This window comes from Papaver somniferum, chromosome 11, assembly GCF_003573695.1.
Source record: "Papaver somniferum cultivar HN1 chromosome 11, ASM357369v1, whole genome shotgun sequence".
NCBI lineage: Eukaryota > Viridiplantae > Streptophyta > Magnoliopsida > Ranunculales > Papaveraceae > Papaver > Papaver somniferum.
This window is the reverse complement of record NC_039368.1, coordinates 46,231,000-46,303,088: the sequence shown is the minus strand read 5'-3', so window position 1 is coordinate 46,303,088 and position 72,089 is coordinate 46,231,000. Positions and strand designations below refer to the sequence as shown.

The following is a 72,089-nucleotide window of genomic DNA, read 5'->3' as shown; positions in this document are numbered from 1 at the left end:
ATCAACCAGAGGATGGGTTTCTAACGACTGAACTTCTTCCTGGACATCATTAGGTTCGGGAAAACGAGTATGAAGGTAATCTTGTAAAATGGTTGAGGCAGAGATATCAAGTCCAAAATGAGGGATCTGTAAGAGCTAAAGGTATGGCACAGGAGAATGATAATCACCCCCAAACTTAGATTTTTGGGTATCTCTAGATAACTAGCTACAATTTCCTTAATTTCTAGATCATTGGAATCCTGAAAATAGTCAATTGCTTCTTCTTCGAGGTTATACTCAAGTGACGCATCCTCATCATATTTAATAGCTCTACGAGTTCATTTTCTCTAAGACTATTGTTTCTAAGTCGCTAGACTCTAAAACAGCATTTTCGGAATAAACCCGTTCCTCTAAAGCATTATCGGCTTCGTAATCAAAAGGAAAAACTACATCGTCTAAAACGGTGGTATCCCTAATCAAATCCTCGTCCTTTTGAATAGGTGAATAATCATAAAAATTATTTGGATTTGAACTAGAAATATCATTATAAAGCTCAATTGGATTAATAGATTCCTGATTACTATGCCTACATATTTCAGATTCTTCATTACTACTATCCTCATCATCATAATAGTACAAAGATGATTGAACCTTATCTAAATAAGTAGTGTCTTTTATTCTAGCCTCGTCCTCTAAATTAGGCAAATATTCACTATTGATATCAAGGGTAGAATTAGAAACCCTATTTTGGAAATTTAGATTATTTCGAGCAGCATTAGCCAACTGTTCATTTTCTGCCTCTAGACGTGCCTGAATTTCACTGAGCATAACACTTATACGTTTACCACTCTCGTTTATCATCTCAGAATACGTGTACACTCTTCTTTTGAACTATTCATTGCAACTAAACGTTTATACGTCCTTTCAATCCGTTGTTGGGTCTCTTCTAGAGATGGAACAGGTTCAGAAATATCATAATCAGGACTAGTTTCCAAAAACGAGTAACCAGTACTATAGTTTCCTGATTTTCTTGCTCGTAAGACCAATTCGCGTGTGGATAGTAATTGGGCTCACCATGGTATGAACCATAACCTTGAAAAGGTGGCGTTCCCAACTACTATTCCCACATGGTCATAAAAATGATGATGTCCATATTCAAATTCAGATCGATACTCATTGTATTGGCTTCTGTCATACCAGTTCGACATTCTTAATTGCAAGGGAATTCTACACAATCACAAACAAGGCTGACTCGACCAAATCAAACCTACTGATTTATAGCAAACAAAAAGCATGATGGCTCCACTTAGATTGTTTCTAGACCAGCTTCTAATCCTTCGAAAGGGAATTCGTTACAATTTAAGCAAACCCCTCTGGAATCAATCCGAGTCAAAGTAAGTTGAATTGAGGCGAGGGAATCAGTGGAGCTTTGATACCCAAGGCCTCACCGCTATCACAAGGCGGCGCAGTCACGCATTCAACTCACAGAAACCATCATGAACTTCGAAGTATGCTAAAAGAGTAACCAATATTTTTCGAACGACTTTCCTACTAAGCTCGTTACCCTATCGGTCTCGTTCTAATCAAATTTTAAGCTTGGGTTCGCGTTAGGTTTCGTTTACCTAAGGCGGGCAAGAAGGGAACGGTGATGAAATCCGAACCCTTATCTTATATGGCCAGTTCTTTCCCTTTACTCGGAAATTAAAGTAGCCGGTTCAGTCCTCAACATATAATCAACTTAAGGCAGACAGTAAACCCGCTGACAGGAGATTCGTGGGTGTTTAGAAGTTTACCTCTCGTACCAGACGGGCGAAGAACCGCTGAAGTCGACTCGGGCCACGACTCCTATGTCGTGTACGAACCCGAGGGGCCGAGACGATATTGTAATCGTCGTCCTTCCCTGCAAACAGTTTATATAAATTTTTTTTTATATAACCCTTCCGTAGGGTTTAAAATTAAAATAAATTGTCCAAAGTCCAGTCCAATGAAAAGAAAATACAAAAAATAATAATAATAATTACAAAAAAAAAAAATTGTTACAAACCAGAGAACTAAGACCCTCAGTGACAAAATAAGACTGCTGCAGCTGTGTCGCAAACGCTGTAGCAAATAAGTCTGCCTGATGTACGACCCACAGGTGTGAGTCGTTATTACTGTAGAAAAACGACTGTTGGTGCGGGTCCGTTCTTCGTGTTCTTCATGTTCTTCAGTAGCAGCAGCAGCAGAAACCGAGTTTGGGAAAACTCGAATTTCTTCTTCTCTGGCTCTCCTCAGCCCCCCAGACTCTCGACACCCCTTCTACTCAACCCCATCAACCTATTTATAGTCAACAGACCCATCGAATCTTTCTCATTCATTCCACATAATTCTCTTTAACTCGGCAGTAAACAAAATATTTCTGGGAATATTTTCTTTCCTGTTTCATCTTCTCACGCGTTTTCAAGCCTCCAAATTACCATATTTAACTCCTTCACGCTCCAACAGGCTGTGAGGGTCTTCCATGCACGCATAAAACACGTTGAATCTTCTCCAAATCACGTGAAACCCGTGATATACACGAACTGCCCTGTTTTCAACCCGTGAATTGTTTAGCTGATTCTAGCCAATTATGGTCGAACCAAACGCCCACAGTGTGTTTAATAGGCCATATCACAACTATCTACCAAAAATCAGCCATTGAATCTCCCTTGAACACGTTCAACAATTCGATCAAAAATCTGCAGAAGTGTTTTCCATTTTCCCGCCAAAAACAAAATTCAAATGGAGAAGATGACCTCCCCCTAATCCTGTACTGGGGTGCGAATAACAGATGCCTTTTGGGGTGACCTGGGGTGCCCCTTAGTAATTGAGGTGCCCCTTATCCAACAGTGAGAGTCCGAATAACACGTGTCCTCCGGGGCTTTTACCAACTTTTCGAGCCGAATTTTCCAAAAAATGTTTATTTTCCAAAGGTGCCTACAAACACATAAAACACCAAAATTAGTACAAACTCGAGTGCCAACAATATATAGTATTGAGATCAAATTAAACACAAAAATGTGTCTATCAGAGGTCTTGAAGGAGGACTAAGAACTTCCATAGCTTTCTTCTTTTCCCTTTTCAACCTAAACAAGAACAATTAAGAAAAGAAAAAAAATACAGGTCGGCAGGGTCCACAAATATAACCAATCCGGCGGAATCATGTCCGGAAAGGTCGACTAAAACATATATGCCGGCTAAACTATAGTCAGCAGGGTATCATCAAATAACCTGCCGGCTTATAACAAATATGAACACATGAGATACAAGGATTTTCCACATTACAGGTCTGCAAGGTCCATTACCCATACGTTGTCGGCTGACAAACACCCGACATCGTTTTATCCAAATACCATTCTGGTTTTAAAAATTCAAGGCATCAGGAGACACAAAAAACTTGAAATACAGCCGGCAAGGTAAAAAATTATAACCAACCCGGCTAAAAAAAAACTGTAGCCGGCAGGGTCTGAGGTTGAATAACTTGCCGGCCCTGCAAGTACCAGTTACAGGTATTCAACAACCGGCACGATCTTCAACCAAAGAGCCTGCCGGCCAAACCCTAACTATGAAAAGCCGACAAGGTCGATAACATAATACCTTGCCGGCGATAATAACTGAAAATCAAATAATCGATTTTTCTGACCTAATTTGACATGAAAACATCGAATAAAAGTACTAGAGTGAGTTTAAGTAAGCCCTTACTTTCTTAAGCGCACCATTTCTCGTGTTTCAGCGGATGCGAATTATCCTTCTTCGACGGTTTTTTTCTTCACTTTCTTTTGAACCAAACTTGCAATTCCAGGGTTATACTCATTGGGTTTTCGATTAGCGCCTTTCGTACGAGTTCCATTCTGTCGTGGTGGATCCATTGATGAAGATTAATCTAAGTTTTTGAATCGACGATTTCATTGAATTAATCGACGAGTTTTGATTGTGGTGGGGGTGATGGAGCCGGTATGGTTGTGGAGGATAAGAAGAAGAGAATAAGAGAAGAATAAGATGAAATGAAAAGATTAAAACTGATTTAGGGTAATAGGTTTTTAAAGGGTAAGGGTAGTTCTGTAACTTACCCATTAGGACTCACCCTGAAACCTTTAAAAGAGTCCATTTAAAATTGGGTGTACCCCAATTAATCTGGATATACCCCAATCAATCCAGGATTTCATAGGGGCTATCGGATCCATAAATAATAATAATAATAAAACTATCCTCATCATTGTTAGTGGATTCAAGTTTAGTGGAATTTCGTAGCCTCGTGGAATTTGTGATTCTTTTTAGTTATTCAGATTTTATTTTCTCCAGATGTTTGTGCTCTGTATGCCAACTCATTAGTTTCTCCTGGTTAGCAGAATAGGGTCCCCATACCGTATATCATCCATCTGATGTAATAACCAAATAACGTGATGTTTTGGTTTTTTCATAGTGATAACGAGAGCGACAAAGTCACGCGATAAAGTCAACACTAGTCAATCTTTGATTCTTCCACCTTTTTTTACAGAATTTCTGTTTTCCCCCTTACGTATCTCATTCACTGCATCTTTCTCATCTTATTTTGATTTTTAATTTTGCTTTTATTTCACTTTTTTCTGCCCTAATCTCATCCTTATCTTTTTCCTTTTATTTTTTCATCTGGGTTTTTAATTTGTCCCTTATTTTCATGTATTAGAATCTTTCTCCTCATTTGGGTACTGTTTTAATGTCTTTTCTTCTTGATTGTGAGTTTGATTATATCAATATGGTTTCTGATCTCTTTTTGATTTGTCTTCAGTGATTTGCAACTTAAAAGATTGTTTTCTAATCTCTGATGTGCCATTCCCTTGATTACTAATTGATTTATTTTATCTGAATGAAGATTAGTTCTCCTCCATGTTGCCACGCACTGTTGTAGCAGCAATGTCCCATTACATCAATTGGTTTCTCCTCAGTTGGCACAATTTCAATTGGTATGTTCACAGTTGGCCTTTTCTTACTGTAGTGGTGCAATTACTTTTCATCATTATCCTCATCGACATGTATCTGCTCTGGGTAATTCATATTGGTCGTTCACGTTCTCTTAGCTGGTATTCTGAATTCATCTTTATCCTCTTTTTAGTTTCTATGAATGCTTGGATTCCCCAAAATTACTCTCTGTATAACACCTTCCACTACTATTTTTCTTATCACCATACCTGTCATTTAAAATCTTATCATCACCATGTCTATATAAACCTCATTCCCATGTATTTGTTTCTTCATACCCTTCACTGTTTTCTTTTTCTTCTTCTCTTTTCTTTATCCTACATGGCTAGGCATCATCTTAATAATATAACTCAACAAATGGAGGATACTTCTATTAGTGAATAACCTATAAGAAGAAGGGTTATTACTCACTCTAATACTGCCATTATCACTGGGATTAGGGAATATAGATACAGTGTAGCTGAAAAACTTTATGCTCCAGGTATCATGATCTGGCAGGATGCTGAGAGAGCAGCGAAATTCACTTGGCCTCATCTACGCAGAAATAATCGGTGGTTAGTTCAGCTGGTGTTACAAGATGGGTGGGTTTATTTTATGAACAACAACCATATCATCTCTGCACTGCTTGTAAAGTGCCAAACCATGAAGCTATTAATTGCGGTGATATGACAATCCGAAGACAAGAAATAGAAGAGATTGTTAGAGGTTTTGGTTTTGCGGAACCCATTTTACCTCCACAAAAAAATCCTCAAGAAGAAGCTCATCTATTTTTACACCATGGTACTCAATGACGCTCTAGATTGAGACAACCTACTGTGCAGAATCAACCGAGACTTTATGATGGTATGCGTATCTCAATTTTCACTGCAACTGATACCGAAGCGGCTTCTTCTTCAAGTACTAATAAGATTTGTCATTCCTCTTCAAGTACTCATCAGAATCATCACTTCTCTACTATATCTAGTGATAATGCTAGTACAAGCAGAACCAAGAAAAGACTTCGTCCAATTAACACTTTGATTGTAGTTGATGAATCTCAGATTGTTGTGTCTAATGCTGATAATGCCATCGATCAGAATCCAGATGATAATATTGGCTCTCCTCCTGGTGATGTTAATTGGGACATTGCTGTGGCACAGGCTTTCAATGCTTAGAATCATTCTGATGCTTGGCAACAGGTCTTTTCTTTGGACTTTTTTAAATTATTATTTTCTCGTTTTGTTTTTGTCAGTTTTCCTGTTTACTTTTTTCTTATTTTCATTTCTCTTTTTATTACTTATTTCAACATGAAAATTATTTATTGGAATTGTCAGTGTATAGGGAACCCTCACTCTAGAGATTACCTAAGACTTTGATTGACTCATTACAACCCTGATATCTTTTTTCTTTCAGAAACTAAAGCTCAACCTAATAATATGAGCTCTATATTACTCACACAAAATATCCTAATTATTCGTTTTATCCTTCCATTGGTCTCTCTAGTGGTATTGTTGTAGCTTGGAAAAACGGTGTAGATTTAGAAATTATGTATACAACTTCAGATACAATTCAGACTATAATTCATACCCATGACAATAAACCTGACTTCTTGATTTATTTTATGTATGGGGCTCACAATTATGTTGATTTTGATAACCAATGGCATTATCTTCTTAACATGAATAATTATGTGGATCTTCCTTGGGTTCTTATTGGTGATTTTAACTTCACTATGAGTGATTCTGAAGCACATAGCATTGCTAATCATCCTTATCATGCTAGTCATGTTAGAAACTATGTTCAGCAATTAGGTCTCATTGATTTAGGGTATTCTGGTCATGATATCACTTGGTCAAATCATAGAACTGGAGATGCTCATGTCTCTGTCCGACTTGATAGGGTATTGGTTAATACTCGGTGGTTAAATAATCATACCAATTCTTACCTTCGACACCTGATACATATTGCATCTGATCATAGTCCCATTTTGTTACATACTACCCCTAGTTCTAGTAAACATTCTCCCTTTAAATTGTACAAATGTTGGTTTTGACTTCCTTCTTGTACTGAAACTATTAACAAGAGCTGGCAGCTTAATTTTTTGGGTTCTCCTTCATATCAATTTTCTAGTAAACTGAAATTTACTAGAACCGAACTTCAGAAATGGAAAAGAGTGTCTTTTGGTAATATTGAAACATCTATTCATAGTGTTCAGACTCAAATTCAGCAGTGTTATGATAATAATTTGCCTCCTTCTCATCCCGCGGTTCAGCAGTTAAGTAATTCTTTGCAAAATTGGCTTACAATTCAGAAAGAATACTTCATGCAGCAAGCTGGCGATAAATTTCTTGAAGTAGACAAAAATACATCTTATTTTCATTCTTTGGCCAATTTCAATAAGAGAAGATCTAATATTCATGCTATTCAGGGTCCTCTAGGAATTTGGTATGACGCGAGAACTGAAATTGAAGACATTATGCTATCTCATTTTCGACAGATAACTGCTACTTCTAACCCACCTATTTTTCAGGATATTCTCAACTTGTTTCACCCTTGCATTTCTGAAGCAGATAATATCAGTCTTATTCATCTGCCTAATGCTCAGGAGATCAAAGATGTGATTTTTAGTATCAGACCTTTGGCTTCACCGGGAAATGATGGTTTCCATGCAGCATTTTATCAACAATGCTGGGATACTATAAGCTCTGAGGTAATCTCCATGGTTCAAAACTTTTTCATTCATAAGCATATGCTCAAAGCTATTAACCACACTTATCAAGTTATGATTCCTAAGACTAATCATCCCCAAACCTCTGCTGATTACCGAACAATTAGTCTTTGTAATGTTAGCTATAAAATAATCTCAAAAAATTTAGCTAACTGTTTGAAACCTTTTTACCAAACATCATCTCTCCTACTCAAACAACCTTTGTTCAAGGAAGACACATTCATGATAATGTTGTAATAGCATATGAGTTACTGCATACTATAAAGACTAAAAAGATTAACCAAGCTCTTATTGGTTTGAAATTGGATATGTCGAAAGATTTCGACAGGGTGAAATGGTCTTTTCTAATTTATATTCTTCGACAGTTGGCTTTTCCATTATGATTGGCTTACTATGATTGAACAGTGTGTTTCTACAACTAATATCTCATTACTGATTAATGGTTCTCCTACTGCTTCTTTTACTCCAACTCGAGGTATTCGTCAAGGGGACCCGTTATCACCGTACTTATTTTTGTTCATCATGGAAGCTTTTTCTAGACTTCTTCAACATAGTGTCGATTCTGATCATTTACAAGGTCTTAGAATTAATAAGCATTGTTCTATTATCAATCACCCGTTTTTTGTAGATGATTGTCTGCTTTTCTTTCAAGCTAATGCTACTCAGATGAGACATCTTCAGCAACTTCTTCATAATTTTGGGAAAGCCTCTGGTCAAGTTATCAACATGCAAAAATCAACAATTTTCTTTGGTAAGCATACTTCTCAGACTCAGAAATCTAGTATTACTAGTATTCTTAATATGAAACTGATGGGTCTTGGAGAAAAGTACCTGAGAATTCCTCTTTTGTTACACAGGTCTCGGCAGCAAAATTATCAAGGTATTCTTGACAATATGAATCACAGACTTCAAGGTTGGTCAAGTAAATTTGTTAACCAAGCTGGGAGAACCACTCAGGTAAATGCTGTTCTGAGTTCTATGGGAATGTACCAAATGCAAGTATTCAAATTGCCCGATTCCACTATTCAGAATATGGACAAGATTCAGAGACACCATTTGTGGAACAATTTTGGTAATAATCATACTTCTCATCTTATTTCCTGTGATATTATGAGATTACCTAAAAGTTTAGGTGGCCTAGGTATTAAGAATCTGAGTAACTATAATTTAGCTTTCTTAGCTAAATTAGCTTGGAATCTGCTTCATCATCAAGATGTTGTCTGGGCCAAAATTTTAAAGGGTAAATATTTCCCTCACAATGAGATTCAATTTTTCCCTCCTCCGGAGAACACAAATTCCAGCTGGATTTGGCAGAGCATATGTATTGGTATTCATATTATTTTGAAGTATGTTAAATGACAGGTAGGAAATGGAGAAACTATCAATATCCGGACAGCAAACTGGATCCCTTCAACAACAATAGATTTGCAAGATTAGAATGATCTTTATTTAAGCAACTATCAATGGGTTTCACAGTTGATAGACAAGCATACAGGCCAATGGGATATTGCCCTTCTGTGACAGCTCTTTACTGATGCTCAGGTGAACTCAATCCTTACTATTCCACTTCTACCGGATCAAAAATATTCTCCTATTTGGCCTTTCACTTCTACTGGTATGTTTTCAACCTCCTCAACTTATAAAATGCTATGTGAGTTAGACAACACCAACAATGCTTCTCTGAATTTGTCTCCTCAATTTTGGTCGAAGTTCTGGAAATTAAAATTTCCATATAAGTTTCAAATTTTTATGTGGAAAGGTCTTCATAATGGAATTCCGGTCAAAGCAAGACTTTTTCATCATATGGACTCTTCTCATCAAATTTGTGTTATGTGCAACAATGCTACGAATGAAGATTTGGATCATTTGCCCTTTTGCTCAAGATATTTGGAGATATTTTTTTCCTCACAATTTTACTTCTATGATTGGGCATTCAAGTCTTCTTTCTTGGGTTTAGAACTGGCTATCTAAAGATTCTCTTGTTAGCATTTACAATACCCCTATCACCATTCATGTCATAGCTTGCATTATGCAAAACATCTGGAAACATAGGTGTAGAGTAATCTTTAGTAATCTTACCCCTAGCACAAACACTGTTATACATCAGATTAATCACTATATTGCTCAACATCATTTAGATATAAATTCTGATCGTATTACTCAGTACATAACTATTAGATCTTCTGTGCATAGAAATTGGAATCCACCTCCTTTGAATGTGCTGAAAGTTAATATTGATGCTTCTTTTAGTCCTCATTCTCTTTTAGCTGGTATTGGTATTATAACTCGAAATCATGCAGGACAATATGTGGTGGGAAAAGGGACAGTAAAAAGAGCAATTAATATACATCAAGCAGAATCTTGGGCTTTAACTGAAGCAATGTAAATGGCTAAATACTATGGGTGGAATCAAGTGATCTTTGAGACTGATAATCTGAATATCAGTTCTTATCTGCATCAACAATCTACTTTGTCTCCTTGGCAGAGTGTCCCTCTTCTTAAGAGGTGTGTAAAATTATGTAACAATAACTCGGTGTGGTCTTGTGTTTTGTTTATAGAGAGTGTAATAAGGTAGATGATGCCAAGGTTTGAAAAACACCCGTTTTTACCGAAAAACGAGCGTTAAAACGGTCACACTCATATACCGTGGCCGTGAGGGTCCCCGAACCCCGTGCCTTTATAATGCCGATAAATAGGAAATAACTGCAGTTTTTTAGGACCGTTTTTCAGTTTTCATACACGTTATAACCGTTTTTCTAAAATTAGTTTGAATGTTTTTTTCTTCTAAATAACATTTTAACGTGCGTTTTTTAAAACTGTTTTCCCGTTATCACGCACGTTATAATCGTGTAAATAACTTTCTTACCATTTTTTTTGAGTTTTTTTTCTTTCTCTGGATTGAAAGCTTAAAACTTCGATTTTTTTTTAAATGATACAAGGAAAGTAACTACAGGATTAAAAACTTCAAATTTAAAGAACATAGGATTGTTAAACTAGTGTTCATCATTTAAAAAGCTACGCGAACCAACTACGACCACCACCTTTTTTTTGATTTATTCATGTATTCTTGATTTTATCGGCGGTTCCTTTCCACATCATAGTCGTTTTCGTGGGGGTACTGGCTATATTCGTCTGCATAAGTATCATCATCATTATAACCTCCATTATCGTCATCATAACCTCCTCCATTTTCATCATCATTGTTACCTACTTCATTATTGTTATCAATATTAGAATTATATCCTTCATTCATATGTTGAACACCATGGTCAGACCTATCGGAAGTGTAACGAGAATTATATGTTGGATTCACATTCTTCTAACCTTGTGTATTATCTCCCAATGAGATTACCGAAGTCATAAACAAAGTCACTAACTGGTAACCTTTCGTATGGGATTTGAACTTCAAGATCATGCCAGTTGTATGGTGGAGGGACATGCTCTGGATTATTAACGGCTTCCTCTTCCAGCATATTTAACCATTGTTCTTCTTGAGGCAAAACCGGTATTTCGTCTTCCCCCGCTATCTAGTCAAGCATATTGTCATCCCTCAGTAGACTATGAACGTCGTGAACATCAATGTTATATCTCCTTGCTTTACCTTTTTCTTTGTTGCTCCAACTTCAAATTGTACTGGACATACACCAGATCATTTATTCTCGATGAAAGTAAACGATTGCATAGTTTGGTGTGGATTCTTTCAAACACACTCCAATTCCTCTCTGATCCAGACGATGTATTTGTTTGACTTAATATATTTACTGCAATCTTCTGGAGGGATGGATACTCAACACCATAAGATAACCACCAACAAGATCACCATGTTGAGCTGCAATATGTGCTGATGGTGATGCAAATTGACCTTGCATCATTCGCATTCTTCCCGCCTGCAAAGAAAAGTACAATTGTTACTATAAATTCAAATTACTTAATTATACATATTTGGAGATGGTATTAGTAATTTTGTACCTCTAGCATGCATTATGCTTGTTCTTGCAGACCACTAACCATTTTTGATATAACTTCAGTAAGGCAAATTTGTGGCTCAGAAATTTCATTATTGATGAGATTAGTTGATGGGTTAAAGATGTAATAGGGATTGAGAAAATTCGATGCAGCATGAAGAGGAGAACTCAACGACTTTTCCGTTTCTTTATTACACCCACGATAGAAGCATTTCGATTTGATCCCAAACCCATTTGTATAGTTTCCACACATGTAGCAAGTGCATGGAACAAATAGCCCATGGTGGGTTTGTTTGAGTCCAAGAAACGAATCATTTTCAATAAAGGAACAACCATTATGCATGCATTTTGACACGTCGTCCAGAACATCTCATTTGAAAGAGCTTTTTTTTTTGTATATAATTAAGCAGGACGCAAATATTAAACCAAAAATAAAAAAATATAAATCAAAGTTGAATGTCAATTCATTTTTTTTTCTTTTTTGCATAGATTTTGTTGACTTGATTTAATCGTATCTTGATTTTTTTCTTCCTCTAATCTTGATTTGAACTTTTGTTATTTCCTTGAAACTCTATTATAAAGTTATGGAAACATCCTAAATTACAATATATATATATATATGTATAACATGGAGAAAATGACGAAAACATTACAAAAAGAAAAAAAAGGAAATTACTAACTTAAATGTTGATATAAGAGAGTACCTGTATAGTTAAAATTTATATTTCAAAGACAACATTCGACGTCCGCATCATCATCCGGTATCATGAAGAAAAAAAAATCAAATTTGCTGTAAATAAACTACATAGAAACAAACAATAAATTTAGCGGTAGATACTTATTTTAATAAAATACTAAAATTACCTCTTAAACTTGTAGTTGGAAGTTGAAACTTGGAAACTTCAAAACACAGAAGAAGGAAGAATTTTTCCGCGGAAGAAGCCGAGTTATAGAATATTTATCTACTAAGACAATACGCCTTCTTATGTTTTTAAAGGGTGAACATAAAGAAAGGAAAAAAAATAGTGTGATCATGATTTTGTTTTCTGAAAGAGGGGAAATGAAAGAAAAAAGTGACGCGACATATTATTCATTGCCTCCCCAAATTGGACCAACTTGAATCTTCAATTCATGGACCAAGTTCTCTGCTTTAGTTCTTTGTTAAAACTTAAAATGAGATAAAAAAAACTATAGATACATCATCATGCCGTGGTGGTGGGGTACATGATTTGGAGTTTGGACGTAATAATTATATCAACTTATAAGTAGTGCAATTTTAGACCGAATCTAATAATGGATTGATTGTCTCTACCCTAACTCACCATGCAATTCCTACTTTACCGAGTTTTTTAAGCATTCAATGATTAACTTTTAGAAACTAGTAGCATATAGACTTGTTAAAACCATGCCTACTTCTTGGCATTTGATGGAAATTCTGCAATCTAATAAAGGGACAAGTATACCTAGCTAATTGCTGCCGACGAAATTTTAGTGGCTATAATTTACCGTCACGAATTTTATCAAACTTTCGTAAATTGTATAGTGAAAAGCATTTTAAAACACCTACGTAAAAAATATAAACATGACTATCGAATTATACATATTTCTTATACTAACAATAATCAATTAAAATGGTAGTATTAGAAATATTCCATTTCTTAATGATATAGGTCATCTTAGGGTTGTCAACGGGTCCGGTTCCTCCCGGGTATCATACTACCCGGAACCGGACCCTATTATTTTTTCCGATTCCGGGTCCCCACGGTTTCGTGTACCCATGGTTCCGGGTCCGGTTCCTAAATTAGTTGGCCCAGAACCGGACCCTATTAAACAGCCGGGTACCCACCGGTTCCGGGTATTAAACGGGTATTTCATTTTCAGTTTTACTGCACAATAAAAATATGCATCAATGCAATAGTATGGGTTTCCAGTGCTTTAACAAATAAATCACATAATAATTTCATCAAAACACACATGAGAAAACAGTGGTTACAAGTTTCCAAATCCCTCTCCACTTACAGAGAAAAAAGGCCTGAGCTTTAAGCTTGCGACTTTATACTATGACAATGGTGCTAGGACTTTGAGCAAATAAAATAACCGATATCAATTATTAGCAATGGATAACGTAAGTCAAACAGTATATATACAATAAGCTGGTACAACACCACATAGTTTATGATTCCATTTTTTTGTCAAAGTCCAAGAACCATATTGGTGATACTGTCAAATAACTTGATGCTAATATCAACTTCATATTCATTTGCCTGTCCAAGACAACAAAAATTAGAGAATTATAATCTAAAAGTAACTGCAGTAATGGTCCAAAGACATTAACATTTAAAACTAAAACCCAAAAGTGATCATCATCAGTAATTTTACGGGATGGCCTCTCTTATGTCTCCATCCCTGTTTGTTATGGCTATAAGGAGTTACCTTTCAATTGTACTGAGCTCATTCTATCCTTCGTGCGTCCATTCTTTTTGAAATTCCCAATTCCTAGTGACTACTGTCCCAAGTTCTATAAACCAATATAATTTAAATTAAGCTTCCAGAATAAGATACAGACAAAGACATCATTCCAAAATGAATTAAAACGGCATATTACAATATGTTAGACGTTGGTTTAGTATGCTTAGGAGAGATTTCGATCACAAAGCCTCAGTAATCCAATAAGCAACATATCCCATATTCTAAATGATCAAATTAACAAAATCCACCAACAAATCACCCCTACAATTACTAAATAAGTAAAGAATGAAATAAAAAAATTTACCCTTTTTTTCTTAATTCAGGTTTTTCATCAAACACTCCATGTGCAATTTTATTGGTTTCAACTTTCAAGAGGTGTGTCTCTCCTTGTTGTATTGAGCTCCTCATATATCTTCTTCACCTGCAAAATCATGCTTGAATGCAAGTATACAAGCCAACATTTTTAAGCTTTCACAAACACCGGAACATTCTCTGTTTCTTTTAGCCATTCACTTCCCACAAAAAGGTGAAAACAACTAGTGTTCTTCAGCATTTTTCTCATTTAAAATCACTATACAAAACTCATTCAAAATTGGAATTTAGCCACAACCAATCCTTCACCAGAACTTAAATTACTTTGATTCCTCTCTATTGACTACCAACATTAACGGAAGCAAAATCAAATAATTTAGAAATGATAGATTAAGCTAGAAAAGGAATAAAATTAAACTACAAAACGTATGAGATAGTGAAGAAATTATGGGAGTTCATGGAAATCGCTTCTTTCTTCATAATTTAGGTTCTCAGTTCAGAGATTGGGAAGTGAAATTATCATGGCTGATAACTTATTTTGAGGTTTTAAGCAGATTTGGTCGGGTACCCAGGAACCACGGGTACCCGTCGGGTAGGACCCGTTTATGAATGAGTCTATTCGGGTAAATACCCGCCGGGTCCTAAATGGTTAATGGGTCCAACTTTTGGACTCGGAACCGGACCCAAATTCAGCGGGTTCGGTTCCGGTTCCAGGTAATGGGTACCCATTGACAGCCCTAGGTCATCTATTAGTGTGCCAAAATTTAAAAATTAATAGCTCATCTATTTAGGGACGGAGAGAGTATTAAAAAATAAAAAAACTTAGTAACAACGTTTTTTAGACTCGTTAAACCGTTTTCACGCACGTTATAACTGTTACATAGGAATTTCAGATCATAATTTTTTTTATTTTCTATTTAACCGTTACAATCGTTATTTTCAAAAAAACGTCTAAAAACGTGTTTTTTACCCAAAACATGCTCACACCTGTCAAAACGCATTATAACGGTCGCGCCTAGTATCCGTGACCTGAGCCGTGACCCGTTTTTCAAATCTTGGCTGATGCTTCAGCTAAAGCTGTTCGAAAACTGTGTGGGGAATGGTGGGCTGAACCACCTGATGTTTTAATTTCTCATATCGATTATGATATAAACAAGCTTTCTGTTTAATATCAAGTCTCTTTGTTTTAAAAAAAAAAAAACAAATAACGTGGTGTAATAATCTTTAGGCCAATTGGGGTAACGTAACCGGTACGATCGGTGATAATTCTTCCACCGACAACTTTATCCCCGGACCGTACAAACAGCTGCGGTCATCTAAGAAAAGTGTCCCTACTTAAATTGGATCCCAAGATTTCCGTCTGAAAAAGAAAATTAATATTATCTGAATTCAGACTCTTCAGTATCACACAGGACAGAAACCAACCAACTCTTTACTCAGAAACAAAACAGACAAGAATGAATTCATGACGACGGAGACAAATAAGAATAGTTATTGGACTTTATAAAAATCTTCCATTAAATCCCCTTTAATAATACTCTCTTTTAATTACAGATTCTCCTCTCATTCTCACTCGTTTCCAGAGAAAGAAGAAGAAGAAGAAGAATGGCGGTGGATCATCAAGCATTTTAAATTTTTCCGAAGAAGATCAAAACAACAGACTCAGAAAGGATTTTCAGTAAGTTTGTAACATTTTGTCTTCTTCATTATTTTTGTTTTACTTTCTCACTTGAAAGAAGAAGAAGAAAACAGAAGAAAAATGTTTGTTGGATTGAATTCTTGTGATCTGTCACTTTCTAACAAATCGATTATGTCGTTTCTGTTGAATTTTGCTTTTTCTCTGTTTTCATTTTGTAGTTTACAGTATTCTGTTTCTAATCTCTCTTTTGTATCTTCTGATTGGATCCGGATTAAGAAAGTTTTATATATATTTTGGTTCGATGCTGCTGCATTAATCCATTTAGGAGATTTTTTTTTGTGTTCGCTTGCTAAAATTCTAGTATGAAGTGGTAGTGTTCATTGATGGTTATTCCTTCGATGGTATTAAGTAGGAAATTCTGATGAGATTAATTAAAATTTTACCTTTTTTAAGGTGATATCTTCTAAGTGAAAGTTTAGCAGATCCAGTTTCTATTTTACTACTATTTGAGAAACTAGATTAGCATGGAGGAACCAGATTAGCATAAAATGTTGATCAGTAATCTGCAACCTTGTCCGCTGATTGTCTCAATTTCAGAAAAGTAATTCAAGCTGGATTCTGTGTGAACTTTAGTGAATTGATGCGATTCCCCAGTTTAACTTTAGAAAAGTAGAGATTTGTCCATCTTTTCTCAAAAGCTTATCTGTGTCCTCAGACCTCAGTGGAGAAGAAGTGAAAAGATCCCCAATTCAATAGTGATTACTCCATAATTGCATTTGTCTGAAATACTTTAAGTTTGTTTCTGTTTACTTCTCTGTGATCTCAATATTTTACTTGTTTAATTCAAAAAGAGAAAAAACTTGGAAACAATAAGATAAGTATGAAGTTCGGTGATTTGGATCAAGCCTTTTATAAAAAAAAAAAATGTATGCCTCAAAAAGTAAAATAAATGTGATGTTGCATCAAGTCCACTGACTGTCAGTGAGGTGGGAATTCTTTTGTATATATTTTTAATATCAAATTCATGGATGATGCATTCAACGGTCAAACAATTATCCATCTGAACGTTGTAAGTAGATCTACCCAATCACAGAAGAGCGGATGGACTATGGAGGATTGCAAGTCATCTGTGTTATTTTGTCAGTCTTCTATCTTTACTAGTACTATGCAGTTTGGCACCGGACACACTCAAAACTTTATAAGATGAATGGTTAGATGGAAATCTCAAGTTGCTATTAACTGTGACCACGTTAAAAACCCGTCTCTTCTTTATCATATAGTTAGTTCTTTCATTTGAAGTTCATAAATGTTTATTTGAACATTCCATGGGCTAATTTAAGAGATTTTAGTGGTTTTAGCTGATGCATTATAACTCGCGGTATGCTGTTTTTTTCCCCACTGCTGTTGAAAAAGTTGAAGGGAAGTGAATGCGAGACAGATGAACAAAAAGACTAACTTGCCTAATATTAATTGAGTAATAGCTCCGGCAGAAGCGAAAGAACTGAAAATAAAGCAAGGAGGTGATTATTAATTGTCGAATGTTAAAGGAACAGTACACAAGAGCTTGGAACTAGGCCAGTATCCAGCATTGTAGTAAGTGATTATAAGTTATAACGCGGAACAGAATCTTTTGAAGTTTACTGGTATGCTTATAGATTTTTTGGATGACGTGTGCAGGTTTAAGCGAGAAACAAGTCCACAAGCTCAAGAAATGGTTGCCAAGGAGATCAGGGACCAAGTTGAAGATCCATCAAGTGAATCCGAGATTGAATCAAAGCATTTAAAAGAAGACGTATCTGATTGTGATACAGTAAAAGATTTTATATCATCCCAAGGGGATGCACAAACAACTGAGGATGACAAAGTAGAAAGAATTTCGAAGGTACCCAAAAAGGTTGCTAAAAAGGAACCTGTTCCACGCTTATCAAAAACTAGAAAGGACAGGCAAGAAGCAAACAAGACCCAGAGCAAATCATTGAGTAACACGCCAAAGAAACCAGCAAAATCTAATAGAGGAGTTCCTAGAAATTCCACTAAAACAATTCCAGATGGGAAGTCCAAGATTATGAAAGTTCATCCGAAACCTTCGTCAGAATCGTCCGAAGGAATTGATGATGGTAATAAACCCATTGAAGAGGTTAAAGAAATAGATAACTTGAATGAGGCACCAAATGAAATTCCAAGTATTGGTAGTGATAATGAAGCATCTGATGTGGAGGAGAACTGTTTGGATGAAGGCGAAGCATCAAATGATCAAAGGATTGAGGAAATGGAAGCAAGAATCAGGAAACTTGAGGAGGAGCTCAGAGAAGTTGCTGGTCTTGAAATCTCACTCTACTCTGTTGTACCAGAACATGGAAGCTCATCTCATAAAGTGCACACTCCTGCTCGACGTCTTTCTAGACTGTATCTACATTCTTGCAAGCATCCGGCTCAAAACAAAAGAGGCACAATTGCAAAGAACACTGTATCAGGACTGATACTGATAGCAAAGTCCTGTGGAAATGATGTTCCAAGGTATAAAAGAAATCATGATTATTTGATTCCCTTGTAATGCTTCTTCCCTTATTCTTCCCAAGGAGACTGATATTCTTTTCCTGATGTTATTATAGATTAACATTCTGGTTATCAAACACCGTGGTCCTGAGGGAAATTCTCTCTCAAGCTTTTGGTAATTCACTTAATTTGAGTCCAATTTCGAGGGTGACGGAGTTAAATGATGGGGCCAAGAGAAGCGAGGGTAAGTCTACATCAAATCAATGCAACGCTAGTGGTTGGGACAAACAAGGCAAGAACAGTGGTTTAACACAGATTCTTGAAGTCTGGCAAGAGACCCGTTCATACATATCTGCACTAGAAAAAGTTGAATCCTGGATCTTCTCACGAATTGTAGAGTCAGTGTGGTGGCAGGTAAAAACGGAAACACTGATACTAACTTCATAATTACGAGAAATTGCAGTATGCTGAATCAGTTAATCACCAATCTAATGTGTTCAGTTAATTGTATCTGCTTTACGAGTTTAGTCTCTTTTTAAACTATGTTTTGGCTTTCCAGACCTTAACACCTCACATGCAACCCCCAGTTGAGGATCTATATTCTAATAGAAGTCAAGGAAAGCTGTCAGGACCAGCTTTGGGTAATCAGCAACAAGGAAACTTTTCAATCAACTTGTGGACAAGTGCTTTTAAAGATGCCTTTCAAAGACTTTGTCCTCTGAGGGCAGCAGGGCATGAGTGTGGTTGCCTCCCAGTACTGGCTAGATTGGTATGTGATTTCAGTGATTGATCAGTACCACATTTCTACATTCACCTTCTTCCATTTATGGCTTCAATCTGTTATTTGTTTCAACAACCTAACCATCCACAAATAGTGAATAAATCTTGATTAAATTATTATCTGCTTTGAAGTTTAACTAGCCTTTAATATGTGAACAGGTGATGGAGCAGTGTGTGGCGAGATTAGATGTTGCCATGTTCAATGCAATTTTACGTGAGTCAGCTAATGAAATCCCAACGGACCCTGTCTCTGACCCAATAGTTGACTCGAAGGTTCTACCAATTCTAGCTGGAAACTTGAGCTTCGGATCTGGTGCACAACTGAAAAATTCTGTATGCGCCACTTTCTTCTTTGTTTCGTTAATTGTACAATACAATGCTACTCTTTGGTCCATGTTTCGTTGCTTAAATGATTGTTGGTCAACCATTCTGCAGGTTGGTAACTGGTCTAGATGGCTTACTGATCTGTTTGGCATGGATACGGATGAATCACCAGAAGATAGTGGTAACGATGAGGATGAGGACAGAAATGGAAGAGATGTTGTACCCAAATCCTTTCGTCTTCTTAATGCACTAAGTGATCTTTTAATGCTACCAAAAGACATGCTTATAGACAGATCCATCAGGAAAGAGGTCTTTTTCTACACATCTTTATTTCATTTTTAATTTTTTAAAGCTAACACTGCAAAGTTGATCCAGTTTCTTATTTTGTATTTCGCAGGTGTGCCCTGCAATTGATCTTCCCTTGATTAAGCGAATATTGTGCAACTTCACTCCTGATGAATTTTGTCCCGATCCAGTCCCTGGGGTTGTTCTAGAGGCCTTAAACGCGGAGGTACAAAGTTAAATAGAGGTCTATCCAACTTTATTCTTTATAGAGAACTATGGATTGGTTACAACATCATGGTTACAGACCATTCTTGTCGTGTACCTTTGACAACCATTAGAAAACTAGCAATAAGCTAGGTGTTTCAGTTCAGAAAGCTTAAAGTTGTTGGTTGATTTAATTTCAAGTCATTCCACATTATAGTTGTGCCACTACAAGTTTAAATGGGTTGCTTTAGTTTCTTTACTGTGGTTTCCACCGAAATTCACTTTTCACTGACACAAGTTGGATTTACCTTTTCTATCTAGAGTATCGTCGAGATGCAGTCCTCAGACGGAGACTCAACCAGTTTCCCTGTTAGTGCTGCTACAGTAGTCTATGTTCCCCCTTCCCACACTGACGTGCAACAGAAAGTAGGGGATAATATTGGCGAAAGATCCAAGTTTGAGAGGAATGTTTCTGTGGTTCAAAGGAAAGGGTATACCAGTGATGAAGAATTGGATGAACTTGATTCTCCATTAACGTCGATCATCGACAAGATGCCAGCACCAACAACAGCTGATAATGGAACTGGAAAACACAATGGAAATACAAAGTTTGGTGGTGCAAGTGTCAGGTACGAACTCCTTCGTGAGGTCTGGATTGTATAATATACCAAATGTCTTAGATAAATAGCGAGTAAAAGAAGATACATATACAGAAATGAGGTTAAAAAAGTTGCTGAAAAAAGAAATAAGATGGTGTTGGATGTAGTTGAAATTGTAAGAAAATCAGACACGTTGTTCTATTATCAACATGAATTCCAAGATTTATTTCTTTTGTACTTCAGGAAACAGTGAGCTTATTCTTAATGTTTGGTTCAGCACCCTCTTGGAAAGCACATGAACTTGGTGTAATTGGTTATAAATTTTATAGATCTGTACCCAATTTTTGGAATGTGAATGTAATCTAATCAATGAAATTACCAATCAATTCTTCACCTATCTTTGAAGGTTTAAAGAGAGGTTTCGCTTTTTCTTAAGATCAGCTTATGTAAGAGGCTTCACTGCATGATTCTAAAATGAAAACTCAATATACTCGCGGAGGAGTGAACAAATTAGAAATAAATTGATGAAAATATGATCGAGTGAAGATTTATCTCCCCATTAGCTTGAACAGATCAAGTCTGAGTTTGTGTACTAGCTAGATCATAAAAGGTTTAACCGTAAGAAATTCCACAAAGGAAAATGCATCTGCAAAATTCCATAATGCAGTCGTTCAACAGTAATAATCTGATTGAGACACCCTACTTCATTAATTCAATGGCATAGGACAAATAGCAAATCCATACACCACAGAATTTCATAATCGTCAATCGATGCAATGTTCACTATTTAGTTGAAATCGAGAAAGCACGGACAATATCATGGAAACTCTTAATTTAATGCAGGAGAATAAAACTTTAGAAGACAGCATATAAGAATTTAATTCGTTACTATGTTGGTGGAAATTCTCTGATACAGATTTCAAAATCAATATTTTGTCTCCATTAGCTAATGAAGATGCAGTTATAATCAAGCTATCAAAGACCTGTACGACTGACCAAGTTTTTCAATCTGTTTCATCAATGATCTTGGTGCCCAAACCTTTAAGGCCCTCAACAGGTATTTCTGCAACACTGACCAGTGAATAGAGCTCTTCCTTTGCATCTTCTTCGTCATTCCTTTTGCGAGCAATACGAACACGTACTCTCCTTGGTACACTGCGGATCCCTTTGCTCCATATGTGTTTGTTTAGCTTCACATCCACTCTGACATCGGTTGTTCCCATTGCCTTCTGAGCGAATTTTCTGATTTCTTTAATGGCCTTGGGTGCCATCTTCTTAAATGTGCTGCAATGAATTCAATAAACATTCATGTTTCACGTCAGTTACCAAAATAATCTTGCAACAAAAGCACCAAATATTAGATATTCACAACAAGCATAATGGAGAGAATGGACATTTACTACAAACTTCGGGGCACTTAAAGGGAACATCTTCTAGAAAAAACATTAAAAATATGCAACAATTGGAAGGTTTTTATGGGTCATTGATTCAAGCAATTTACATAAGCAGTGAAATTGGAGAAGCACAGAAAACGACAAGGACAACACCAAATGAACAAGAATTGCTACTTCAAAGCTTAGTTGGCAGGACCGTGAGGTTGCCTAACAATCCTCTGGTAGGAGCCGCGATTCAACAGAATCCACCTAGGAACCTTCCCAAAACGTGATTCCAGATTTAGATAATCACGAATCCAGAAGGTTCTTCCAATTTTGGTGCTAAAAATTCTTATACATATTACTCTAAAGTGAGCTTTCTTAAAGTTCTAACAAAAATATAGTAGGATTCTAAGATAAAGGGATAGGTTTTGTGTTTTGAGTATTTTTACTTGGTGGCGTAGTTAAGTGCTTAGCTTGTTTTTCATTGTAGATATCAGGCTAAATTTACAATGACATATGTGCTTCTAAGGAGCTCCCAACATAGGATTCTTCTAGGTTTTCTTAGCTTCAAATACACAGTAATCTTCCGTGAGTAACAATGCACCTTCCAACCAAACATTTATGTAAAGTAAACACCTTCTCTTGTGTTCAGAAGAGAGTTACCAATTGGTAGTTTCACTTGGGTAGAACCCAAAACGCATTAGTCAGAAATTTCAGTCACACCAATAGTGGATCACTAGGTAGCAGTTTGTTGGCAGTTACACTTATATAGAGGACATTGGATGCATTAGCCTGAAACCCCAACTAGATATAGAATTTAAGTTGGAATAAAATAAGCTCAGTTCTTTACAATTTTGTACTTAGATGCAACTCCATTGTGAAAATTTTGCATAAAAGATGCTATTAAAACGTACCTAAACTAGAAATTACTTGTTTCAATAGTACTGGGAAGGCTTTAAAATAAAAACTTAACAAAACCCTAATTAAGTAACGAGGAACATCAGAAATAATCAGGACAATTTACAAAGTTTATTGTGTTAGAAGCAATTTACACCAATCAGGACAAAGAAATAATCAAAAATGAAGAAATCTATTACCATCCATGTAAGCGTTTGTGAAGATTAACCGTATACTCTCTGGTAACGACTTCTTCCTTTCTTCCTTTGTTTGTCTTCTCCACCATTTTTGCAGCTTTCTTTCTTTCTTTCGTCCTGGCTTCTTTGCTTTCAAAACCCTGATTCGCCAGCTGCTACGAAAACCCTAAAAGGTATATATAAGTAGAACTTCACCTGGAAATACCCTTGTCTTGTCTGGTATCCGAGGATTTATATGGAATTCAATTATTCTAATATGCCTATAATTGGCAAGCCAAGTAATAAGGATTTTTTTTTTTTTTATTATTCTTATATTACCAGAATAATCAAAAGAAGATCTGTCAATCCTAGAAGTCTTTGCTATAATATGAGCAGCATTGTTAGCTGTTCTCTTAACATGATTAACAGAAAACCAAGAAAAATTAGATAGCAGATGCCTTATTTGATTATTTCATCTATAATTCCTTAATTCAACCAGTGAACTGAGGATTTGGCCTACTTGATGGAGCTAATTACATTCAAACTGTCGCCCTCAAAAGTAACTTGCTGCAAACTGTATTGTCTAGCTCATAATATAGCTTCCTTCATGGCCAGACATTCAGCTTGTTTCGCATCTATTCCTCCATTGAAGTATCTCCCTCTGATGGCCCAACATTGCCCTATTGAGTCACGAATAATCAGACCAATTGCAAATTCATAAGTAACATGATCAAATGAAGCATCTATATTAATTTTAAACACATGTGGTGGAGGAGGATACCAGGTTTGTATCACTTTCTACTACGGCATAATGTTAGGCACTAAACACTGATTAACCATATTCTTAATTGACGAAATTGTAACAAACACATTCTGGTTTTTATTTTGAAAGAGTTTTGAGCATCTATTTTTCCAGAGATACGATGTTGTGATCATTAGAGTTAAACTCCATCGATTCCTGTCTTCTGTAGATGAACTAGTAGTATCTTCGAACTAGCTAGCTATCCAGGTCACAATATCAATATTTTGGCTTTGCAGAGATGCAGTATTGATATTCAAAGCCAACCATATTGATCTTGAATGATCACATTGAACTAACAAGTGATGCAAAGATTCTTCAGCTTGAGAGCATATAGGACAAGTAGTATCTATATTACTATTATACTCATTAAGCTTTACTATAGTAGGCATAATTGATTTCAGACATTTCCAAATAAAAAGCTTAACCTTGTGAGGAGCATTTGATTTCCACAGTTTCCTCCAGTTAACATTCGGTGTATCTGAATTCCTTAGTTGAGCTTCATCAGAAGTATCTGTCAAAGCTTTATAAGTTGATTTAACAGAAAAGATGCATGTCCTACTTGGTTCCCATATAAGTTTGTCCTCACCATATTGAACCAAATGCATTCTGAGTATTAGCTGTGCTATTTCAGCTGGAAACAGGTCAGAAATAAGTTGGATATTCCATCTTTTTGGATGATCCAACATTAAATCCGATACATAAACTATTCTAGTTGGTTCTATAAAAGTATCATTTGGTATTGGAGTAGAATCAAGACCAACAACCCATTTATCATACCAGACTAAAATACTATTCCCATCTTTGACATCTCATCTATGGAATTTTCTCACATAGAATAAACCCACTTCTAGTCCTTTCCAAATCCATGATGAATTATAAGGGGATTCTTGTAAGTGAAGGAAACTAGAGAATGGAGAATATTTTGATTTCATAATTCGAGCCCAAGGTTTTTCTGCTTCTGCGCATAACCTCCAGGCTAACTTGATGATCAATGCTAAGTTAAATTTTTCAAGATTTCTAAAAGCCAAACCTCCATCATCTAAGGGTGCACATGGAGAATTCCATGCCACTATGTTTAAACCATGATTTGACTTATGACCCCACCAAAATTTTCTTTGGACAGAGTCTAATTTATGGATGACATTTTTCGGCAATCTAAAGTTACTCATATAATCAGTAGGGATGGAATTGAGAACTGACTTCACTAATGTTGATCTAGCAGCTTGATTAAGTGTTTTAGAGTCCTGAATAGATTTGAAAGAACTTGATTTCGATTCACCTAAAAGGATAGGCAAGCCCAGGTATTTATCAGTTGAACTAAGTTGCTTGACTCCAAGTTTATTCCTGATATCTAACTTAGCATCTTCCGATAATCTCATGTGACGAAAGCTGAAGACTTCGAAAAGTTTATCAGCTGACCAGAAATAACACAAAATATTTGTAAACAAGACTGCACCTGATAAATACTTGATTGATCAGCCTGAAAAAAGAGTATGCAATCGTCTGCAAAAAGTAGGTGACTCACAAAAAGTGAATTTTTTGTAACTTGAATACCACAGAGTAAACTGTTAGCTTCTGCATGCATCAATGATCTAGCTAGATATTCCATAGAGATGATGAAAAGATAAGGGGATAATGGATCCCCTTGTCGCAGTCCTCTAGATGGCATATAAGACTGGCAAATGCTACCATTCAGTCTAATCGACACTGTAGTAGTGGAAATACACTGGAAAATAATAGTGCGCAAGTCTTCACAAAAACCTAGAGAGGAAGGCATCTTATCAATAAAACACCATTCTACCTTGTCGAAAGCTTTCAACATATCTAATTTTAGAGCCACCAATCCCATCTTCTTTTTTGACTCCTTCATGGAGTGAATTAATTCATGAGCCATAACGATGTTATCATTAATGTATCTCCTAGGGACATATGATGCTTGAGTTGGGAAAATTATTTTCTCCATCGGTGGCTTAATTCTTGTTACAACGAGCTTTGAAATTATCTTATAAAATATATTACACACACCAATTGGCATGTAATCATAGGGAGTCGAAGGATGAAGAGTTTTAGGAATTAAAAAAGTAACAGTGTTGTTTATGTTATGCGGCATTTGTTTGCTAATAAATAATTGCTGCACCAAGTTAACGACATCTCTACCAGCCGTCTGCCATTGTGATAAAAATAAGCCAGCAGTGAATCCATCTGGACCCGGAGAGTTCCAACCCGGCATCTCTTTGAGAACATTAAAAATTTCCTCTTCAGAAGGTATGGAAATTAATGATTCATTTTCCTCTTGAGATATAATTGGTGAGATTATATCAAAATAATTATGATTAAACTGGGGATTTGTAGACTTATCAATAGAAGAAAAATGTCTAGTAAGAAGAGTCTCCAAATCCTTATGAGAATAGTACCATTGACCCTGATTATCTCTGAGAGATGATATATGATTTCTAGATCTTCTTCTATTGGCTAAAGAATGAAAATAAGCAGTGTTACGATATGAATCTTTAAGACAACGATCCCACGATTTGTGTTGCAAAAAATCTGCTTCCATCTTCTTCCAGTAATTCAACCTTTGAATAGTAAGATGAATCTTCTGGTAGATCACCTCACTATATGGTTGATCTTGAAGAAAGGACAACTGATTTTTAAGGTATTTAATATGAAAGCCAATTTTACCAAAATACTCTCTATTCCAAATAGAAAGTTTGCGCCTAGCATTACAAAGTTTCTGAGATAAATTCAGGTCCTCTGAAGAAGAATCCCAAGAATTTGCAATGACTTCAGAGCATTGTGGATCTCTAAACCAACATCTATAAAACTTCCAAACATTTATAGGCTTAAATGAATCAGTTTCTGAAATAAGGAGAATAAGCCAGTGATCTGATCCTAAAAATGGAGATGAAGCAATTTAGAATCCGAAAACTCTTTAATCCAATTTGAATTATGAAGCGCCAAATCTATTCTAGCTCTTTTATAGCCCTTCCCACTAATCCTATTAGATCAAGTATGATGAGATCTAGCATACCTCAAATCCATAAGACAGCGTCATTTAGGATGTTACAAACCCAGTTAACTAAAGTGCTAACACTACTTGAAGCATCACCCTTAGAAATATGAATGTTTAGATCACCTATAATGACCCATGGCTGGAAAACATTTTCACTAATTTCCTTAATAAACCCCATTGTTGTTGTTTAACTTCATTATGAGTAGATCCATAAACACAGGAAAGAAGCCACTCTTGCTTGGAAGGATTACTAGTAATTAACATATATATCATGTTATCTTTACTAAAAACTATGTCACAAGGAAATCCATCTTTCTATAATAAAGCTACACCCCCAGAAAGACCAACTGAACTAATAAAGTGAGAATTAGGATAATTAAATTTTTGAGTGAGGGCTTTAGCTCTTTCTATTCCAATTTTAGTTTCTACTAAGAAAATAATGTCTGGATTGTAAATTCTGATAATATCCCTTATATGATCTCTTGCATCTTTTCCAGCCAGGCCTTGGACATTCCAGGAAAATATTTTCATGATTTCAAGACTTGAAAATTGAAATCACAATCTATAATATGATTCACAAAACTAAAGAAACAACAAGTAAGTGGTAGATTAAAATTAAAAGTATATGTTCCTGAGGGATTAAGATTAAAGAGGAAATTACATGGCCATCAGTGCTTGAAGAAGTTGCTTTAAGTCTTTTGAAGTGGTTTTGCTCTGAAACAGTACCATGAAATGAGTTGAATGAGTTAGGAGATGGAGTAGTAACATCCAAACTAACACACTCATTTCCTGATAATTCTATATTAACATCAGTGGAATTATGGCCTGACATATTGTTTTCAAACTGATCCAGAAGTGCTTGAAGTGATTGTGAAAAAGCTCTAGTTGAATGAGGACTGTCTGGGTCAACATTAGCAACATTGTAATCATCAAAAGAAACATCCAGATCTCTTAAAGCAATATAAGATTTTAAATATCCACATGTGATCCAAATCCACTTCCCTAACCCATGGATGACTTGGAGTCCTGAATTTGCTGCTTCATATTTGCATTAGAAATATTATTTAAAATATCACTCTTTTCTAAATCTAACTATTTTGGACCACTAGACTGACCCTATTCAAATCTAATTCTCTTTCCCTTCTTCTGGACCACTTTATCTCTCTAAGAGAAACTATTAAAATTAATTTGTATTATACCTTGTTCATTACGGCCAACCCCAGTCACTGGAGAAAAAGAGGACAAAGGAATGCTTCTCATGTTGTTATCTGCACTTTTCTCTTTTAAAGAAACCATATCTTTTGAAACTTCCAACATAAATTGAGTAGGATTGACAGCAGGAACTTCTACATGCATACTAGTAGCATGATGAAATACTATTGCGTCTGCATGTGAATTCTGGACATTAATCTGAGTCTTCTCAGTGTGACCTTGATCGTGTTGATGAACTATTGCATGTTAATCCTCTTGCTCCTGTTGGACTTGAGTGCATGTGTAGTTACTAGCTTTATTTCCTCTCATATATGGATTTGTCCATGAAGGAGGGTCAAGAATAGAAGTTGAAGAGAGATATCCTCTTTGCTGTTGAAGAAGATAAGCCGCAATAGTTTCACATTCAAGCTCCTTATGATCGATTGTATAGCAGTACCCGCAGAGATTGAAAGGTTGCTTTTCATAAAATAACCTAATCCAGACTTCTTCCCTTGCTGCATTCTTCATCCAGAACCCTCTACGCAGTGGGTCTATAACATCCACCAGAACTAATGCTTTTTGCACTTTTCCTTTTTGAACAATACAATCAGGTGGATCTAGTTATTTTGCTTCCCCCATTGCTGATGCTATCCCCATAACAATATTTGGAAAAGCAAATCCTGGTTGCATGTTAGACAGGCGCAACCAAAAAAGTTGGTTGGTTAAATCAACTGCGGATTTTGGTATTTTAGGATTCCAAGGTTCAAGCACTAACAGGTCACCTTCAAGGAACCAAGGACGAAATTTTAAAACAACCCCATATTCCTCTTGAGTATGAAATTTTATGAGAAAACAGTCGTTTTCCTCCTTTTTGATGAAAATATCCTTACTTTTGGACCAGAGTTACTTTAGTTGCTTGTCTAGTTCACCAACCGTATATGTTTTTGCAGAATAAGCCTTTCCTAAAAAACTGAACTTGTACTGCTCAGCTCAGCTCCTAGAATCAAGTCTTCTGTAGAAAGTTGCGGTACCTTTAGAGCTCTGAGACGATCAGTTATCGAAGTAAACTCCATTCTTTTTTGGACTTGCATCAACTCAGAATCCATGTTGGTGAGACTAGAATAAGAAAATAAATGGGAGAAGAGAACGAGGTGCAAAGAAATTATAAACAAAACTCTACCGAAAAAATGATTAGTGAATGTTGAACACCTGGTAGAAATTTTCTTACAACCCACTGTTGTAATATTAAGATTGCGGTAAATAAGGATTCGATGCTCGGACTTGAATAGATTTAAAAACAAAAATATATACAAAATTGTCACAGGATCAAGAGATACTGGGACTCAGGATTTCACCAATTCTTATACTCATGCGATTCAATTATTAATTCTAGACAATTAAAGCTTATATTGATAACAAATATCGACTCTTACTTTGCCAAACATAGATTTTGTAAGTATTATATGTAAATCATAAGCATGATGCATCAATAATCTCATGGATTAAGCATACATCATCAGACAAAATCATAAATAATCAATAAAAATCATAATTCCATTCATAATAGTGCAAATAGTCATAAAAGAATTAAATAAAATTACTCATGCATAAAGAATGGTTTCCTCCATCATCCCAGTATTGGGGTTTAGCTATTCATATCAATCACGCACTCAACATATTAATTCAAAGCTCAAAGTGTAATTAAAAGAGTCAAAAGTTATAAAATAGTAGTTCTGAGACTTACAAAACACGTCCAGAAAAGAACGACAACAGAAAACTGCAGCGAACTGCGACACCTCTCTTCTGTTGTTGAGCTGCTGAAAATAAGACTGTTCTGAAGCTGCTGAAAATAAGACTGTCCTGGAGAGTCTGTTCTTCGTGTTCTTGAAGCTTTTTAATGGAAGCAGCAGCAGCAGCTGAACATTGCTGCTACTCCTTCTTCTTCGCTCCTCCTGGCTCTGTATCGACCCCAAACTCTTCATGCCCCTTCTCTGACATAAAACCAACTATTTATAGGCTTTAAATCCCCTTGAAACTCGATCAAACCCCTTGGAAATCTCCATTATTCTTTACGGTTTGTTTGAAGAATAATCTTCTTCTTGTTGCGTTACAGGCTGTTTATAGCTATTCTCTCGTCTCAAATATCTTCTAGGACTTTTACCCAACTGTTTTGATGTATATCCCACGCAAGATATCCCATAAATCTCTCAAACTAATCTCAAACCCTAAACAGAAACCGTGTGCACTGTCTTGACTTTGTGTGGATTTTCTGACTTATCCAGCCCAATTAGATGGGTATAATCGCTTCTAACAGGTCCCTTATGTCTTGTAGAGTCCGTGGGTACCAAATTTGCCCATTTAATCGCCTCCTAGGTCGCTCAAATCATTGATCCAAAACTGTTGACGCTGCTGCCTTTTTTCCCGCCAAAATCCAGTTTTGAAACTTTGAAGATGACCTCCCCCTATCCAGTTCCGGTGTCCCTTTAGTACATGCCCTGAAATGGGGTGCCCCTTAGTAATTAGGTTACCCCTTATCCAAAGTGAGAGTCCGTATAGTAATTTTCTCCCACGAGAGCAAAAACCACTTTTTAGCCAATTTCGCCGCAAAAGCTTATTTCTCCAAAAACACCTACAAAGACATAAAATAACCAAATAAGTACAGAATAGAGTACTAAGAATATAAACAATTGGGATAAATTAGACACATAAATGCGTCTATCAAATACCCCCAAACTTATTATTTGCTAGTCCTCGAGCAAATCTAATCTAAAATAAAATGACTACACTTAGCACGTGCAGTAAGCCGTTAAACCACTAGGTGGCCCTAGTGGCGGAGTGTTGTCTCCGGGGGGTTTACCAGAGGTGTACCCACAAAACCTTGATACTCCAGAGGTTAGCTATCTACGCAGAACCTTGTAAGGCACTAAAGAATCTCCTTGGTTGGCATACTTATTGACTACAGGAAGAAGTACCCTGATGCGAAATTCCAATTGTTGTACACGAGTTTGCACTCAAGCATACTAAAATTCATATAAAGTGACAGAGCTCTACTCAGATAGTTGCACTATGGACATCATATTCGGAGTCTAAACTAATCACATGGATAGATCAAGAAGATGGATATAGAAAACATAGATGGTTTTGATGTTTACTAAGTGAACGACGTTTCCCATATCTGTCTGAAGGCCTCCGCCAAAATGAACCTATCCTAATGGATTGAGATACTAGTCTGACTAATATCAACACACTGGCATATACAAGGGTACCAGTGGTCGATAACTTAACTCTAGGTCAACACAACTGGCATATACAAGGGTACCAGTGGTCGACTTTATTGAATTTATTCCTTTTGGTCAAATGGTCTGGTCTCAATTTTTTTTTTTTTTTTTTTTTTTTTTTTACTTTTTGGTAACTACCATTTTTTTTTTCATCTTTTTTTTTTTTCATCTCTTTTTCTTTTTCAACTTTTTTTTTTTTTTTCCATGGTATCTCAATCACTCTAAATCACCCTAGCATTGGTAACAACTTGAATCGTGGGCCCCACCTATCACTTAGAGAAACATAGTTTAAAAACAAAATAAAATAAAAATAGAAGTGAAAAGGACTCAACGAGATATGGTGAAACTATCATGTTATTTCTAACACCTGAGCTCTGTGCTTTTATGAATAGACTCTTTAGATGTTTCCATCTAATCAGATTGGTTCCTCAAACTCCTACAATCAAAATGCTTCCATCCACTTAGATTAGTTAGTGCAATCCTCAATAGGCATAAATTTCTAAGCTCTGGAGTTTATTTATTCATACTAAAAAGTTTCTCCCATACCCCCAAACTTAAACCTAACATTGTCCTCAATGTTCTAAAGATGAAATTAAAAGCATGAACAAGGAGAAACTGTTACCATTTGAAATGAAAGAGTTACGGAAGGATATTACCTGGTTGCATGAGATTGGGTTACCTCCCAAGAAGTGCTAAGTTTAAAGTCTTCAGCCAGACTAAGAAAAGTATTAGTCAACTCGAACCGTATAACAGTAGCCGGAATAACTGTGGGTCTTTAACACCAAAAAGAGCTGACAAAAGGAAACTGCAGTGAACCAAGAAAATGTACAAGACTAGCATGCCCTTACCTAGTTTCCTGATTAAGATATCTATATCTAATTGTGGTTCAGGTTCTATAAAAGGGTCTAAATATATTTCTTTAGGCTGCAACTCCTCAAAATTGAGATCCGAATTATTAGGTCCTAGAGTCTGTAAGTACTTAAATAAGAACTTAGAAGCACAAAATAATAACCTAAATAATTGAGGATCCTCTAAGTCAATCAGGTTTGACTTACATAATTGACCACAGTGAGAGTAGTGGTCATTCTTAAGAAAATGTGTCGATTCTAATATCCTAAAGTAATTAGGTTTAGTCTCAGAACTTAATAATTGACACATTTGAAATTTATACGTTCCCACAATTGTTTGAAAAATATTTGGTGGGAAAACAAAGTCGATCTTAGTATCATAGCCTGGTCTAACCTCATCAACCAGAGGATGGGTTTCTAACAACTGAACTTCCTTATGGACATCACTAGGTTCAGGAAAACGAGTATGAAAGTAATCTTGTAAAATGGTTGAGGCATTGATGTCAAGTCCTAAGTGTGGGGACTTTCTGAGAGTTAAAGGTAAGGCACTAGGGAAGTGATAATCACCCCCAAACTTAGAGTTTTCAGTTTCTCTAGATAGACCTCTAATTTTTTCTTGAATTTCCGTATCTTCAGAGTCCTTAAAATATTCAAGAGATTCTTCTAAGTTATTATCAGGTAGTGCATCTTTATCATCTCTACGGGTCTATCTTCTTCTTCCAAGACTATTGTTTCTAAGTCGCTAGACTCTAAAACAGTATTTTCGAAATGAACCCGTTCCTCTAAACCACTATCGGCTTCGTAATCAAAAGGAAAAACTACATCGTCTAAAACGGTGGTATCCCTAATCAAATCCTCGTCCTTTTGAATAGGTGAATAATCATAAAAATTATTTGGATTTGAAGTAGAAATAATATAATCACTATAAAGCTCAATTGGATTACTAGATTCCTGATTACTATGCCTACATGTTTCAGATTCTTCATCACTACTATCCTCATCATCATAATAGTACGAAGATGATTGAACCTTATCTAAATAAGTAGTGTTACCAATTATAACCTCGTTATCTTGATTATGTGAAAAAGTATCTTCATTCTCAAGGGTATTATTGGATACACTATATTGGCAATTCAAGTTATTTCGAGCAATACTTTCATTCGTCTCTAACTCAAGTCTACGTGTCGACTCAGCTATCCTCTCAAGGGTCTCTTCCAAAGAAAGTTCCCTTAGTGTAGGATCTAAGTTTTGAGTTAATCTATTGAGGATATCTTCTACAGATTCAGTTGTTGTTGCAGTTCTTTCGTCCATAACTACATTATTCACCTCATCTAATTTATACGTCGATTCAGCTAACTGACGTGATGACTTAGCTAAATTCCTGAGAGTCTCTTCTAGAGAAGGAATAGGAACTGAAGGATCATAATAAGGACTACTTTTCAAAAGTTTGATTGTATCCTCTAAAGACGAAGAACTAGTATTATAATCTTCTTGCTCGTATGACTGATGCGCGTGCGGATAGTAATTGGGCTCACCATGGTATGAACCATAACCTTGAAAAGGTTGGCGTCCCCAGTCACTATTCTCACTATGGTCATAATACTGATGATGTCCATATTCAAATTCAGGTCGATATTCATTGTATTGGCTTCTATCATACCAGTTCGACATTCTTAATTGCAGGGGAATTCTACGCAATCACAAACAAGTCCGACTCGACCAAATCAAACCTATAGAATCTAGCAAACAAAAAGCATGATGGCTCCACTTAGATTGTTTTCTAGACCAGCTTCTATTCCTTCGAAAAGGAATTCGTTACAATTTGAGCACACCCCTCTGGAATCAATCCGAGCTAATGTAAGTTGAATCGAGGCGAGGGAAGCTCAGTGGAGCTTTGATACCCAAGGCCTCACCGCTATCACAAGGCGGCGCAGTCACGCATTCAACTCACAGAAACCATCATGAACTTTGAAATGTGCTTAAAGAGCAACCAATATTTTTCGAACGAGTTTCCTATTAAGCTCGTTACCCTATTGGTCTCGTTCTATTCAAAATTTTAGGCTTAGGTTCGCGTTTGGTTTCGTTTTCCTAAGGCGGGCAAGAAGGAAACGGTGATGAAATCCGAGTCCTTATCTTGTTTAGGCCAGGCCTTGCCCTTTACTAGGAAAATAAAGACAGTCCGGTTCGTCCTCAAACAATTATCACCTTAAGGCAGACAGTAACCCGCTTGCAGGAGATTCGCGGGTGTTTCGATTGGACTTACCTCCCGTACCAGACGGGCGATGAACCGTTGTCGTCGACTCGGGCCACGACTCCTATGACGTGAGCGAACCCGAGGGGCCGAGACGATATAGTAATCGTCGTCCTTCCCTGCAAACAGTTTGTATTTAATTTTTTTTTTAATTTATAACCCTTCCGTAGGGTTTTAAAAATAATGTCCAAAGTCCAGAATAAAGTCCAAATAAAAAGTCCAAAATTACAAAAATTATGAAAAATAAAGCCTATTTACAAATTCTAAAAATAAATAAATAAAAGCTATATACAAAAAAATAATAATAATAAAAATTAAATCCTAAAAAAAAATTATGTCTTTTTCTTCTCTTCTTTAGCTTTTAACTTTTAGCTTTAAGCTTTTTGTTCCCAAGTCCTTAGTATTCCACTTCGAACCTGTAAATCAAAGACACAAAAAGAAACGTAAAAAGGAACAAATAATAGTAAAAAAAATAAAATAAAATAATAAACCTAAAAACAAATCTATATACAAGTCCGCGTCGGCGGCGCCATTTTGTTGTAGTATTGATTGCGGTAAATACGGATTCGATGCTCGGACTTGAATAGATTTAAAAACAAAAATATATACAAAATTGTCACAGGATCAAGAGATACTGGACTCAGGATTTCACCAATTCTTATACTCATGCGATTCAATTATTAATTCTAGACAATTAAAGCTTATATTGATAACAAATATCGACTCTTACTTTGCCAAAATAGATTTTGTAAGTATTATATGTAAATCATAAGCATGATGCATCAAAATCTCATGGATTAAGCATACATCATCAGACAAAATCACAAATAATCAATAAAAATCATAATTCCATTCATAATAGTGCAAATAGTCATAAAAGAATTAAATAAAATTACTCATGCATAAAGAATGGTTTCCTCCATCATCCCAGTATTGGGGTTTAGCTATTCATATCAATCACACACTCAACATATTAATTCAAAGCTCAAAGTGTATTAAAAGAGTCAAAAGTTATAAAATAGTAGTTCTGAGACTCACAAAACACGTCCAGAAAAGAACGACAACAGAAACTGCAGCGAACTGCGACACCTCTCTTCTGTTGTTGAGCTGCTGAAAATAAGACTGTTCTGAAGCTGCTGAAAATAAGACTGTCCTGGAGAGTCTGTTCTTCGTGTTCTTGAAGCTTTTTAATGGCAGCAGCAGCAGCAGGTGAACATTGCTGCTACTCTCTCTTCTTCTTCGCTCCTCCTGGCTCTGTCGACCCCAAACTCTTCATCCCCTTCTCTGACATAAAACCAACTATTTATAGGCTTTAAATCCCCTTGAAACTCGATCAAACCCCTTGGAAATCTCCATTATTCTTTACGGGTTGTTTGAAGAATAATCTTCTTCTTGTTGCGTTACAGGCTGTTTCTAGCTATTCTCTCGTCTCAAATATCTTCTAGGACTTTTACCCAACTGTTTTGATGTATATCCCACGCAAGATATCCCATAAATCTCTCAAACTAATCTCAAACCCTAAACAGAAACCGTGTGCACTGTCTTGACTTTGTGTGGATTTTCTGACTTATCCAGCCCAATTAGATGGGTATAATCGCTTCTAACAGGTCCCTTATGTCTTGTAGAGTCCGTGGGTACCAAATTTGCCCATTTAATCGCCTCCTAGGTCGCTCAAATCATTGATCCAAAACTGTTGACGCTGCTGCCTTTTTTCCCGCCAAAATCCAGTTTTGAAACTTTGAAGATGACCTCCCCCTATCCAGTTCCGGTGTCCCTTTAGTACATGCCCTGAAATGGGGTGCCCCTTAGTAATTAGGTTACCCCTTATCCAAAGTGAGAGTCCGTATAGTAATTTTCTCCCACGAGCGCAAAAACCACTTTTTAGCCAATTTCGCCGCAAAAGCTTATTTCTCCAAAAACACCTACAAAGACATAAAATAACCAAATAAGTACAAAATAGAGTACTAAGAATATAAACAATTGGGACAAATTAGACACATAAATGCGTCTATCACCCACTAAAGTATTATAAGGCTTAAATGAAAGACGGTTGTTTCGAATATAACGGTAAGTGAGAGAATCATAAAGAGATTTTGTCCAAAATAGTGGAAAATTGATCAACGCGTGCAAATACAATATCAAAAGTGCATCCATAATCAGAACTCGAAGAAAGATTACCAGGCCAATTAGGCAAAACCACTCCAATCACCCGAAAACCCCCAAACACCAATAGCCAATACCTAGAAAAGATAAGATAGAAAATTCATTAGAACTTTGATTAAAGGACTCTAGAGACTAGATAAGATTGTATCAGGACATGAAAATCATAGATAGGTCATCAAAAGCAAGAATCAAGCTTGAAATTTTTTCTGAGTTACACCGACTCAATCGCCGGGTGGATCGTCCGATTTATCCAGAGAGTTCTTTCATAAATGCACCTTTTTTAAGTAATAAGTAACTTTTGCTTGTCCCTCTGGACCCTCACTCCTTTTAAAGTGGAGAAGCAAAATACTGCCCCATCCCACCTGGATTGTTAGCTGGAACCAATACCTGGGCGTCGCTGGTAGATTGTTGGAAATTGGGTCTAAAATTAGAGGAAGAAAAGAACAATTCGAGATTGACCGAATTTTGCACTTCAATCTGTCCCGAAACACTAATTGAGATAGTGGGCAAACAAACAGAATAATAGTGTACTCATGACTTTAAGGTTCTTTCGATTTTTTTAGATAATAATTTGATCTTTTCCGATTAATTGGCGAGTACAACAGGTCACTCAAATTATATCTTCAGGATTCAATGAAGTCCTAACACCGTAATCGAATTCAAGGGTTGTACTTCCTTGACCCAAACATAATGCATACGCTTTGAAAATTTCCAACAGATGACATCGAGAGTTGAATGACTGGTTTTTCTTTAATTCATAGCCAGCTGACGAGACAAGAACTTTTCAAGTGAAGTCTATTTTTACTATCATATCAGTCGTTCCCCTTAAATAATAGGAGATAGGTGGTAGATATATGCAAATTGCAAAATTGTCCATAAGAAACCCACAATTATGTTTTTTTGGATTTCGACAAAGATAGCTTAAATATCCATGTTTTCATTAATTTGAAATCCAAGAAAAAAAATTCATGGATTTTTATGGACGATTTCTTTTTATCACAACATGCTATGTTTTCCACCACCACCAACAATAACTACTACTGACCACCACCACCAATAACAACCACCGCCACCACTTCCGGACACCACTACCTCAACTTATGGATGAGTTATTCGAAAGGAAAACATGATGACCTTGGTTTTTTCAACTGTATCACGATTTAGTAATCCACTTTAATTTCTATAGATATGAACTAATCCTAATTCAATCCATTATAATCCAAAATTATATATCTATAAGAATCTATAATATTTTTTTAAGAAACACTATAAATCCAATAGATTCAGGTAAACCAGTGTATATTTTTATCCATATAAATTAGGATCCAATACACTCCTGTTAGAATTATTTTTTATTTTGACGCGAAAAGAGCAGAATTCATTAAAACATAGATGTCACCATCCAAAATTATATATCTATAAGAATCTATAATATTTTTTTAAGAAACACTATAAATCCACTAGATTCAGGTAAACTAGTGTATATTTTTATCCATATAAATTAGGATCCAATAAACTCCTGTTAGTATTATTTTTTATTTTGACGCAAAAAGGGCAAAATTCATTAAAACAGAGATGTCACCAAAAGTAAAATATAGTAAAGCCAAAGCAGGAGCTACTTGAACGCCTAAAAAGGATTAAAACGGAAAAAACTCCATGTAAGAGCTTCATAAAACGTTGTATCTTCATGAAATCCCAAAAGCTTAAGATGAATCGAAAAGCAAAATCACACTCCAAAATCTCCATTTTCATCCTAAAATGAGCAGTTGACAACATCAATTTGGTCTTCTATATACTAATCAAAGTCGAGCTCTCCCAAACCATCATTATCTCCAATCAATGGCTTTTTCATCTCTGAATGAGATTTTGCATTCCTCTGAATTTGGTACATATACATATATCTCATCAAAGGAATATCAGAGATACCTAACATCTTGTTAAAAGCGATCTGTGCATCAATTTGAGAATTGATGTCGGCCTCACTAACAGAGAGATGCCTAACTGATAAGTGCACAAATTGCGTTGTTTTTCTATAATATTTTCTTGCTTTAATGTTGGTTTTCTTTCATTATTTATGTTGTTACTTTTATTTTATAGTTTTGCAGGAGTTTTGGAGCTAATTCTTGAAAACAAGAAAAAAACACATTGCAATAAAAAAGCTAAATTTGCATATTTTTTAGGCAAGTGTTATCGGAAACCAACCATATGCTAAAAGGAAGTATGAAAAGAATTAAATTTGATCATATTACTCATTAGATTTTGAAAGATCATAAGAGGTTCGGGTTAAATGAAAGTTTAAATTAAAAGGAAACAAATACCATCGAAAATCCGACAGATAAAAAAATAGCCTGGTGAATAATAAAAGGGCTAAGAGAGTTTCTTTGACAATCAAGAAGAGGTAGATATTAATCATATAAAACTATAGATTATTAAATCTTTTTGGACTAATGCTCATATCCTCTAGGATAAATCTACGGTTGAGGGTTAATCCTTTAAATTAAAAGGATAAGAGTTATCATTAAGTCAAGATAAGTTAAAACAAATGGTATTGTTATTACTATTTTTTTTAAAGTTATCCTTTACCGATAATATATATGTAACTTCTAAATGGAGATGAGGGAACGTATATTTACGTAACCGGAGGGTGAAATAGTTGTTTGTATTTTGATTTTTGAATTATTTTGAAAAACTGAAAAATATTACCGGATACAAAATCCACAAGAACCCATAAAAACTTTTACATGAATTCAAGAACTAAATCCAAAAAAAAAAAAAAACATGGAAATGTCATGAATTCCATGAGACTTCGAAAAAATGGATTGAAAATGATGAAAATACAGTGAAGGAATTCGGTACTTCGATTTCCCTGTGGAAATACAAGAATATAATAGAGATATTTTGAAAATAGTAAGAGGAAAAAGAGAGGACGGAGGCTAAAAAGTCGTGGTACTCGAAATTTCGGTCATGTTATCTATTTGCATTACAATAGAGAGGAGTATATGCAATTAAATCAAGTGGAATGTTACTTGCTTGAAGGATGAACTAGAGAATCATGTGGACATACCAGTAGATGAAGAAGAATTTGTACATGCAGAGGCGGTTGGAGGATTTGATAAAAAATATATTAAGGATGAAATTGGTGAGGCAAAACTATCAACAAAGTACACATAAAGAAGAGTAAGCCCATCATACTGAGACAACACATGTGTATTTTTCAAGTTTGACTAAATCTCTTTAATTGTACTAGCTTATTTTTATTTATAAGATCTATATTTAGAGCATTTCTCGGTTGAACCCACCAAGCGTTGGTATGTCAAGGTTGGTTGTCATATTTTAGTATCAAAACTCAATTAGAGTCGTTTGATTAAGATTACTAGAGACAACTTCGTTTAGGTTAGACTAGAAAATTTAGGAATGTTGAGACATACAAGTATTATTTCGAAGACCTAAAGAACGCGAAGACGTATCGACTACAATGAAGACATCATCCTTCTACTCGAGGTTAGTAATACTGACTTAACTTATTTTCATTCTTATCGTTTCGTTCAAGTCGTTTAATATTGAAAACATAACATGCGAGGCTATATGTGATACTCTAGTATTAGACTGGGTAGTATTAGTATGATCAAAGTGTCAAGGAAGTATATGAATTACGAAGTATAACGTTTATCTTTTGAACTTCGTAAATGCGACATCGACATAATCCGTGTAACTTTCTACTTGATTGTGTATTGGATATAAGTGTGATTTCATCCAAGGAAGCTGTGTTTTATTACGTTGGTTAAAGTAAGTAGATATACGAACTTTTTTGGCAACCAAAAGGAAATTAATATGTGTATTAGTCTGGTTTTCTATGAAGATCCATTGGATGACCATTTCGAACCTAGGGAGGGAATTCAGGTAGAACCGATATTAACTTATGTTGATAGTCAGGGTAGAACCGATCGCTACCTATCTTGGGATACTTGGTAGAATTAAACCTAGCTTTTGTTGGTAATCATGGTAAAACAGATCCCTAATTATATTGGGAGACTTGGTAAAATCGGTCCTAACCTATGTTGGGAGTCATGGTAGAACCGGTCCCGATAGCAAAACCGATTTTCAATATTCACATATTACTTTAGGGTTTTATGTTGGAATTAGCGTTTGCTAGATAGGAAAAATTCTTGATGTCGACATAATTTGAACATGTACGTAATCTTATCATTCATTTTTCAAAAAAATACTCAAGGTGATCCCTAACCAAAATATTGGTGAATCTTTTAATTAAGATTTTCGAATTATATGTTTTTGATTTTCCAGCAATCAAAACATATCTTTATAAAAAGCTATATTGTAAGTGATAAACTAATATTAGATATTTTCTAAAGAGAAATTTCAGAATTACATGTTGGATATTAGTTGGAAATATGAAAACCGAAATTAGGTACTTTATTGCATATTTTGAGAATCGTTCGATTTTGAAATTTCCTTGTTGTCCAAACAACCTTGGTCTATAAATAGTGAAGTTTGTTATTCTTACAAACTATTCTTAGCCATGCAAGCTTCATATTTTTGTTGTTTTTGGTGGAGCCTACTACTAGTATTACTTGTAATACTATGTCGAAGAGGAAAGTACCCTAGTTAGGCGAAATCTCTTACGTCCGCTCGTTTAAAGACTTATGTGGGATCAAAACGCTCTAGAAAGTACAGTTGGTGGGAAACTAGATAATTGCATTGTTCTTTTAGTTTTCGATTATTGATTTGATTGACTAACGATTGTTGAAACTTTGATTGCACCTAGTTTCATTATTCTTGAGAGCATTCTCTTCTGACATAAGGGTCACTCAAACTAGATCAAAGTATCGACGATATATTCTGAAATGTTTTTAGATCTGAAGACAACTTGTGATCATCCATCATTAACAAACTCCGTTATGTGCATTATCGATTATAGGTGGAATCAAGTTTTTTGCGCAGGTACAATTGAAGACAATTCAACAATAAATTTTTCTAATTGGTTTCGCTTCTTGTGATATTATCAGATCGGCGGGATCCGACTAACATCATATTTATCTTTGTAGATTTGATCAAGTAGTATTATAGATCGGCAACTATCATTTGGTAGTATTCCTCGATATCCGAATTTGATAACTTGTATCTAGATCGGATTCTTTCGAGTCTTGATTGATCTTACCCGACAAAGGAATTTACTTGTTAAACGGAAGAGCCTTTGTCAAAACTCAACATATCTTTATTCTTAAAGATTAATAGAGTGGTTACCAAATAACTTTGCTCCTTTACTGTTTGGAATACGATCAAAAGGAGTTGGGCGTTTAAGACTTTACAACGGAAAAACAACTCAAGATAGTGATGGGCGCAGGGATACTGAGGGAACTAAGTAACTAGGGATATATTACTTCGTCTCAACTATACAAAGTTGGATTTGTTCTTTGTATAGGGGATAAGATCTGAGAGTATTCAAAACTGGACTAGGTCCCGGGGGTTTTCTGCATTTGCGGTTTTCTCGTTAACAAAATATTGTTGTGTCATTTACTTTACTTCCGCATTATAATTGTTTAGTTATAATAAAGTAAATAACACTTGTAGATTAATCCAAGATACTTGATAGTGATCCAATAATATATCGGTTTTATACCGTAACTATATCAATTGTATATCTTATTGTCGTATTGTCTCGACTTTGTCCATAGATGATCACTGCAAGGTATCAGACTTGCAGGTTGATACGAAAAGATCGTGGTGTACTTGGGTACCCTCGTCATTTCACTATATATCTATAATATGTTTGAACTGAAAGAAAAAATATATGGAGTAAATTAGATGTTTTATTAAGAAAGTTTTTTATTTTACTTGGTTTGAAATTAAAGAATCTTATAATAATAAGAACCTAGAAGAAAGCATAAAATTGAAAAAGCCCAAAGCCATGAAAATACCAAAAACCGCCTACAACCATTTCCAATTTGTATTAACTTTATTGCCTCACAACTCCCTATAAATTCATATAGTATCAAGTTATTCCAAAAGTCTCGATCTTGTTCAAATAAGTAAACAAAAAAAAAATTGATTTACGATTAGGAACTAAAAAAAAGAAACTATATTTCATATATAGAGGAATCAATAGGGAAGCGACAAATGCAATTTACAGTTAGAGCATTGCTCGGTCAAACTCACAAGTGTTGCTATCTCAAGCTTGTTGTCAAATTTAGTTTACCAAAACAATATCTTGATTTCTAGTCTAGTTTAGTCAAGTTTCGGATTTAGGATTAGAAATGTGTAGTTGAGTATTAGAAACCACCAAACACCCTTGAAGATTGAAGATCAAACGAAGACATCAATGAAGACTTCATTAACAAAGGTATGTCGTTACTGATTTTATTTGGATTCTTGTTCAATTCTACCTTTCTAATTCATAATAATTGCTCACTCTATGGAACAATTCGAATAACGGCATACGTACATTGATTTATGGAATCGAGGTTATTTGAGTCAAGGCTTTAGTAACAATAAAATTTATCCCTGGAAAGGTTCTCGTGTTTTAGTGAATGAACTTACGAATTCAACGAGCCAAGAATCACTCAACTCCGAATTATAACGAAAAAGTTATGAGTGATTTATTAAAGCAACAATTATAAGTGTTGTTGTTTCTGTTGCAGTTCGTTAGTAGCAAACAATCCACGAACTGTTTGTAACAGTTCACAGACTTGAGCGCATACGTGACTAGAAGTATATTTTAGTCAAGTTTTTGATGTTTCCTCACCTAAGAAAGATGGCTATTCTTCCAAACACAATTAATTGCCATATTAAAGTGCATGTTTGTGATATTTTAGAATTCCTTCCTAAGTTAAATTGTTATTTATTCACAAAAATACAATTTATGCTAAAGTAATTAATTATTTATGCAAGAGTTGTAACTTAGGAAAGACTCCCAAAATTAGGAGAGTCCTCAAAAAGGAAAATAGCTCACAAGTTTGCTTGGAATTCAAGCTACCTTTGAATTTGTTTAGGTTTCAAGCTATCTTGTTCACTATAAATAAAGGGCTTGTGAATGCCATACTTTTTATCCCTTGGAAAATTTGTGTAAGCTTCATAGGTTGTTTTCCACGACTTCTGTTCTTCGTGAACAAGAGTGAGATAAAGAAGACTTTGCATTGGGGATCGCAAAGCCGAGTTGGTTAATAATATTTTATTTTTACGCAACTTGTAATCTAGGTTATTCATAACTCTTGTATATTCTAAGGTCCTTCTCTTCTGATATAAGGCTATTCAAGTGTTGTTGATCATAAACCCTAGGTTTTGATATATTCCAGTTCACAGTCGTATACCGACACTGGTTGGTCGAAATTGGAACTAGAAAGAAAACTTCGATTAAGGTATCTCATAAATTCCTTAAGAAGTTTTAATAAGATATCTTTAAATTTATTCTAGTTTTTCTTATTGTAGAATTATTAGAGTTTTCTTAACTTATAAATTGATCTTTGGAATCACCCAATTCACTTACGAAAATCAGGTTCACGAATTCCTTGTCTGTTCGCGTACTGATTGTAAGTTGGAAACCCTAATCCACAAGTTTGTTTTTGATATCTCTACTTTTATCTAGTAGTTTTTCAAAACAAACACAAGATTTACAAAACCTTGGTTCACACCTAAAGGGAAATCAAAATCGGTATTTTGTGGATTCAAAACCCAAAAAATCTTCACTGAGGCTGAAGCAACTCTCAGGCTGTAAAGGACGTCAGCTAAGTGAATCAAGTACGTAGAATGTTGCGAGGTTCAAGAGACGTATGAATCGCGGCTGTAACTAGATCATTGTGACGGTGGGTTCGGTCTCAACTACATTCTAGTCCGAAGTTATTGGTAGTGGTCTACTGTCTGTAGCAGCTTAATACAACTCGGTGTTCAAATTGGACTAGGTCCCTGGGTTTTTCTACAGGTGCAGTTTTCCTCGTTAACAAAATTTCTACGCGTCTTGCTTTACTTTTATTTTCCGCATTATATTTTGTTTAATATTATTAAAATAAACGCAAGTGATTCGATAACCAACCTAAACACTTTTAATTAAAACTGTAGTGAACTTACAAGACTTGTTATTAGAATTCGTATCTTGAAATATAGATTACATGATTTTCTTTTGTTGGAATTCGGTTCACGTACTGTTACAGTAGTAGTGAAAAAGCGGGGGTCTAACAACACCACCCAATATTTCGCTTAACAATCTGTATGGACAAACTCGAACATACTTCTAAGAGAATCAACAAGACTCAATCAATTAAAAGTATATCAACGAGTTTATATCTCTCTTCTTGATTCGATTTACTCAAGTAAGAACTGCGAGTTCAAATCAAATACAGGGAATAAATTGGATGGTACCAAAGACCAATATCCAAGGATCAATTAATATCAATCAACAACAAAAGGTCGGATTTCCAATTGATTGATTCAAACGCATAACCTGTATTATTTCAATTATATAAACAAATATCATGCGGAAATATAAATAACACAGACACCAGAAATTTTGTTAACGAGGAAACCGCAAATGCAGAAAAACCCCGGGACCTAGTCCAGATTGAACACATATTGTATTAAGCCACTACAGACACTAGCCTACTCCAAGCTAACTTCAGACTGGATTGTAGATGAACCCAAATCAGTCTCCCACTGATCCAATGTACAGTTGTACTCCCTATGCCTCTGATCCCAGCAGGATACTGCGCACTTGATTCCCTTAGCTGATCTCACCCTCAATTAAGAGTTGTTACGACCCAAAATCACAGGCTTTGACAATAAACAAATCCGTCTCATACAGACAAGTCTATCAAAGGACCAATCTGTCTCCCACAGATAAACCCTAAAGGTTTTGTTCCGTCTTTTGATAATAATCAAGGTGAACATGAACCAATCGATAATCCGGTCTTATATTCCCGAAGAAAAACCTAGAGTTATCAATCACCTCACAACAATCTTAATCGTATGGTAGCGAAACAAGATGTTGCGGAATCACAAACAATGAGACGAAGATGTTTGTGATTACTTTTTATATCTTGCCTATCGGAGATATCAATCTCAAGCCAATCAATCTGATTATACTCGTATGATAGAAGATGCAAGATCAGATCACACAACTACGATAAAAGTAGTAGCATTCTGGCTTCACAATCTCAATGAAGTCTTTAAGTCGTTAACCTGGTTTTAGAAGAAGAAAACCAAAGGTTAAAGGAAAACCGACTCTATTATGCAAACTAGTATCACACGTGAGGTGTGGGGATTAGTTTTGCACATATTCTAGAGTTCCCCTTTAAGTTACCTTGGTAACAAAGAAATCAATATCCACCGTTAGATGAAAACCTGATTTAGATTCAAGCTAATATTTCTCAACAGTTAGATCGAAAACTTAGCTTGTTACACACACTTGACAATGCACACTTCTAGGTTTGTTAACCGTACCCAAACGTATGCACTTGTTGGTTCAACAATAGTTAACAAAAAGGTTAGCCATATGAGCATTTCATATCAACCATGTTTTTCTTCACCATAACTAGTTCAAATTAATTCAAATGAACTAGTTAGAGAGTTGTTCAATTGCAAGGAAATCTCATGTACCGCACAAGACACAATTGAAGCAAAGATGATTTGATTCACTTGAATCGGTTCATGAACTTTTATAGCCACGGTTTGCAAACTGCATTCCTTAGTCTTTTTAAGTTTAAGTTCAGAAATCATCTTCAGATATATAACCTTCTCAAGTTCGCATACTAGGTTCGCGGACTTAAGTTACCGGGCAGAGTTTACAAACTCCGGCAGAAATTCTCGGGTTTGAGAATTTCGCCGGTTCGCGGACTGAGTTCGCAGACTTAGCTTCACGTAAGTAGTTTGTCAACTTCAGCAGAAATTCTCGGGTTTGAGAACTTCGGCAGTTTGCGGAATGAGTTCGCGGACTTGGCTCACGCCATTCTTCTGGTTCTCTTGATCAACAAAGTTCGCAAACTTTGGTTCAAGGAAGACATAAATGTGTTTCCACAACAATGCTTATGTCCACCATTGGTTATGTAATCTAAACTCTCATTTCAATCATTGAATCATTCTTAGAGGATGTATATAGTTGTTGCACCATTTCTCGTCAAAGTAATTTTCAAAGTGATTGAAACATATCATGACTTTCGTCACTAGGTAAATATAAACTTGATCGAAGCGAAAGGCTTACCAACACATATTTCGAGATATAGATAGGCGAGGTATACTCGGATCAAAATACCAAATGTGTATAATCCAAGTCTATATATATAGCATAAGACTTCTTGTCTCAAAGAGTAGGATATATAGTAGATAGACTTTTGAGTGACAGATAAGTTCAAGTCTTCACATACCTTTTTGTCGAGAAGATCCACCGGTTCCTTGAGTAGTTCTTATTCTTGTATGATGAATCGCCATGAAGTCCTTGAGCTCAACTACACTTTCTATCCTAGTCCGAGACTTAGCTATAATAGACTGGAAATCAAGACTTATAGTTTTGAACACTAACATTGACAAACATGCTTGAGATAGCAACGCATGCGAGTTCGACCGAGCAATTCTCTAACAAGTAGGTTATCTTGGATATTGAATTTTGAGATAGTCCGAGAGTTCTTATACACAATCGGGTTCACGTAACCTTTTTGTACAAGAATAAAACCATATATACGTATTTTCGAAGGATCGTTAAGTTGGTTTACTTCCAATTGTATTAGGTTTTGTCTCATAGGTCCGAACGAAAAAGTTGGTGGTCTATTTTGGTACCCCTTGCGTTTTCACTTACATTTTAATTTTGTTAATAATCCTGAAGAAACAACTTCCTTTCAATATAAAAGTAATGTATGGATAAGACAGAAAAATGACAGAAGATAGAGTAAAGGTTGAGTGGGTTTGATACCAAGTAAAAGTAATTATATCTTTTCGTACAACTGTGTGTTATACGGGAGAAGCTTAGTAAGATAGGTTAAAAAGGAAAATATCTAAGCAAGAACTATTATTTGAACTTGATCAAGCGTTGAACTTATATGATATATAATTTTGTAAATCTATAACCGTCATTTTGACTCATATCTATTTTTTTATTGATCAGAAATATGGTACAAAAGATTTGGACCACCAGGAAAGGATGAAGAAGCGGGAAGTAAAAACACTTCATTAGTAGCATGTTATTAATGAAGAAACAAGAAAACAAAATCTAATAAATATAATTGGGTTATTTTGTTTTTGGTACTCAGGATTTGTCCAATTTTGGAGTTTGGTCTAATATTTGTCCACCTTGGTGTTTGGTACTTGGAATTGACATTGACTCATGTTGACTCAGTTAAGTATTGATTTTTAGTTAATAATTATTAAATTAATTAATTAAAATATAATTACTAAGCAGGTTTACTAGTATGCCCTTTACTTTGTTAATATTTACATAATAACCTTTTTACCATTTTCCTAATCAACGTAACATTGACTTGTGGTGGTGCTGGATGAGGGTGGAGTGTTGGTAGTGATGGTGGATCGAATGAACACTAATTTTCAGACCCCAATCAATGGAAATCTTCAAAATTTTAATAACAACAAAGAAATAATTTTTCCCCAATTTGAAGAACATAAGAACACCAATTAATTTTCAGACCTTAATCAATGGAGATCCTCAATATAAACAACCAACAAATAAATAAGAAAAGATTTTTCTAAAACAATAACTCATCTTCTGCGTGTTTTTTCGAATTATCTGCTCATGTTTAGGATTTGATATAATTTTTTGTTGAATCAATGTGTTTATGTTGTGTTTTGAAATGAATTCAAGCATAAACAACTCGATTCAGCAAAAACACAATCAACGAGATTCCTTCAAAACAACAGATATCAATACAAACTCTATTTGAGTCTTGAACAATTTCTCTCGCCCTAATTGAACTTAAACCACACACAAAAAAAAACAAATCCATAAACCACTTATAAATTAACCTCTTCATGTGGATCATCACTTTATTTAATAATTGGATCAATAACATTATCCCTTACTCATTGGAATTCAAACAATAAACCACTTTTACTGTGTTTATTCTATCTTCATATCACCCAAAAATGAAAACAAAATAGCACTGGCTTAGATCATAGAAAACATTGATGATACAAAAACCACACCCAGATATAAGGAAAAGATATGGCTTGTGATGGTGGTGGCGGTAGAGAAGTAAAATATGCAGAAAAGATTCATGATGGCGATGTTGATAAAGAGTAGATGAAGAGCTGATTAATGTATGTGAATTTAGGGCTTTTAGGATACCTAGGGAACATTGTTACATCATAGCCGTCGGGTGCTTTGTCCAGATCAGGAGTAGACTTGTAAACTCATAAAATTTATTTTACAAAATTAATTAAAATCAGGTCAATGACGGTCAAAGAAGGTCAACGTCAATTCCAAGTACCAAGCACCAAGCTGGAAAATTTTAGACCAAACTCTAAAGTTGGACAAAACCTGAGTACCAAAAACAAAATAACCCAATATAATATGTGATATGCGCGGTATCACTTATGTAATATGAATATATTATTACTCTATAAAATGAGATAAAACTATCAGGGACATATATTTGTTTAATTAAAATAATTATGTTTAATTATTTTTTAGTATTTAAATCAGTAAATAGACCGTAAGAACTAGATAAAAATGGAACAATCGTATAATAATTATTAACCTAAATTTGAAGGATGGTGTTTTCATTTGTTATTCAGTTATTCGTCTTTAAATATTTAAGAGTAACTGGTGTTCTATCTATACATTTCTAAGTTCTAAGTATAACCTAACGAAGTTGACTTTAGTAAGGAATTCAAGAAGTGAGTTTTGACATCTAAACATGACAACCAGACTTGACATACTAATGCTTGTTGGGATCAACTGAGCAGTGCTCTAACATAATACACAACACGTAGCATCCATTCATATATGCATATTTCTTGATACTTCCGATTGATCCAAGCATCGATTCAAATATGTCCCTAGATATCTATAAATATATGTAAGATCAAAGTTAAAAAGATATGAAAGTATAGACTTGTACTTGGAAAATTATACTCCAAAAATATAAAATTTATTACTTAACAAAATTACTAATTTAGCATAAATTTATTTATTGAAGTTTCATGGTATGAAGGCCAATAGTGGTACCACCATGCCATCCATATTTAAGGATCTTAGCATTTGTAAAATATTCCCCAGCATAAAAATTTATACAATCGTTAATATTCGAAGTGGATATTGGTTTTCAAAATTTATGATTCTTGTTTACTTCAGAAATCGAAGATAACCAGTTATGAACAAAGAATGTACATTTATTTCTTGACTACTACCCAATGATGGACCAACTTCATATTTATTACATTGTACTAGACTACCCCAATAGACTTATTTTTTCAGCCAATATCCAATGCTGATATTTTCTTCAATTATCTTCCACCATTTTCCTGTCAATTCATCCAAGATAATCTTGGAAAGATACTCAACCTGAGTACCATAAACTATTGATATGAGACAAAACCTAAGTAGTGTGTATTTATAGTGAACTTGAACAAAACCAAGACAAAGAGTATTATAGCAACCTGTCTTATGATCACCATCAATTTTCAAGGATGAAAAATCTCGAGTCTTGTTATCACCGTATAGTCGAATTGAACGATGGTCCTCTGAAATTTGACGATAGTAGTCTGCTCCTCCATACCAGACTAAAGGGAAAGTATTCTGCACCCAAACTATAACTCATTTATAATTATCGTATAAATAAGAATTATTTCTTTGTAGCATTCATCAACTTGAGAGCTCAACATTTTGTTTGATTTGGGGAAATAATGTCTTTTCCCATCTCACTCTTGTGGTTCTTCAGTAAAAGATGATCAAACGTAGGTTATCTGTGAAATCTAATGCAATCGCAGGTATCACCCCATGGAGCATGTATAATTCTGATTAGAGGCTTATTCATAATTTGAAGTTGTCTTTCTAAATCCTCTTCTTGTGATAAGGTACTCTCCATAGCCATTCTTCCTTCTAGTACTGATATTACTTCATGATATGTGAGAATCAAGATTGGTAACAATACCAAAAAGTTGTTAACGTTAAAACCAATAAATGGATCCATCACCAATCAATAATTTAGTAATCAAGCTTGATCTGAAATGATCACAATAGTGATATTTGTTGAAGTTGAATAATGAAGCATGACTAACTTGCTAAAGTCGTGCATATTTATCTACGCATGATTCCTTAATATATATTTTTAATATAATCTTATATTTTTGTATATAAAGATATGTGATACACGCGGTGAGAATTCACTTATTTATATAATATCGATTTTCTTTTAATTAAAGAAATACACTTAACAACTTGATTGATTGAGTTTAAATAATCTACATACCATGCGTATTTATGTAATTTTCCATATTGGGGTTCTTTTATAAAATGAGATAACACTATTAAGGGATATATTTGTTCAATTTTGATTAGATTTAATTTATTAAAATTTATTATATAGAAAATTTTTGGATTGGATCAAAAGTGTATCAAAAAGAAAATACCAAATCACAATCTACATTTAGATTTTCATAAAATCTTTACTCTCTATTATGATATTTTATTAATAACTTCTTTTTTTTCCTTTTCACTGAAGGTGTCAACCAATAATTATATTTTTAGTTTTCAATGCAAAAAAAAGAAAACGATTAAGAAACTTAATTATACATTCAGTTTCTTTAAAAAAAATGATTTCTTATTGTTTTTAACATGGAAATACATGCAATTAAAAAGCAATAATCCACTAAGTTTTATAATTATGTCGAACATTGCCTCTAACCATGGCTTGTTGGTTTAAAGTTGCTTCCCAAAATACTAAAATTTGAAATATTAATTCAGGTTTCAGCCTTCCAGATAAATCCATTTTTAAGAACACCGCATTTCAAATATGCACGTAATTAGTTAAAAACAATTTATTACCTGATACTCATTAGGCCCCAAAAAATGGGATACAAGATTTCAATAGCGAGTGAATTTTTATTACCAACGGGGAGAGCCAATTTACAAATACCATAATTGAATGGACTATTTCCATTTAATAAAAAATGAATTTGGATAAGTCTTGAAGAATTGTTAATCCATGTAGCGATCATATTATTGTTAGAGCATTGCTCGGTCGAACTCACAAGTGTTGCTATATCAAGCTTGTTGTCAAATTTAGTTGATCCAAACTATATCTTGATTTCTACTCTACAGTTAGTCAAGTCTCGGATTAGAATAGAAGTGTGTAGTTAAGAATCCAACATCACTGCGTTCTACCGTTTGAAGGCGAAGATCAACCGAAGCTTTTGGAGAACTTCTTCAGCAAAAGGTAAGTGAAGACTGAACCACTTATTTCTCAAGTTATATTCATCTTCTATCTATGAGACGTTGTCGCATGACTAATTATACTATTGCAATCATATCAAGAATTTCGAGTCAAGTTTATAATGGTAGTTCGTTATCGAAATATATATGACTAAGCTTCATACTTGATGAATTCATATTAAGAAAAATTTTATTGTTCATAGTCTAAATCACGACTCAAGATTATTATTCGAAAATAACCTGGAATGATGGTGTGTGTCATTGATGTTATTTGGGAATGTTTTGAATTTATTTAAAGAGAAATATAGAATTATTGTAAATCTGGATACAAGACAGTATGCACACCAGTTTCACATACTGGGAAAACTGTTATAGGTCCAAAGACGCAGTACATGTAGTCAGTACACGTGCCGGCGTAGCTATGGTTCGACAGTAATTTTATGGTATGCATACCCGGTATCCATACCATGAAAAGTCTGTTGCTCGTGAACCAGGAATGCTAAGCATACCTAGTATGCATACCATAAAGAAACTGTTGGTTTTGAAACCGGAGTGGTATCAATACCTAGTACGCAAACTGGAAAATTTATATGAGTTCCTGAACTCGTTTTTGTCTTAAGGGTACACATACCCGTACATGTACCATGACAAAAATAGTCACGAACAAGGTCGAGTACACGTACTTGCCCTGTCGAATATATTCAGATGCATATAAATTATTTCTGTGAGATAATTGGCATTTGAATAAATCTCTAAAAAAAAACTATATAGATATAATTGATCACATTATAACATATGGTTGTGACTCAAGCTTAAAGTCTTAAGTGCTATATGAAAATGATTAAGCTTATGGTTCAATCGGGTAGTCTTGGTTAACTGTCCATGAACAGTGTCTTTATACACGTTACGGTTACAGTTCATCTTAACCTGAGTGTATATCTTGGTATGTTAATCCCATTTCAAAGATTCATCTAACTGTGGATATTGTTTGCTTAGTTCCAAAGCTATCTTAGTTTAAACCTAAAGAAACTTATACTTTTAAGTATATATAAGGGAGAACCTCAAGCAACTAGGATTTTTGAATCCTGACACTATTCTTTGTGCGTTCTAGTTTTAAAGTAGATTCGTCCTCTCCCTCAAACCCTTTTAGGGTTTAGAGACTAAAAAGACTTCACTTAGGGATTCGTATATTTATCTTGATAGTTTGAGTATCCTGATCTTGTTTTGATCGTTGAGTTTATCACTCAATCAAGATAGATATAAATTGCAAAGTTCTCTTCGTCTCAGAATTTGTGATTCCACAGGTTTAATACTTGTGAGGTGAATAAGAATCTAGGATGCTCTTCAGGAGTCATAAGACCGGATTTTGAGGTTAGGTAGACTTTATCTATTGTTATCGATTTCCTGTCTCATCTTGATCTACGATCAAAAAGGATATCACATATAGGCTTATCTGTGGGAGGCAGATTGGTTTAAAGTCTTCAATTGAGTTGAAGAAACTCCTAGGACGTAAAGGACGTCAGCTAAGGGAATAATTTGCGCCGAATCCTGCTGGGATTCAAGAGGCGTAAATAGCACGACTGTAACTGAATTGTTGTTAGGGTTTAATTCAGTCTCAACTACATTCCAGTCTGAAGTTATTTGTAGTAGGCTAGAGTCTGTAGCGGTTTAATACAGTTTGGTATTCAAGTATGCACTAGGTCCCTGGGTTTTTCTGTATTTGCGGTTTCCTCGTTAACAAAATTTATGGTGTCTGTGTTATTTCTTTTCCGCATTATATTGTTTATCTTTATAATTGAAATATCACAGGTTATATGTTGATCAATCAAATTAGATACATCCATCCTTGTTTGTTGGATACGACTTGATTGGTTGTTGGATATTGATCTTTAGAATCGTATAAGAACTCTCACACGTAAATCAAGTTCACGAACTAGTCTCTGCTGATGGTGAGAGAAAGAGTTATAACTTTGAATATTATTCCTTGATTGAGATTCATTGATCAGTTGAACTCTCAAAATTGTATTTAGGTTTTGTCCATACAGGTTTCCTAAGAAAAATTTGGTGGTGTATTTTGGTACCACCGCGTTTTCAATTAGTATCAGAGTAGGAAAAATACGTTTGAGACCTAATAAGTCCGTGTTTGAAGCAATCTAACTATATGGACAGAAGTGCAATCTCGATAAATGTACCGCTAGCCTTTGATGGCACAAATTACTTATGGTAGAAAATTGCTATGCGTTCCTTTCTACAAGCCCATGACTTTCAGACATGCAAAAATTGTGGTTATAGGGTACGTTCCTCCAACGGTTGATAGACACGAAACCACTGTTGCAAAGCCATTAGGAGAATATAGTGAAACCGAGATAAGTGCTGCAAAGCATAATTCTGACGAGTTAAATGCTACTATCCACTCCATAAGCCAAGATCTTCATCACCACGTGGCTTCGTGCACTACGTCTAAAGAAGCTTGGGATACCTTAGAAACCGTATTCGAAGGAGATACCTCAGAGAAAGAAGATATGCTTCAAAACCTAAATTCTGATTGAAAGAAATCTTTGTATGTCCGATGAAGATTCGTTTGATGAGTTTAATCAAAAGGTGTCTGGAATTGTTAATGCGTGTTATGTGTTAGGGAAGACTATTCCCCAAAAGAACATTGTGATGAAAATTTTCCGATCTTTACCAGCAAGATACGAGTCTAAGAAACACGCCATCATGAAAGGAAATAACCTTGCTACACTTTCCGGAAATACATTGGTTGGAAAGTTAAAGATCTTTGATCATGAACCGCAATCCAAATACGGAAAGGATATTACGTTCAAGGCACTGAAAAACACTAAAACTCTTAAAAGTGAAAGTGTTAGTAACTCTGTGAACAATCTTGTTGATCCCGAATTTTCAGATGAAGATATTGATAACTCGGTTTCATTGATCATAAGATAGTTTAGAGAACTTCTTAGGAAGAGAAATAAACGGTTCACTAGAGAAAAGCCTCCTACGTCAGCTAAGCCACATAATCAAATTTATGTCAGAAAAAAAGAAAGTCTAACGATACTGACGATGAGGATATGTCATGGTGCTTCAAGTGTAACGGGTTTGGTCATTTTTCCATTGAGTGCCCAAATCGATGGAAATACACTGGCAACAAGAGTTTGGTTGCAACACTTGATGAAAAATCTGATCATTATAATTCTGAAGAGGTTGAAGGGTCAAGTGTAGCACTCCTGGGTGAAATTATCAATTTTGAGGATTGTAGCAATACGCATACCAATCTTGATAATTTGGTTGATGATTCTTCATCAAAATCATTGGAGGATGTAATGGATTTTTCGTATACTAATGAAAACTCTGTTAATATTTTAGGTACTCTTTGTTTAGCTTCTAATGACGTTCTTGAATCAATCTCCAAACCAACATGTCCTTATTATACCATTTAGGGTCACAGACTCACACAATTCTCAAAATTAGGTATGTCAATAAACTGCAATGGAGAGCTAGTCGTTTGGAAAATGTGCTTAAACTTGTTCAAAATTCCAATCATGAGGTACGCAAAGTTAACTCTTTTTCTCCTAAAAGATTGATTGATTCAAAGGTTAAGGTAAAATCTTAAACGAAGAGAAGAGTCCGGGTTAAACGTTCTATAAAGAAGGATATTACAAATTCTGTGCAGGAACCTAGTGGTGAGCACTCTAATGCTCACCTCAACACAATTAAATTGTCTTGAAATGTGCATCTTGTCTCATATGCCCTTAAAAGAGACAAGAACTGCGCACATTAGGGCTTTGGATCAAATTTGAATATTATTACGTGGATGTCCATCTTTTATTTTATCATCCTAATCTATGTCTCAAGTAATGGTATTGAAAAATTTGATCTATGTAGAAACTTAAGGAAGGATAAAAGTGATATTTCATTATTCTTTGGTTTTATGTACCTTCTCTAGTACGTGAACTTTTGCTATTCCGAAACCTTGTATGGTAAATATCTTCTTCATCAAGACTCATATCTATTTCATGATAATTTTGCTTGTTGAGCAGTATATTTGTATTTTCACAAATCTATTTTATTCTTACGAATCATGGAGACTCCAAGCACACATCTTATCGTGAAATCTATGCTTTCAATGGTTGTTGATAATTATCCAACTATAAAGGAACAAGAGATGTCATATCCTTTTGACTCATCTCTTAAAAGGAAAAGGAAGAATGTGAAGAAACCGAGAGCTTAACGCTCAAATAAGAAAAGGTTTACAATTCTTCTTGAAGAACTTAAGAAAACCAAGAAGGAGGTGCAGGGACTGAAAGTGATTCTACAAAAATCTCTTGAGCTACAAAAAGCACTTGTCAAACAACAACCTAACAGGTTTGCAAGAATTAACTCTTTCATTCATGAACTGTGTGTTCCTATGCCTGTCATTGATAAGGAGTTCGGAGATGATAAAGAATTTTTCAAATATTTTAAGTACTAGGAAACTTCTTGTGTTCGAGAAGGATAACTAGGGTTTGGTATGGCAAATATTTTGTTTACATAAGCTATTTCCAACAATTTTTCATCTTGCATGTTTTTAGATTTATTTATTTAAATTCTAGAATTTTTGGAAGATGAACTCACAGTATATAATCATTATTGGTTTAATATATTGCAAAGTCTTATGAGATATACGTGTCCTTTGCTTTATGTGAATTGAACTGATATCACAAGGATTGTCAAATGGGTGAATCACATTAGGATATAATGTTGTAAAAGGTTCTTCGGATGTTTCCCTGATGGTTTGAGGCTAGGATGAATAATTAGTTATACTAGAAGAACCAGGTTTATCAAAAGTTGGTATTGTTGGAAGAAATCTAGGAATAAAGTCATTGAAGAGAGGGAAAGGTTCTAGGATCTAATAAGATGATACCATATGGACCGAAAAGAATAGTTTTGGTAATCTTGCCGTTGTGTTAACTTGAGAGCTAATAAGAAGATTACAAGATAAGTTTAAGAACTATTTCAAAAAAAAAAAAAGATAAGCTTAGGAAAATCGGTCAATCCCAAAACTTGTTGTGTTGGGAAGAAAAAGAAAAGAAAGAGAAAACTATGGCAAAGTCTCCAAAATGAAGTGCTAACCTTTTTCATTTATTTTTTTTCCAAAGCAGATAACCAGTCTCCAAAATGAAGTGCTAATTTTACGAGTTAGAGTTTTTAATTTTCCAAATGTGTTCTCACTTTTTAAGTTTGGCTATGAATGGTTGAGGTAAGAGCAGAACGGTTGTATCCCAATAATTCTAAGACATGTCTTCACATGTAACGCTAATCTCAAAAAATACAATCTAATTAATGGTGGGTTTGGATGTAGAATTTTAAAGATGGGATTTATGGGTTACGGAAATTTGGTAGAATTACGTTTCCCTCGTAATATTTGGTTGCCCTAATTCCTGGAATCACATTTCCGATGGGATTCATTTTTTCAGCAGATCCTCCATGTGGAGTCCGACCCCTCCCCCCTAAGAGCATCTCCAACAGAGGGTGAGATTTTATTTTATTTTTGACACGTATGATTTTAGACCCTCATTTAGATTAAATTCATCTCCAACAGTAGGTCCTATAAAGTAGGAAGGGTGTCAAAATAAATATGAAGGTCTTATAAAAAGTCTTATTTAGACCTAGGGAATGACCTCCATGTCATCTTCTTGATTATTTTTTAATTATTATTATTAAATAAAACTTTCTAAACCAATAGGAAAAAAGGAATCATATTTATCTTTATCCAAAAAAACAAATCGTAAAACTAACACCCCACACTACTGGAGATGGTTTATGAGAAAAACACTACTCTTTTTACTACATATATATAACCCCACAAATAAGGATCTAAATAAAAACTCCACATAGAATTAGTAGCACCCACTGTTGGAGATGCTCTAAGATCTGCTGGGAAACTTATCAGGGATTTATGGACCCACTTGTTTTTTTACTCCAAATCCCATATATATACAATTTTAAGATTCTAAGAGGATCTCCAACAGAGGGTGAATCTTTTCTTTTTCATGACACGTAGGATTTTAGACCCCCAATTAACATAAATTCATCTCCAATGGTTGGATCCTACAAACTAGGAGGGATGCGAAAATAAATATGAAGGTGTTAAAGAAAGTCTTATTTACACCTTCACTTGCACCTCCATGTTATATTTTTAATTATTTTATTTTTTAGAAATTAATTAAAGTAAAGATCAGTGGTTAAGATTTTATCTTATAAAATATTCTAAGGATTAAACACTTCACTATTGGAGATAATTTTTCACAAAATTGGTAAAAAATACCAAAACACAAAATTCCTGGGTCATATAGATTCTTAGCTTTTGATACTGTTTATATAGCCAAAAATCAGAAATATTCTGTTTATATAGCCAATTTGGATATTTGGCCCAGGAAAATTAAAAAAAAATAATGTCTCTTACCTAAAATACCCCCTAACCTTTTAAACCCTTCTTTTCAAAGAGAATTTATTTCTCTTCCCTTCCCGCAGAGCTCTGCAGAACCTCCTCTTCCCTTCCCGCAGAGCTCTGCAGAAATCGGCAATTCAGAGCTCGTTTTTTTTCTTCAGATCTCGTTTATCAATCATGATGATTAGCGATTATTTAATACGTTTGTAGAATCCAAGTTTCATCTAATCGCAGTTTCATCAATTGGAGTTTCATCTAATCGAAGTTTCTGATTTGGTTTTGAAGCAATTGAAGTTTCTATAATAGCATCGAATCGGTAAGTTTCAATTTGTCCAATTGAAGTTTCTCTGTCGATTTTGAAGCAATTTTTAGTTGTTGATGATTAATTTTTGTTAATTTTTTATTTTAGTTGTTGATTTTGAATATCCAGGGTTTAGTTGATTATGTGACTGGTAAATTTTTCAATTTGTCCATTATTTGGGTTTGTCTCGAATCATGTTTTCTAGGGTTTAGTAATCTGATTTTCAATGCAATATACACAGATGTGAAGTTTGTGTGTTCAATTGTGATGTGAACTGAATTAGTATGTACTGCTGCTAATTTCTTTACATATTATCAATTGAATACATCCAGATTCAGAAGATTTGTTTTTATATATTCCTTTTGAAGATGGATAGTCATTTTTCTGTGTGGTTATCCGGGGTACCGATGCGTGTCCATACCAAGTTACTACGAAGTCAACAGTTGATGAGTTGAAGGCGCATGTCTGTTCTTATTGGAATAGCATTTTACCGGACTCAATTCAGTTTGTATTTGACTATGAGGGGAGAAGCAATGTTGTTGACAGTGATGTGAAGCTCTGTTCTTTCGTGTCATTGTGTATTGTTAACCAGTTTTCTTTCTTGGAGCTTCGTTTATTTGAACGGGTTCCTCTTCGTGCTCCTGATTTTGTTCGTGAACCTACTACGAGCGAGTTTCGTTTAGCACCAGACCCTAGTAGAGATCAGTTGGTTAATCCTTGTCATCTTCCGAGCAGCAGTAGAATCAGCTAAAACTGTTGAGAATTGGCATTGGTTCTTGAAGAAACTAGAATCTATCTTGGGTCCTCGTGTACTAACTTTTATTTCGGATCGCCATGAGGGTTTGATCCAAGGGATTCGTGATGTTTTCCCAACTTTCTATCATGCTTGGTGTTACCAGCATTTGAAGAATAATGTCCGCAGTAAGACCAACAAGAAAAAGGGAGAGCATTGTGTTGCGATGGGTTTGTTCAAAGAATGTTTCTATTCATCGACTCATGAAAGCTTTGATCAGGGTATGCAAAAGTTGAAGGATATGGGATGTGATGGTCTTCACAAATTCTTGAGTGAGATTCCAATGGAATGTTGGTCCAATGCACATTGTCTGGGCTGTCGTTACGGCGACATGTGTTCAGACATTGCAGAGTCCTTCATCTCTTGGATCAAGGAAGCAAAAGGTATGCCTATTGCAACACTTGTTAACTGGATCAGACTTAAAATTATGGAACAGATGAGTACAAGGAAGAGGAAGGGGGCGACGTATAAAGGATTCATTTGTCCCAGGCTAGAGAAAAAAGTGTTGGCTTCCATTCGTGCTGGTGTCCAGTGGAGAATAACCAAGTCTGGTGACATGGAGTGGGAAGTTTTTGATGGAAAGCACACGCATGTTGTTAATATTGGAAGGTTTCAGTGCAGCTGTAGGGTTTGGTTTACTGAGCAGTTCCCTTGTGATCACGCTATTGCGTGTATGCATTCAAATAACATCAATGTTTACGAGTACATTAATCCGTATTTCAACATTGCTAGCTTTCGTGCTTCGTATGATCGTCCTATCAAGCCCATTCCTGATTACGATAAGCCTATTGATGTTGTTACTGGAGATCTCGTGAACCCACCAACTGTCGTAGGAAAAAAACATGGTAGGTCGAAGAAGAAGCGGATTCCTAACACAGGTAGTGCAAGTTTCAAGAGACCAATTACGTGCGGTAACTGCCATACTGAGGCACATCATAACAAGACGACGTGTCCTCATCCTCCTGCGAAAAAGCAACGTTAAGTACCTTCTTAAGAACATCTCCAGCCTTCATTTCTTCTGTGCAGCTTTTTACCATGATATCTTTTATTAGCTTTTTACCATGATATCTTTATTAGTTTATTCTTCTCTGCAGCCTCTTTATTAGTTTATTCTTCTCTGCAGCCTCTTTATTAGTTTATTCTTCTCTGCAGCCTCTTGTTGCACATTTAAGATTCATTTACCTTGAATTATATTTTCGCAACTAGTATTTACCTTGGATTGTTTCTTTTGTTCATAAAAATATATCTTATGAAATTATTTTTTCAAGTATTTCTCTTCATTTTTATAGTATATATCTTTTAGTCTTATGTTGATTGTTTAATTGTACATTCCCTTCAGTTTTTCACTGTAAAATTTGAATGTTTGCGAAGATTCAAATTTAATTGTACAGGATGTAACCAGTTTCATCCTGCCTATTCTGGAAAAATGATATTTTTGGCCAGGATGAAACTGGATTTCATCCATCACATATGGACAGAAAAAACTATTTTTTGTCAACCTGCACACTCTGAAAACAGTTTTTATACAGGCTTTGATGTAACCAGTTTCATCCAAGCCTGGTTACAATCTGACAAAAAAATTGAAGTTTTATACAGGCTAGGATGTAACAGTTTCATCCAAGCCTGGTTACATTTTCAACCTGCAAATTTAATCATTTCTGGCTAACATATTCAAACACAACCATCATGAAATTGAAGTATAGGCATTTTTCAGTAAAAGAGTTCATATTTTAATTAAGACGAATCCACGGATCACAACTGTATGCGAAGACATAGTTCAACAAAAAAAAAGTACTACCAAATGAACTACATTAATAAAAAATTTCTAAACAACCTAAACACATCAAACTTTCCAGCAGCTATTCTCATCAGTTAGGATTTCATATGCCAGATTGATTCGTCTTGTGCCCATCTCCTCTCCAATAGTATCTTTGCCTTCAAAGGACTAACCCTCTGTCATTTCCCATTCCATGTAGTAGATAACATACATCATCGAATCATCATTGCAAGACAAATGAATATGTAATGTCAGTTTAACGATCTGGAGAAAAAATGTAAGGTCGGTTCAAACTTCGTTTCAGTTTGTATGTTATAATCTCAGTTCAAAGAGTTAACGACCTACCTTTCGCACTGTTGTGGACAATCTGATTGAGCGACGACATCAACGTCATCCATACTAGTACTTTGAATTTGAACTTAAAAGAGATGATTTATTCTTTCCGCTATCATTTGAGCTTCTTTCAAATAGTTTGAAGAACCTAGGAGAGAATTGTAGTGTGTCCAAGTTCTTCCATGGATGTCAAGGTGAAGCAATGTGAAATGTTCTTTCTCATTCAACATTGGGATGAACAAGTGTTGCGTTTCGACATCAATCTTTTGCAGTTCAGCATTTATCATTTTTGCAGCGTCCAACTCATCTCCCGCAATGACATCAGCCTGAATACAAATTTGAATCAAAACCAGTTAATCCATATTTTTTATATGGATGAAACTCAATTACATCCTGTCATTAATGCTAAATGAAAACCAGTTTCTGCAGATATCATATGAAACCCAGTTACATCCTATATATAATAGCTAGATGAAACTCAGTTTTATCCTACACTAGTGAGAGAATTATATTTCAAGCAACAGATGCAAGCCAGGTACATCCTACACTAACTTAAAAGTTATATGAAAACAAATTGCAGACCTAAGTTCATTCATTTTAAAATGTAGTATTCAAAATGTTTACCCATGCAAGCGCGCTGAGAAAGATTGACTTGGAGTATCCTTTGGTATCACCGCCATATTGAAACAATTGTCTCCATTTTTCAATTTTAAACTCCAAAATAGTGTTCACCAATGGCTGATTGAAAACAAGTTGTTGGATGTGTTCTCCACTGATACATACACCTCCATTGGACTTCCAAACGCAGTCGCTGCATTTAAACAAGTTCATATAATTTAGTATAAACTTAGCAGTACTTTTACAGAAATAAGAAAAGTAGAATGAAAAAAAAACAGCAAAAGAATGCGGATACGTACCTTACTTTTCCAGTTACAAAGTACTCCTTTATTAACTTCTCTTCAGCTTGTCTTATTCCGCTCATCAAGTAATTTTTCCACAGCTTGTTGTTCCTTGTTAACTTCCTCAACTTATCGTCCTTCTGCTTCTTCTCTGCACGCTCATCATCATCTGATACAAACTTGTTATTTCTAGCCCTTTCATATACGTTCTTCACTCTATTCTCAAGCGATCCAATAACTGCCAGAGGTTCTGCTGCAACAATTTCTTCTTGGTTGATTTCTGATACAGGAACTTGTGCTAGAGGTTCTGCTCGAGGAACTGGTGTTACAGGTTCTGCTTCGGGAATATTGTCAGCTTCCTCCACAGGTTTGTTCATCTCTTGAGTGATGTCGTCTTTAGGAACATCCTCCTCCACAGGTTTATTCATCTCTTGAGTGATGTTAAGGTTGAAATAGTCTTCAGGTGTGGTGTAAAGAACAATCTCTTGAGAGGAAGCTTGCTGAGTTCCCGGTTGAGGCTTGAGTTGCGCTTTCAAGGCTTCCAATTCACTTTGCAAGTCTGAGATTGTCTTATCCTTTGCTTCAAACTCAGCCTCCTTTGCTTCCAACTCTGTATTCCTTGCTTCCAACTCGTCATTCAAGTGACGGATAATCTTGTCCTTCTCAGCTAGTTCATTCTTCAACTTGGAAACATCATCTTCATCTGTGTTTTCTTCTTCATCACCAAACAAGCATAGTTTTTTATCCTCTTGACTCCAGCTACCAACAAAGTCAACAACCTGCAAACACATAAAATTTATCATAACACATGATGCAACTGGTTTCATCTTATCATAACACATGATGTAACTGGGTTTCATCCACTAATAACACAGGATGAAACTTGGTAGATAATGGGTTTCATCATTTTATAACATAAGATGTAACTGGTTTCATCCAGTTATAATAGGGGATAGAATTTTAAAAATGAATCTAAACAACATCAACACAAGATGTAACTGGATTCATCCAGTTATAATAACAACAAGATTTTTACCTCACTGCTTGAAAGAGTTTCACGCTTCCCCTTAATTTTGCAAGATACTTTATACAAGTCCCATCTTGCAAACCTTGGCCATGAATCATTGTTGTCTTTCCTGTTAATGCCTTTCATTTGCTCAAAAATCCATAACTGCAAAAACAAAAATATATTCAAAAGATAATATATAAGATGTTACTCACTGCATGATACATTTAACGTAAGAAAAAAATATATTCAAAAGATAGAAGACGATACTCATCAACAAATAGAAGCTGCAACCATTGATAGAGTATGGTGTCTCGTATACAGCTTTAACACTTTGCATTAAATGCTCGTGAATGAGATCGGGACAAGATACTTTGTTAATGGTGTCGATTGACTGTAGGAAGTTCAAATACTTGTAGTGGACATACATACCTCCAGTGTTTATGAAGAATATTGTACAGAACATGAACAACAACAAAAGTTTTGCCAAGTCTTCTTCTGTTCCTTCTTCATTCATAGCAGTATGTATTCCTTCGACAATGTAGTTCTTATCCAACTTGTCCCCAGTATTCTTCTCTTTCCTTTTCTTCTCTTTGGCTCCAGCCTTCTTCTTTTCATCTTTATTTTTCTCCTCTTCATCCCTTCTCTTTGGCTCAAGAAAGTACTTTTTGTAAAATTCAGAAGTTTTCAAACTTGGGTCTTCTTTTGGTCCATAAAGTTTCTTATCTTGTTCACTCATATGTATTCTCTGCATTTTGAAAATAACAGCAAGATGATTTGCATCGGTCTTGAAAACTTGATCACCAATCTTGAATGTCAACTCTTTCGGGTCAAAATTTCTTATGATGAACTCTAACGCCCTTGGATCTTTGCTACATTCAGCCTTACCCACCTTACCTTGTTTGATCGCCTCAATAAAGTTCCAGAATTTAGTCTTCCTTAACACAGCCTCTTGTGCTTCAGTAAATACCAGTTTTTCCAGCACTTCAACTGTCGGTTTCAGGTTTGATCGGAACGTTTTCTTCCCTTCATTTTTCTCTAACTTGTCTTCATCCATTTCGGCATACACAAGTTCCATATCCCCTGTGCTAGACTCTCCGCCCACTTTCACATCATGCTTATTCTTGGATGTAATTTCAGCAACAACACTCTTCTTACTTTTCTTGCTACCGCTTCCTGCAACAATTTGGATGAAACCAGTTACATCCTATCTTTCATGCTAGATGAAAACAAGTTTCAGCAGGTTTCAGAATAACTGATTTATGGCATGAAGCTAAAATAGGACCTAACTTTAATACAAATCTTCAAAAGTTAACTTTAAAAAGTAGCAAAATCCTGGATGTATCTGATTTCATCCAGTCTTAGTCTGCTGAAACAACATACATTGCAAACTAAACCTGGATGAAATCAGTTTCATAATAGTGTAAACCTGCTGAAACAGTTGATATAACCAGATTCAAGCCAAGATGAAAACCAAATTACATCCAATCTCACTTCAAGCAATTTAACAATTAAATAACAAGATGCAAACCCATTTAATCATTAATTTAATACCACCAACGGGTCATTTACATTCTAACTTAAAATTTGATGAAAACCAGTTTCAAACACCTGCTGAGCATCACTTCGTAGCCAAATGTAAACCCAATTTCATTCAATCCATAACATAGATTTTCATACATCCATTCACAACATACTAATAGTCTTATATTAACCGCAGATGTATCTTTAAACCTGAACGAAACTGGTTTCATCCAGTGTTAATCTGCTTGAAACAATATACACTGCAGATTAACAAAAGATGAAACCAGTTAAATCCTGGTTTAAACCCTGCTGAAACAAATCAGATACCCAGATCCAATTTCACTTCAACCAATTTCACAGTGAAACAAATCAGTTACATCCTGTTTTAAACTGGTTTAATACTTAATGAAACCAGATGCAAACCAGTTTCATCTAATTGAAATTTAAAATAAAACAAGCAATTCAACACATAAATCAACTAAAATGAAAATTAAAACAACCAATTCAAAAATTTAATCATGCAATTCTGAAATTAATAACAAAAAAGAGTTAGGGTTTGAAAACTTACGAGTTCTAGGAGACATTCTGTAGAAACTTATTGAATCACTAACTCTCCAAATACACTGAAACAGATCGATTGAAACCCTAAAATCTCCCAATACACTGAAATTATTGAAACCCTAATTCACTGAAACCATTGTTGTAGTGTTGATTGTGTATTAGAGACGGAGGATGAAAACAGTTTCTAGTATTGTTGATGGTGGTGTTGACGGTGGATGAAACTGATTCCCCTCAATTTGTTATGAGACAGTGGATGAAAACGATGAAATTGAAGAGAAGATAGAAACGATTTCTGGTAACTGGGTATGAAGATGAAGAAAACGATTTCTGGTGTGGGGATGAAGATGAAGGACGGTGGGGGTGAAAACTCTCTGGTTTCCGGAGGAACGTTGTGGTTTTAGTGAAGAGAGAGGGAGATCGTGGGTGGTTTTGATGAAAACGTGGGGTTAGAACGGTTAGAAAAGGGTAGTAATGTCTCTCCACACTAAAAAGATTCCATTGGCTATTTGACCCAGGCCAAATTCTAACTGTTCATTTGGCCCAGAAAAAGAGCCTTTTTGGCTATATGATCCATTTTCTGATAATTTTTTTAACCATGGGGTCTTATATTTATTATATGTGTAAAATACCCTAAATAAAAGTCTTAATTAGATTTTCACGTAGGATTTTTTACACACTGTTGGAGATGCTCTAAGGGCAATGCCAAACAATACATGGACTTTAACACAATTTTTCTTTATGAATCCTAAAAATCTCAACTGAGTGGCCAAACATACAAGGGATTTACGTGAATCCCAGTTCCTGGAAATTGTGAATTCTCCAACCAAACCCACAGTAAGATTCTACAACTACTGCAGTCATCTCTTTTTGGGTATTACTGTTGTTAATATCCAGAAAGATCTAGTGTATAAAAGATTATTTGGGAGCTCATATTGCTCTATTGATTATATCGGCATTAGACTCCCTCTAGCTAATTCCTCGACCCTAAAAAAGAACCAAGGAACGACAAAAGGCTTATTTTACCAACTTTGAACGGTAAAGACTACAAACCAGGGATTCAAGACCCTCCAGATTAACATAAATCTAAATACAACAACGAAAGTTGAAATACACACTGTACGCTTCATCTCTTAAGCTCAACAATGGCATCATCAAGAAATTCCTATTCGCACCTTTCGCGATGAAACTGATAGGGTGATATTCACCAAAACCTTCTCTGAATGAAAAACTCGCCGCCTCAATGAAATTCGAATCCTTTGAAGCCGATTCACATTTTAGCTGAACCTTCGTACCTTCACCAAGAGTCGCACCACTGAATATAAAACATCCTTTCTGACGCTCAGATTCTAAAGATACTGTTCCGTCCTTCAAATCCAATCCTTCCACAACTCGAAACAGGGAAGATTTGTTATCCTCTTCAGAAGCCACCTCGGCATTTGTCAAGCCTAAATTGTTATCTGGTCCATTGTGCACAACTAGCATTCCTGGAAGATCAATTGGTTCTAACATTACAGATTTTCCAATGTAATCAGTGAATGATGATAAATGAGAGGAGTTCACTTCCTTGGAGATGAGTCTGAAAGTAGCATGCAGGGATAAATCTGTTCCTGATTCTGGCAGTTTCTCCATTGTAAGTGAGTTATTCGAATTTGTAAGAACGAATTCTTTTCCTTCGGAAGCTTGAGAAACAGAGACCAGTTGAGAACTGTAGGTACTGGGAACTGGAGTTATCCAATCAGAAAGAGAGTTCCTTCTTCCTCTCTTGATTTCCCAGTCACCACTTGTGAGACCAGCAAGGAGGTATGGGCCATAAAGAATTGCCTGTACAGAAGCATATTCTGGTCGGTCATCTGTGAATTTCATTACAACTGACTGTTAGTAGTCTGAATGAATATTCAATGCATTTTAGTACTTCTGCACCCCACGGAATACAATGATAAATAGAATTAGAAGTATGGAGTTTTGACCATTTAAAGAAAAAAAAATTAGAGAGACAAATTACCTTGCACTGCCTCTGTTCTAAGACCCATCGGCATTTGAAGAATTAGTTTATCATCAGGCCCCCATTTTCTACTGATTGATAGAAAATTCCCTGTTTATAAAACCATGTGGTTAATATAGATCCTCTATTGTTGAGCAAAAACTAATAACGATATAACAAAAACTTTTGGATGCTTAATTGTGTCTTTAGGAATCTCATTATACGTGTTAATGCCACTCATTTTTGGGGTTCATAAATTCTGCAAATCTTCTAAAACTTTGGTTTCACAGAAGGAATGTATGTTACACACCTAGAGCTGGTAAAGGCAAATCATCGGTGTTCAATGTTGCCTTTAAGCCTTTTGAATACGTCCAAGATGGTAAGCGCAGGTTCAAAGTTGATAACAGACCAGCCTTCTGCTAAAATTTGTAGAACAAAAATAAATTAACACTTTTTTGTGACCAACCAGAACACTAGTAATCCCTGGTGGAATTTGAGAGGAACCATAATTTTCTGAAATGAGTAAAACCATGTCCGGCTTGATGATACCATGCGGTTTCCTTTGTGATTTCCCTGATGTCAGGACCAAAACACATGTTCAACTTGTAACTTGTGTTTCACATTTACAAATGTTACATTGAATTGATGACCATGTTCATCTCTACAGTCATTCAAGAACGTATAGGTTTTGTATCTTGGAACACGTGATGGAAAACATAAATAATCTCATAATCTACAATATGAAAAAAGCCAATATCCTTCGTTGTTTACAGAAGAAGGACAAACCTCGATAGCAGAGAATGTGAATGTCACTTTAAGATAAGGATCCCATGAAGCAACGGGTTCTACTTTTTGATTCAGCACAAACCCTCCAGATTTCCATTTGAGTGAGCTTGCTACGTACTGTATAACATAAAGACCAGGAATATCTCCCTCCTCTTCAAAGTAAATAGAATCTCCTAATTTTGAGAAAGATTCTATTCCTGGAGAAGCAAAATATGACCGGGAAAGTAAAAATTAACAACTGTATCTTAAAAACAACAGACCAAAAATATCACCATTAACATATCTTCTTGAAAATAAAGGTTTTAGCAGACCTGTTCCATAACAACACCAGAATGATTGGAACTTCGTTCCCCAGCCATGATAGCTTCGGGCTTTGGATTCCCCATGACCAAGGGGAAGCATGTAGATCATAACTCCAGGGTCGGTTCCTCTCTGAATACTGAGCACCCCATTTGTTAGGGCTCGCTCATAATAATCTGCATATGCCACTTCTTTGGTCCATCTGAATAAATTGCGAGAGACCTACATCGAGTGAGAGCTTTATGTAAAAATCATTGTTGAAGCAAATAACCTAGGAAATATTACCCCATTCTCATATTCTAAATGCATGAAGTATGAAGCTAGCTAGGAAGAGACCTTTAGCATGTTGTATGTAGTACACGATTCTTCGTTCTCTCTCTTTAGACTGCTTGCCAAGCGTTTTGGGTCAGACCTGTGCATGGATTATGGAAGGAAGGTCACCAAAAATATCTAATCAACAAGTTCTTATAGTTGGATTGTCAAACTACATAGTAAAATTAAGAGAGCTAACCAAGTAGAAAATAAAACTTAATTGATCTACGAAAAGTAATACAAAGTTCACAAGATATTTTCCTTAAGGCCAATACCAAAACTCATCCACTGACGTTCCTCCTGTTGCATAGGTATGAGAGGAATTAACAACTTCCATAAAATATGTTCCAATAGCCTGCCAAAAATATTGAAGAACTTAGAATGAATAAGGAACTTCAGAGAACAAAAGATGAGCGTGAATGAGGGTCTGGTAGATGAAAGAGCAGCTTTGAATGATAAAGAAATCATCCTGAAGCATTTTACCTTATAAAGTGGATCACCAGTAACCTCATATCGCATCTGAGCTCCAATGACAATAGGGATATGTGTATTGGCATGGAAACCAGAAAGGCTATCAGCCTATAACAATTTAAGAGAGATATTGTCAATATTTGTAGAAGTAAAACTTTATTCCAGAAGTTATATCACTGTCGCTTTGACGTATATTCACAATTTGTAGGGTTTCCTCAAATAATGTATCATAGTAAAAATAAAAGAGTAGTTTTTTATTTACCTGCACTGCGAGCAAACCTAGAAAACATGGTTTGTCAAAGAGGTGCGCTAATACTAAATGCTTCTGATCTCCCTGTATGAGTTCAAAAAAAGTCAGAAAGATTAAAAGTGGTAAAATCATCCAAAATTACTTCTTTATTAAACTAGACAGAGAAGATGTACCGTGATACTGTAGAGGTTATAAAGGACATCATTCATGCCACCAGTTTCCTCATTGAGTGATTTCCAGTGCCTTTCAATACTGTACTTCGCTATAACGTTCTGCACTCTGTTGCTGAAATACTCAACCATCCAAATCATCATTCTCAATGCTTCGTTGTTGTTGGCCAATGTATATTGATCCAAAAGTCCAGCCAAGATCTATCAAAGGACACAGTTTAACACCTAGTAGAATTAGTTCACAGGAAAGATAAAATTGAGCCCAGTAAAAATGACACTGTTGTAATCTACCTTGTGAATGGTGTAATATGGTGCCCACACGGGCTTTATCGATTCAAATCGATCAAATAACTCAGATGGAAATGCAGAGAGATACCCCGTGCCCATCTCTTTCTGACAATCTTCCAGTGCAGATACCACAACAGACATTTTCTCATGGAGGGTATCGTTGTGAGTACTAGCCCACATTTGCGCAGAAGCGCTTAAGTAATGCCCTTCAAAGACCACAAGAGATGATTTCTTATTAAAAATGAGTTTCTTCAATAAGACTTTCTTTCAAAACCATAAATTTAGGCATAATAAAAGCTATATGTGGTATGAAAGAGTGTTGCTGAGTTGGAATCACTTTGTTCATGAAAATATAAAAAAATTAAAACTCGAGAAGGAAATGCTTATGCAGATTGTATATCTAAACATTGTGCCGAAAGCAGTGATTATAATTGGTGCTCGAGTAGGAACTGCTGTCTGTTGCAATATATATTTTGTGACCATTGGCAAACAAAGTCACAATACACTTAATGCTAATCTTTTAAGCATCACCAAGCAACAAAAGAAAATTCCTGTTCTGCAAATACTAGTCGAATTTCAGCTCAAGCAAAAACTTTTAACTACTAAAGCGAACATAGCAAAAATGAAATAAGAACTGATGTAAAAAACTAACCAACAAAATGACCTCGAAGTTCAACAGTTGGATCCTCCCATCCTCCATACGGTTTTCCAGGAGTAGACAAGTTTGCAGTTTTCCTAAAACTCCATACCAAACTATCCACATCCAACATCAACAAATACTCTAAATTCGTTTGTTGCGCTCGAAAATGAAACGAATGTGAGTTCAATCTCACATCATGTAATGAAACTTCTTTGAGGAAATTGTTTCCCTTCTTAAAACCATCAGGACCTTTCAAACTCCTATACATCATTTCCCAATTCATTTTTTCTTCTTCTTTTAGAATTTTTCTAGGAAATAAATTAGACCATGCAGAATCATCAGTTGGTGTTAAATGATAATGAGAAAACATTTCTTCTCTCCATGATTCATTCTTTGAAGATAATAGCTGATATCTCAAAGTATGTGAAGATAGTTGAGTAGGAACATTTGTACATTCTTTTCCAACAACAAAAACAGTACAAGAAAACATTGATATTAAAATCAAGAACAACTTGAAAGAATTAAAATAATTCTCCATTTTTCTGGGTGTGTGCAAGTGAGAATGTTTAGAAGAAATTTGAGCTTTATTTATAGACAAAAATAAATAAAAATAAAGAATCGGTTAGAGTTTGGCTCTCAGATAGAAATCCAAATAGAAACAAAAATTACAATTTAACCAAATCCGTGAGTTCGAGTAAAGGTAAAGAATTGTAGACAGAATTATACGTTAATATATTGTAAACGAAAAGAAACAAAAATATAAGAAAGACAGAGATTGTTCACGGATTTGGTGTCGTTTTCTAGGGTTTGTGTTTGACTGCAACCTTCCAACCAAAAAAGCTCTGTAATTTCTGTAACAATGAAGAGGATTCACTTCCAGAGAAGAAAAGGGTTTTGGTAAAATAAAATCAAGAACGAGAAATTCGTCGAAATTCATTAATAGATAATAAAAACTCGGACATGAAATGAAGAGGGAAGTTGTTTACTACGAAAACCTTCACAGTCATTGGAGCTAAAACTAAGCCGTGAGAATTTGACACTGTGGAGTGTGGGAGATGGAGTGGAGTGGAGTGGAGTGTGACTAAACTGTGAAGTGCGGGGAATACGTCTGTCGGTGGACCCGCGCCACAATGAATTAATGTTCATTATGTTTT

At 35.3% G+C, this 72,089-nt stretch overlaps 4 protein-coding genes across 9 annotated transcripts; 1 reads left to right on the top strand and 3 right to left on the bottom strand.

Moving 5' to 3' along the window:
- The first annotated feature begins 15,792 nt into the window (after positions 1 to 15,792).
- On the top strand, positions 15,793 to 21,121 carry LOC113323169. Of its 5 annotated transcripts, none has more exons than XM_026571443.1 (9): positions 15,793 to 16,087; positions 17,530 to 17,641; positions 17,726 to 18,565; positions 18,661 to 18,958; positions 19,104 to 19,313; positions 19,484 to 19,657; positions 19,760 to 19,957; positions 20,046 to 20,159; positions 20,459 to 21,121. In XM_026571443.1, exons 3-9 carry the CDS (start codon positions 17,760 to 17,762, stop codon positions 20,798 to 20,800), a joined length of 2,142 nt encoding a protein of 713 aa, XP_026427228.1. In that variant the 5' UTR covers positions 15,793 to 16,087; positions 17,530 to 17,641; positions 17,726 to 17,759; the 3' UTR covers positions 20,801 to 21,121. The 5 variants fall into 5 exon arrangements, with proteins under 5 accessions (XP_026427228.1, XP_026427229.1, XP_026427230.1 ...); XM_026571444.1 differs by having other exon boundaries at positions 15,797 to 16,087; positions 17,462 to 17,622; XM_026571441.1 differs by having other exon boundaries at positions 15,799 to 16,087; positions 17,462 to 17,641.
- A 432-nt stretch (positions 21,122 to 21,553) lies between these two features.
- On the bottom strand, positions 21,554 to 23,427 carry LOC113321074 (60S ribosomal protein L31-like). Its single transcript, XM_026568956.1, has 2 exons — positions 23,210 to 23,427; positions 21,554 to 22,020 (listed from the first exon to the last, which is right to left on the bottom strand). Exons 1-2 carry the CDS (start codon positions 23,293 to 23,295, stop codon positions 21,741 to 21,743), a joined length of 366 nt encoding a protein of 121 aa, XP_026424741.1. The 5' UTR covers positions 23,296 to 23,427; the 3' UTR covers positions 21,554 to 21,740.
- A 751-nt stretch (positions 23,428 to 24,178) lies between these two features.
- LOC113324375 lies at positions 24,179 to 28,719 on the bottom strand. Its single transcript, XM_026572696.1, has 6 exons — positions 28,503 to 28,719; positions 28,200 to 28,385; positions 27,727 to 28,035; positions 25,542 to 26,879; positions 25,018 to 25,401; positions 24,179 to 24,498 (listed from the first exon to the last, which is right to left on the bottom strand). Exons 1-6 carry the CDS (start codon positions 28,717 to 28,719, stop codon positions 24,179 to 24,181), a joined length of 2,754 nt encoding a protein of 917 aa, XP_026428481.1.
- Positions 28,720 to 66,737: 38,018 nt separating this feature from the next.
- LOC113322086 lies at positions 66,738 to 72,003 on the bottom strand. 2 transcript variants are annotated; one of them, XM_026570106.1, is made up of 12 exons: positions 70,948 to 72,003; positions 70,299 to 70,501; positions 70,011 to 70,208; positions 69,850 to 69,921; positions 69,600 to 69,695; positions 69,392 to 69,471; positions 69,141 to 69,216; positions 68,816 to 69,026; positions 68,505 to 68,701; positions 68,029 to 68,137; positions 67,740 to 67,829; positions 66,738 to 67,587 (listed from the first exon to the last, which is right to left on the bottom strand). In XM_026570106.1, the coding sequence occupies exons 1-12, from the start codon at positions 71,471 to 71,473 to the stop codon at positions 66,821 to 66,823; spliced, it is 2,625 nt and encodes an 874-aa protein (XP_026425891.1). In that variant the 5' UTR covers positions 71,474 to 72,003; the 3' UTR covers positions 66,738 to 66,820. The 2 variants fall into 2 exon arrangements, with proteins under 2 accessions (XP_026425891.1, XP_026425892.1); XM_026570107.1 differs by having other exon boundaries at positions 68,029 to 68,134; positions 70,948 to 72,002.
- Between the last annotated feature and the right edge of the window lie 86 nt (positions 72,004 to 72,089).

Bases quoted from the DNA above. Each gene is read 5' to 3' on its own strand.
- LOC113323169 (XM_026571443.1), top strand. From the start codon at position 17,760: ATGGTTGCCAAGGAGATCAGGGACCAAGTTGAAGATCCATCAAGTGAA. The intron at 18,959-19,103 runs GTAAAAACGGAA...TTGGCTTTCCAG, and splicing joins TAGAGTCAGTGTGGTGGCAG to ACCTTAACACCTCACATGCA. The intron at 19,658-19,759 runs GTATGCGCCACT...ACCATTCTGCAG, and splicing joins GTGCACAACTGAAAAATTCT to GTTGGTAACTGGTCTAGATG.
- LOC113321074 (XM_026568956.1), bottom strand. From the start codon at position 23,295: ATGGTGGAGAAGACAAACAAAGGAAGAAAGGAAGAAGTCGTTACCAGA. The intron at 22,021-23,209 runs GTAATAGATTTC...AATTCATTGCAG, and splicing joins CACAAACGCTTACATGGATG to CACATTTAAGAAGATGGCAC.
- LOC113324375 (XM_026572696.1), bottom strand. From the start codon at position 28,719: ATGAAGAATGCAGCAAGGGAAGAAGTCTGGATTAGGTTATTTTATGAA. The intron at 28,036-28,199 runs GTATAATACAAA...AATATGAAGCAG, and splicing joins GGTTGGCCGTAATGAACAAG to CAAATTCAGGACTCCAAGTC. The intron at 26,880-27,726 runs GTACTGTTTCAG...CTCCATTTTTAG, and splicing joins CTCATTCAACTCATTTCATG to GATCAGATCACTGGCTTATT.
- LOC113322086 (XM_026570106.1), bottom strand. From the start codon at position 71,473: ATGGAGAATTATTTTAATTCTTTCAAGTTGTTCTTGATTTTAATATCA. The intron at 69,217-69,391 runs GTATTGGCCTTA...ATCCATGCACAG, and splicing joins ACGTCAGTGGATGAGTTTTG to GTCTGACCCAAAACGCTTGG. The intron at 67,588-67,739 runs GTAATTTGTCTC...TGAAATTCACAG, and splicing joins TAGAACAGAGGCAGTGCAAG to ATGACCGACCAGAATATGCT.